This window comes from Trichosurus vulpecula, chromosome 3 (assembly GCF_011100635.1).
Source record: "Trichosurus vulpecula isolate mTriVul1 chromosome 3, mTriVul1.pri, whole genome shotgun sequence".
Lineage (NCBI taxonomy): Eukaryota > Metazoa > Chordata > Mammalia > Diprotodontia > Phalangeridae > Trichosurus > Trichosurus vulpecula.
Genome location: NC_050575.1, coordinates 114,766,051 through 114,838,139, shown reverse-complemented (window position 1 = coordinate 114,838,139; position 72,089 = coordinate 114,766,051). Strand labels below are relative to the sequence as shown.

At 42.3% G+C, this 72,089-nt stretch overlaps 2 protein-coding genes across 2 annotated transcripts; one reads left to right on the top strand and one right to left on the bottom strand.

Moving 5' to 3' along the window:
* Positions 1–22,387: 22,387 nt before the first annotated feature.
* TMEM74B (transmembrane protein 74B) lies at positions 22,388–27,999 on the top strand. Its single transcript, XM_036752991.1, has 2 exons — positions 22,388–22,410; positions 27,166–27,999. Exon 2 carries the CDS (start codon positions 27,209–27,211, stop codon positions 27,989–27,991), a length of 783 nt encoding a protein of 260 aa, XP_036608886.1. The 5' UTR covers positions 22,388–22,410; positions 27,166–27,208; the 3' UTR covers positions 27,992–27,999.
* A 13,030-nt stretch (positions 28,000–41,029) lies between these two features.
* Positions 41,030–66,330, bottom strand: PSMF1 (proteasome inhibitor subunit 1). The gene is made up of 7 exons (XM_036748931.1): positions 66,065–66,330; positions 58,522–58,674; positions 56,952–57,034; positions 52,526–52,711; positions 43,878–43,931; positions 42,475–42,633; positions 41,030–41,949 (listed from the first exon to the last, which is right to left on the bottom strand). Exons 1-7 carry the CDS (start codon positions 66,191–66,193, stop codon positions 41,898–41,900), a joined length of 816 nt encoding a protein of 271 aa, XP_036604826.1. The 5' UTR covers positions 66,194–66,330; the 3' UTR covers positions 41,030–41,897.
* Positions 66,331–72,089: the final 5,759 nt, after the last annotated feature.

The window sequence follows — 72,089 nt, the reverse complement described above, 5'->3', positions numbered from 1 at the left end:
ATGTGTAACCTATCCCCAGTTCCTGGTCTGCACTCCCTTGGCAGAGTCTAGTCCCTCAGGGTTCTCAACTCAGCTAGGCAATTAACATACCATTCATTTGTACATTCTCTAATTTGTTCATTCATTCATTTGTTCATTTTTATTTTTTTGAAACTGTGTCTCCCTATGTTACTGGTAGTCACAGGTCCGATCTCATGGCTGGTCAGAACAGAAGCACTGACCAGCTCTGTTTTTGACCTCAGCCAGTTCATTCCTCCTTAGGCAGCCTGGTCTCCCGCTACTTCAAGGAACTCACCATATTGCTACTGGACTTAGTGTGGACACCTGACCAACTTAGCCCACCGCAGTTCAGAACTCTTGAGCTCAAGTGATCTACCAGCTCCAGTTCCCGCAGTGGCAGAGACTACAAAGTATTTGCTACCACACCTGACTCATTTGCTTATTTTTCAAAAACCACCTCTATATTACTCCTCCATTGTAGTCAAATTGGCCTGCTAGCGTTCCCCTATATGTGCATAATCTCCTACCCTGTGCCTTTGCACAAATGGTCCTCCATGTCTCAGATAGACTTCTCCCTTGTCTTTGCTTTGTTGGATTCCTATCCTCAGATCCCTCCAATTATTAGCACTCTCTCTTTCTTGAAAATATTTTGTCGTTTCATATATACTTTGTATTTAATTACATGTATACAAATACCCACATATATACACACACATATGTACACACACATTCTTGTTTTGTTCTTCAGTTGTTCTTCAGTTGGGTCCAATTCTTGTTTGGTGTTTTCTTGGCAAAGATACTAGAGTGGCTTGCCATTTTCTTCTCCAGCTCATTTTACAGGTGAGGAAACTGAGGCAAATGGAGTTAAGTGACTTACCCAGGGTTACACAACTAGTGTCTGAGGCTGGATTTGAATTCTGGTCTTCCTGACTACATGCCTGGCACTCTAGTCACTGTGCCACCAAGCTGTTCTGTAAATGCATCATAAATACATACATATATGTATATTTATTTATTCATTTACTCATTAATTAATTTATCTACTTATTTATTAATGTGTTCCCCTCATTTAGAATGAAAGCACCTTCAGGGCCAAGATTGTTTATTTAGACAGCTTAATGAATGTTTGTAGAACTGAACTGAACAAATATTTGCCAAGTACTAACTGTGCCCAAAGCACTATTCTACATGTCATTGGAGACTTAAAGATGAATTGGTGTAACAGGAAAAGCGTTGATTGGGAAGCAGGAAACCTAGGTTCTGGTCTGCTGCTAGTTCTTTGAGACATTTGACAATCTTCTAGTAATCTCAGAATTATGAAGATTTCAAATGCATTTTTTCATTTGATTCTCAAAATAATCCCTCGTAAGTTGGTATAAGAGTTATCATTCCCAATTTACGGATGTGGAAATTTATACTTAGAGAAGGAAAGTCACTTACTCATAGTTGCAAACTTAGTACAGAATAAAGTTGGTTTTTGAATCCAGATCTTCTGTCATATGGAGTTTCTCACTATATCAAGGTACCTTTTCAAAGTGTTTTGGGAAAGTCATTTTCTTTCTCTAGACCCTAATAACCTTCTCTGGTAAATAAAAGGACTGGATCAGATGATCTCTAATGTCCCTTCCAGTTCTGTCATTCTATATGTTGTCTTAAAATCTCTTCCATTTATAAGAGATGATGTTGTTGGATTAGGTGGTCTCCAATGACCAGAAAAAATGGTCGTATGACCACTTTCCCAGAGGTTGTATGGAGTATTTCTAATACAGTTACAGGCTAAACTAAGTGACCTCTGAGGTTTCTCTGATTCTGTGTTTTTAGGTCACTTACTGATTTGACGTAAAAAAATTAAATCTACGTGGTTATTTGTCCCCCTTCAATATACCTTTCCTCTTCTCCACCCTTCATAAGTGTCCCTTTATCTGAATTTTATGATTGCTAAATTATAAACCACTTGTCCTTTACATGATAATCTGAGACTCCTTCTGTGTCTCTCTATATACAGTCTTGTGTATGGCCTAAATGTACAGATGCCTGAAATGGACCCACACATATACAAAGCTTGGTCACTTTCCATATGTGTCTGCCCCAGTCTTCAGGTTATTGCCAGAAGCAATACCCAGAGCATATCATCCTCTCCTCCTACCACATTCCTCCAGGGGCAAGGATAGCCTGTCAAACTGAAAACCAAGTGGACAAAGGTGAACTTCACTTAAGAATAAATGAATAAGCATTTATTATTTATTTTGTACAAAGCATTGTGTTAAGTGTTGGGGATACAAACAGAAAAGCAAGATAGCCCTCTGCTCTCTAAGAGTTTTCATTCTGTCAAAATATTGCAAAGATACCCTGTTTTCTAGAGTTAAGGCCTAGCAAGCAGGCTGTGTCCTGAGCTTGGCATAACAATAATCCTTTGTGCTCAGGATGATATCACCCTCTGGCAAAGTGTAGTGCTTGGACCAGCACCTGGTGTTCACTCAGGAATTTAGCTCCTGTTATTTCCCAGGGCCATCTATCACATGTTCACAGTCCCTGTTCCTTATCACTGACAAGTACCGCACTCCTGTTTCCATCACAGAACTCTGGTTCTGTGCCCTACAGAGTTGTCATGATCTGCAAGACTTGGGACAATGACTGTTCCCATGGGACCCAAGATGCTAACCATGAGAACTGTTTCAAGATCTAAAAATGATTATGTCATGCTTCAGCCCAGGATGTATATAAGACCTGCCTTTAGTCCAGCATGTTAAACCCTCCTTCTTAGGAGGACAGGCTTCCATATGCATACATCATTTTAATCATTCTGAAATTTATTAAACTTCTGTTTCGAATCCTGACTCTCCTTTCTCTGGCCTGCTCTGTTTTTTTGGCTCTGGCTACTCACAGGTTAAAGGCCAGTTCTGGTGCAGTTGACAATTCTAATGAGTAACGTGATACATATGGTAATTTCAGCTACAGATCAGTTGGAAAAACCTCTGTGGACTTTAGGATGCAATGACCAGGAAAATAAAGCATTTCCTTTAATATTATTTCTATTGATAAAATCAGATCCATTTCTGATGTGGAAGTATTTGAAAGTATCAAGGACGTATCAAGGACTTGGCTGGGGAGAACTTTCTTTTCGGGTTTTTCTGGAGCTACAGCTACTTATTAGCTCCTTCCTCAATGACTATAATACTGTATGCTCTCCCCCATGCACATACCATTGGAGGGCCAGAACCACTGACTTCCAGATGTACTGGCCACCAACCAGCCTCACCTAGTAAACCGAGCTGCTGCTGCAACTTCTCTCAAGCTACAAAGGGCTCAGGCTGGGCAAGAGCTATTGGTTAATCAAGTGGGAGAAGGATTGTTTTTGTTTCTGTTTTAAAAAAATTATTTTTTTTTTTGTTTGTATATTGCAGTATTTAGAGTAAAGTAAGAAGGGAGGGCATCTGAAAGCAAGGATAACAATTACTTCTGTCTGACTGTAGGATTTAAAGCTGAAAGAATCATTGGAAACCACCTAGTTTGATCTGACCCCATTCAAAGGTGAGGAAGCTGAGGTTAAGAGTCACACAGTCAGTAAGTAGAAAAGCCAAGATTTAAACCCAGTTCTTCTGACTTCAAATCCTTCTTTAGGGACTGTGGGCCAAGGTGACCCACTGCTACCTTCCCCAGGGAGTCAGGCTGTCATAAGAAAAATAATAAAAATTGATATTTCTATATATTTTTAAAGTTTATGAATCACTTTCCTCACAACAGCCCTTAGGAGGTAGGCAAGACAAATATTCTTCTTCTTCCCATTTTACAGATGAGGAAACAAGCTCAGAGAGGTAAAGCAATCTGTCCAAAGTTTTACAGCTAGTAATGGTTCTTGCCCAATGTCACCAAAGTAGCAGATAGCAAAGCCAGGATTCAAATTCATGTCTTCTGAGTCCAAATCCAGTACTCCTGCTATGATACCAGGTCACTTCTCCAACAACAATGCCCATAATTTCGACTTTTCACCCATTTTCAATAGCCAAAGTTGATCCAATCTAGTGTAGTCTAATTGTGCCATGCATGAAGTCACATGGTAACCAGTCATCAAGTATATTCCACTGTCTCTACCCCCTCCCATTCTTCCTTTTAATTTTAAATTTTTTCTTTTTCTTTTGAACTTGATAAACACCAAACAGAACAGGCATTTGCATGTATGTAGTAGATCAGAAAAAAAAAGATTATACATGACACTACAGGTCTTTATGTCTTGCATTTCTTTTTAAGTATATAATAAGATCAAGCTGTAGCTTTCAAAACTGTCCTGAGATTGGTTTTCTTTCTATTCTTTTCTCTCAATTAAAAAAAAAAGATACCTCAATGATCATCTTTTTTCTTTTCTTTTCTTTCGTAATGGGAGTCTGGAACACCAACAAGGAACATTTCACAAAATTTACCAGAGATTACTGCTGACTCAGTACTTGAATGGCCTTCCTCAGGCCAAAGGCAATAAAATAAAACAAAAAAAGAAGAAAGAAAATCTGCTTCTTGTCTATGAAAACACAAAAACAAAAAAGCTGGTCATATTGAGCTTCCTCGCTCATGTGTTGTTTTCCACTCTCCTAAAAAGGGTTTGAGGCCTGGGGGTGACTAGGCATCGCCACCTCCATCTCAGATGATAAACCAAACTGACTTAATTTGGTACCTACATATTGCTTTAGGACCTTGGGAGCTGGGCATACTTTACCCTCCACTGGTTTCACTAGAGCCACACTCCCCCTTCCCCCCTCTTCTCTGGACTCACACTCAAAGAACAGGTTAAATCATTGGGTAACTTCTAAAGAAAAAAGACAATTAAGCTTCCTTTCTTAGAAAAGTTGTGACTCTCTCCACATCCCAGTAGGACTTTCCACACAGGAATTGAGACACTTGAGGGAAGGGAAGGGAAAGGGGAAAAGCATTTACTAAGCGTCTAAAATGTGCCAGATACTGTACTAAGCACTTTACAAATATTACCTTATTTATCTGCACAACAACAAGGTAGGTGTTTTTATTATCCCTATTTTACAGTAGAAGAAATTAAGGCAATCAAGGATTCAATAACTTGTCCTGGGTTACACCGCTGGTAAGTATCTGAAGTCAAATTTGAACTCAGGTCTTCCTGACTCCAGGCTCAGTGCTCTATCTACTGTACAACTTAGCTGTCCTATGGTTATTAGTGTGCTGATAAATGTTTAACAACCAGTTCTCCAGGTGAAGAAAAAATGTATACATTGACTTGTAACATTTGCTGGTTTCCAAAGAGTATACGCTAACATTGAAAATTTAACAATTGGCTCTTGTGAGCCTCATAGGAGCTAGTTTTAGCACTAGCTGATGAGAAACTGATGAGAAACCAACTGTCCTGGGTGAAAACTTCTCCATAATTCAGTGAATAAAGCCAACCAACTGGGATCTGGATACAATTTCTAAGTGTCCTTTTCTATACAGGGTACACCAAAATTTCCCTAGGGGGCTGTCTCTATGTGGAAATACTCCTAAAAGTACATGCAAATTTACTCTGGGCCCTTAAAAAGCACCTCCAAATTCCCTCAGTGGATACCTGCCACTTCAAGGGTAATCTCAATGAGATTGGAAACTCACTTGATAAAACAAATAGGTGTAGGGTTAATGGAATGTAAGATCTTCTCCTTCCATTAATAGGCCTATGTGACCACATGTGTTCCCTTTTTCCCTTGGAACAGGGGCCATGTTCCCAGGTCTAAAGGTACACAGGTATTTCAACCACGGATGTCTTGCTGCTTTGAGTTCTGGCCCAGTTCATAGCTGTGATACATCCTGAGTCACATAGAGCCCATTGGGGGAGGAACTTGCAACTTGCCTAAAGGAAAGCTTGCCTATGGGGAGGCTTGGTTGCAAGAAGGCTTTCATACCTTTTGGTACTAAACTAATTAGGCACTGAGTTATGAGGGTTTTGATGCCTTCTGGCTCTGAGCCTATTAGCCAAAAGTGTATATATATTCTGAGGTGAGATTTTGCTTTGGGGCTCACTCATGGGAGGAATGTTTGCCTGAGATATTTGTGATTTGGCCAGATGAGACTCTGGGTATCCATTGTTAAGTATCCCCCGGGCTTTGTGAACCCAGAACTTTGTGAACCCTTGTCTGGTGACTAAGTACCTATTAATTTGTTTAGACAATTGGAGCCCTGTCTATTGGACCTCTGTGCTAATTTCTCTCTGTTTGTATTTTTTCCAAGTTCAGGGTGCTAACCTTTCCTCTGAACTAGTGGATGACCTTCTTTACTTCTCTGCTTGTATTTTCTCCAAGTTCAGGGTGCTGACCTTTCCCCTGAACTAGTGAATGACCTTTACCCTCTTTACTTACATATCTTCAATTAAAATAAGATTATTAACCCCTTTGAAGCTGTTTTTCCTTTAGAAAAGCAGATCAAAGAATCTGTTCTGGCCGGCCATCCCGGGTATGCTAGGGTGCTTGCCAACACAATAGGCTCAGATATTAAAAAGAGCAAACAAAGTAAAATAAATCCCAAAGACAGGTAAGCCTCCCAAGAAAAGGTACTAAATATTTTTGGTTGCTTAGTTGGAATTTTCAGGGACATGGGAAAACTTTACCCAATGTACCTGAAGGACATGAGAATTTCATAATGAAGCAAGCAGTTTAGGTCTGTTTAAATGCAGAAAGAAAAATATGAACAATTTCTCTTCTAGGAACTAACATTCTAGTATTGCAAATTCCATGTGTCTCACATTAGACTTAATATCAATGCTTATACAGAATTCAGTAATATAGCAAGTCTCAATATTTAAATATTCAGTGAATCAACAAATTCAAAGTTTGCAAAATTACCTCAGTGGAGCTGACTTAATAAGGGAATACAAACCAGAAAATGGCTGTATAATTACAGCCTTAAAAATCACCAATTTCTCCAAGGATTCTGCAAACTAAGGTATATACATTGGTAGAGAATCTCTCCAAAAGTCCCTGCAAATGCAAAGGACCCAATTTTATGTTAGATGATGCTTTACATGCAGAGTGCATGCTCTGACCCTCTCACAGAATCATGGTGCCAGAGGAGATCATGGCATACTTCGTGTCTCTGCCACCATTGGCTCATGCCCCCATTGTCTGTGTGTTACCCATCGGTAAGGGCCCGTGAGTAGCATACCAGTTCCATCCAACTATGTAATGCTGGGTAGGTTTTACAAAAGGATAATTACTTTATAGATATGACAAGAACAAACATACAGTATCTCAAGGGCATCCTATCTTCTACATTATCTTGGTCTCAGGGTGATAATATTGTTCCCACCAAATTTACGTTCAATTGCAGCATGACTGCTAGGTAAGCCCTTTCTCTGGGCTTTGGTACCAAAGGTCACTCCCAAAGATCACTCTTTTCTCTTTGGGCCATTGATGCAGTGCTGGCTGCAAAATTCAGCCTGGATCTCAACAGTTTTCTTGTGGATCACTTTTTTGGCCAAGGGTGAAGACTCCACTCCCTGCATCTAGAGCAGAAGAATGAATGAACAGGCCAAGGACCAACGCCCATTTCTCATCAGTTCTATAGCCTTAGAAGGGAAGAAGGCCCTAAGAATTCTTCCCCTTATTGGGCATTGTGGCAGTTACTGAGCTCCATATACAAATTGGGCAAAAAAAGTTAAAGGGGAAGAAGCTGAAGTTGACAGGCCTTTATGAATGCCTCCAAAGACAATCAGAGATCCTTCCCTTCATCATATGGTTAGCCCACCTGAACTAGTCACAGAAGGTCTATATATACTCCACAATATTTCCAACATGCCTTCGTTAAATGTCATCATGATTTTCCCAGAAATAAGCTTCCCAAGTTCTCCATATAGAGAGGCTGCATTGGCCAAACAGGCTGATGGGGTCTGAGTATGCACCAGTCTCATGTTACTCTTTTTTTGGTGCTATTTTCTGTGTCTTTGTCCTCCTACCTACCTTCTATTGGAGGTCTTGCAACACATGTGAACAGACAAACAAAACATTAGCTGTGTCTAAAAATGTCTCTCTCACCCTGCATTGTGAGTCCATCACCACTCTCTCAGGAGAGGCCAGCTGGCTTCATCATTAGTCCTATGGCTTAGTAATTGACCGCTGTGTTGGTAAGAGAGCTGAAGTCTTTCAACATCCAATCCCTTGTTCAAGAAAAGGAAAAGGCTGCCCATTTGGATGTTTGATCTTTTTACTTTTCTTAGCTTATAAGCATAAGATCATGGGATTTGAGCTGAAAGAGACCTTAAAGATTCTCTAGTCCAACCTCTTAATTTTGCAGGGGAGAATACAAATTACAGGGAAGTTAAATTACTTGAACTAAAATCACAGAGGTATTTGTTATTATTGTTCAGTAGCTTCCGTCATGTCCAACTCTTCACGACCCCATTTGGGGTTTTCTTGGCAAAGATACTGGAGTGGTTTTTGATGTCCTTCAGCAGCTCATTTTATAGAGGAAACTGAGGCAAACTGGGTTAAGTGACTTGCCCAGGGTCACATAGCTAATAAGTGTGTGAGGTTGGATTTGAACTCAGGGAGATAAGTCTCCTGGTCCAGCACTCTATCCATTGCACCACCTTGCTGCTCCCATGCAGGTATTAAGGAACGTCTAATTCAAATCTAGGTGACCTGTCTCAAACTCCTGAGCTGTTGTGTTGTCCGCCTGCCCTCCTCCGCTGCTGCTCTCTTGCCTTAGCATGTGCCCAAACCCACAAGAAGGACCACAGTCATCTGCTGAGTCTGAGAAGCTCTTTTGGGCTTGGAGCTTGGATCCCTGTTGCCCTGGAAACCTGAAGCCTAGGGGGTAACTTGTTTGAGTGTGAGTCAGGTTTGTCCTCTTACTTTTAAGATTCTACAAGGGCAGATTCACCAGGCTCTGCGGGGCCGTGCTCAGGGTGCACAAGGGAAGCTCAGGCAGGCGGTGTGAGCGTGTGATATCCCAAGTTCCCTTGTTTTGAGTTGCGCCATGTATTTAACAATAGTCTCTTGTCTGTACAGAGCTCTACACTTGATCATAGATTTTTTTTTTCATAGAAAATTAAAAGTGGAAGAGCTCTTAAGACATAGTACACAAAATGTCAGCTGAAAGGGATCTTAAGACTACAAGAAAATAAGACATGATACTGAGAATGTAACAGCTAGAAGGGGATTTACAAAGTTGGATCTGGAGGGTGCCTCGAGAGATCTAGTCCAGCCCCCTCATTTTACAGAGGACGTTTACAGACGGAAGCCTGAGGTCATAGAGACAGATAGAGCCAGGACTAGAAGCCCACGTCTCTTTACTCTTAAGTCCCCGCTCTTTCTGCTGCTTCCTTCAGACCACCATCATATATCCATGATCGTATTTAATCCTCACATCTCTCCGGGGAGGAGAAAAGGGCAAATCTGTTTTCTCAGCTGTACAATGAAGAGGCTGAATGAGCTGATCTGTAAGATTCCTTCCAGTTCTAAATACTGTGATTTTTATTGTCCCTCACTTTATATATGTTGAACCTGAGGTCCAGAGAGACTAGATGACTTTATCCCTTGCTCTGTTCAATATATTTATCAACGACTCGAATGAAGGCACAGATGGCGTGCTTACCGAATCTACACAAAACTGGAAGAGACAGCTAATGACTTAGACGACAGAATCGGGATCTTAAAAAGATTGCATGGTCTGGAAGGATAGATCAAGTCTAATGTGACCCATGCTCTAAGGTGTTTATCTTGAGTCTTTCTTGGATTGATGAGCTGGGATCCCAGAGTTCAGCTATTACATCTCCTCAGGGCTCTAGGGGTATCTCTGAAGAGTTAGGGGATGTCTTTTTTGTTGTAGTATAGCTTGAAAGCCCTCACCAAATCTAAAATGCTCTTACTCCCAAGATTATCTGATGAGAAACAATTTTGTTAGCTTTTAGGATGGGTACTTACCAAAGTGGTATGGAAAAACAGTTGGTACCAACTCACCTCTGCCCAAAGTGTGTGTGTGTGTGTGTGTGTGTGTGTGTGTGTGTAACATAACTACATATGTAAAAGTATATAAACACATGCATGTATATGAGTATATACATACATATTTACACATACATACATGGATAATATATATGCATATACTCTTTCACAAGTATATACAGAGTCTGAGACAAAAAGGGCTCAAGTTCAGAGAGCACATGTATTAAAGGGGTAACTCATAGTTCCTAGCTGCTTGAAAGTTCTTTTCTTCCCTTCAAAGGGTGCTCAAAGTAATTCCCCTCAGGCATGGTATAGTTTCTTTGTTGCTCTTTGTGGAGCCAAGAATTTTGGTTCAGTCTGTTCCGAGTTCCCACTGTAGACACTGTCATCAGCTGATCTGAGGACATCATTAGATCACTGATGGGGAGATGCAAAGTCTAAAATCCATCCCTTCATGTTTGCTCAAGGAGCTACTCCATATTTCCTTCTCTCCTTCTCTCTCTCTCTCTCTCTCTCTCTCTCTCTCTCTCTCTCTCTCTCTCTCTCCTTTTCTCCTTCTTTCCCTCTCTCATCTTTACTCACCTCCTATTTGGTGGCTCCTTCCCTGCTGTCTACAAACATGCTCAGGTATCCTTTATCCTTAAAAATCTTCCCTTCACCTTTTCACTCCTTCAAGCTATCATTGCATAACTGTTCTTCTTTTCACTGCTAGATTTTGTGGAAAGAACAGCCATCACTCATTACTACTATTTCCTCAGTATCCACTTATTCAACTTTTTGCAATCTGGCTTCTGAGCTGACCACTCTATTGAAGCAGCTTTTTCAAGAGTTTATAAGACCTCTTAATTTCTAAATCTAGTGACTTCTACTTAGCTCTCCTTTTCCTTGATCTGTCAGCAGGATTCCACACTACTGACCAGTCCTCCTCTTGGATAATTTCTCCACCTTTGGCTTCTGTAATGCTTCACTTTGTTCTCCTCCTACCTGTCCGACTTCTTGGATTTCTTTGATGGTTCATTGCCTTCATTTGCTCCATAAGAGTGTGTATTCCCCAAAGCTCTGACCTGAACCCTCTTTTCTTTCTCTATACTCTCTCCCTTGTAATTTCATCGTTTCTTATGATTCCAGTTATCATCTCAATGCACAAAACCTCCAAATCTATATTTTAGATGCAATTTCTCCTTTGAGTACCAGTCTTTTATTTTCAACTGTCTGCTGGGCATGCTCTACTGAGATGCTCTACTGGTGTATAAAACTTAACATGTCCAAAACTGAAGTCATCATCCCCTAAACTTGCCCTTTCTCCCAAATTCCCTGTTTCTATTGATGGCATCACCATTTCCCAGACAGCCAGACCTGAAACCTTGGCATCACTTTTTTTCTTTTTTCTCTCCCTCACTCCCTACATTCAATTGATGGCCCAGTCTTACTGATTCCACTTCCACAACGTTTCTCCAATCTATTTCCTCTCTCCATTCACACTGCCACCACCTGAGTGGTGGTGATGATGAGCCCTCATCATCCGTTGAGTGAAGTATTTTAACAGTCATAGAATGTCTCCTTACCACTAATCTCTCCCCTTTCCAATCCACCTTCTACACAATCCAAAAACATCTTTTTGACACAATTCTAATCATATTACTCTCCTGATTTAAGAAAAAACTTCAATGGCTCCCTATTTTTTTAGGCAGTCAGGATTAAGTGACTTACCCATGGTCACACAGCTAATAAGTGTCTGAGACCAGATTTGAACTCAGGTCTTCCTGAATTCAGGGTTGGTGCTCTATCCACTGCACCACTTGGCTGCCCCAAGCTCCCTTATTACTTATGGAGTAAAATGAAAATGATTTTACTTAACTTTCAAGGTCCTCTACTATTTGGTCCCAACCTGCATTTTAAGACCTTCTTCACTTATTCCCTTGCCACATTCTATATTCCAGCTAAACTGACCATTCCACTTCTAGCCTCAGGGTCTGGAATACATTCCCTCCTTCATCTCTGCCTTTCAATATTTTTTTTTCTGCAAAGTTTAGGATTGGTGATTCCTCAGAATCACATAATTTCAGAATTGAAAGAGACCTCCAAAATTTTCCAGTCCAACCCAACCTCTAACAGGAACATCTCCCAAAAATAGTCATCCCACCTCTTCTTTTTTTATTTTTTATTTTTTTTAATTATTATTTATTTATTTAATATTTTTAGTTTGCAGCATTGATTTCCACAAGAGTTTGAATTACAAATTTTCTCCCCATTTCTACCCTCCCCCCACTCCAAGATGGCACATATTCTGATTGCCTGGCTCCCCAGTCAGCCCTCCCTTCTATCACCCCACTCCCCCCCATCCTTTTTTCTCTTTCTTTCTTGTAGGGCAAGATAGATTTCTATGCCCCATTGCCTGTATATCTTATTTCCAAGTTGCGTGTAAAAACTTTTTTTTTTTGAACATCTGCTTTTAAAACTTTGAGTTCCAGATTTTCTCCCCTCTTCCCTCCCCACCCACCCTCCCTAAGAAGGCAAGCAATTCAATATAGGCTACATGTGTATCATTATGCAAAGCCCTTCCACAATACTCATGTTGTGAAAGACTAATTATATTTTGCTCCTTCTTATCATATCCCCCTTTATTCAATTTTCTCACTTGACTCTGTCCCTTTTCAAAAGTGTTTGCTTTTGATTACCTTCTCCCCCTTTCTGCCCTCCCTTTTATTGTCCCCCCTTTTTTAATCTCCTTCCTCTCTCTTTCCTGTGGGGTAAGATACCCAATTGAGTGTGTATGTTATTTCTCTTCAGGTCAAATCTGATAAGAGCAAGATTCACTCATTCCCCCTCACCTGCCCCCTCTTCCCTTCCAACGAACTGCTTTTTCTTGCCACTTTTATGCAAGATAATTTACCCCACTCTATCTCTCCCTTTCTCCCTCTGTCAATATATTTCTCTCTCATCCCTTAATTTGATATTTTTTTAGATATCATCCCTTGATATTCAACTCACCTTGTGCCCTCTGTCTATCTATCTATCTATCTATCTGTATGTATGTATGTATGTATGTATGTATGTATGTATGTATATTCCCTTCAGCTACCCTAATACTGAGGTCTCATGAATTACACACATCATCTTTCCCTGTAGGAATGTAAACAAAACAGTTCCACTTTAGTAAGTCCCTTATGATTTCTCTTTCTTGTTTACCTTTTCATGCTTCTCTTGATTCTTGTGTTTGAAAGTCAAATTTTTTATTTAGCTCTGGTCTTTTCACTGAGAAAGCTTGAAAATCCTCTATTTTATTGAAAATCCATATTTTGCCTTGGAGCATTAGACTCAGTTTTGCTGGGTAGGTGATTCTTGGTTTTAATCCTAGCTCCACTGACCTCTGGAATATCATATTCCAAGCTGTTCGATCCCTTAATGTAGAAGCTGTTAGATCCTGTGTTATCCTGATTGTGTTTCCACAATACTCAAATTGTTTCTTTCTGGCTGCTTGCAGTATTTTCTCCTTGATCTGGGAGCTCTGGAATTAGGTGACAATATTCCTAAGACTTTTCTTTTTGGGATCTTTTTCAGAAGGCGATCAGCGGATTCTTTCAATTTCTATTTTACCCTCTGGTTCTAGAATATCAGGGCAGTTCTCCTTGATAATTTCTTGAAAGATGACATCTAGGCTCTTTTTTTGATCATGGCTTTCAGGTAGTCCAATAATTTTTAAATTATCTCTCCTGGATCTATTTTCCAGGTCAGTGGTTTTTCCAATGAGATAGTTCACATTGTCTTCCATTTTTTCATTCCTTTGGTTATGTTTTATAGTATCTTGATTTCTTATCAAGTCACTAGCTTCCACTTGCTCCATTCTAATTTTTAAGGTAGTATTTTCTTCAGTGGTCTTTTAGACCTCCTTTTCCATTGGCTAATTCTGCCTTTCAAAGCATTCTTCTCCTCATTGGCTTTTTGGAGCTCTTTTGCCATTTGACTTAGTCTGTTTTTAAGGTGTTATTTTCTTCAGTATTTTTTTGGGTCTCCTTTAGCAAGTCATTGAGTTGTTTTTCATGGTTTTTCTTGCATCACTCTCATTTCTTTTCCCAATTTTTCCTCTACTTCTGTAACTTGCTTTTCCAAATCCTTTTTGAGCTCTTCCATGGCCTGGGACCAGTTCATGTTTTTCTTGGAGGCTTTTGTTGTAGGCTCTTTGACTTTGTTGACTTCTTCTGGCTGTATGTTTTGGTCTTCTTTGTCACCAAAGAAAGATTCCAAAGTCTGAGTCTGAATCTGAGTCCGTTTTTGCTGTCTGGCCATGTTCCCAGCCAACTACTTGACTGCTGAATTTTTCATTGGGGTATGACTGCTTGTAGAGTAGAGAGTGCTTTGTCCCAAGCTTGAGCAGCTGCCGTGTTGTTTTCAGAGCTATTTCTACACAGCAAGCTCTGCCACAACAGCGCTCCTCCTCCTCCAAGAACCACCAACGCAGACCAGGACTCAGATCTAAGCAGGCTCTGCACTCCTGCTCTGATCCACCACTTAATTCGTCCCACCAGGTGGGCCTGGGGCCAGAAGCAACTGCAGCTATAGCTTTGTAAGCAGCCTCAGAGCTGCATCACCTCCGCTGCCCCTGGGGTGGCAGCTGAACCGTGAACTCCTTTCACTCTGTCCCAGCAGCTTTTCCCACTAACCTTCTCTGTGGTCTTTGGTGTTTGTGGGTTGAGAAGTCTGGTAACTGCCACAGCTCACTGATTCAGGGTGCTAGGGCCTATTCCATGCGGCTCCCAGTCTGGTTGGTCCAGGCTCAGCCAACACTGGGCTCTGCTCCGCTCCACTCCAAGCTCTGTGCGTGATAGACCTTACCCAGTGACCATCCAGGCTGTCCTGGGCTGGAGCCCTGCTTCCTTCTGCTATTTCATGGGTTCTGCAGCTCTAGAATTTGTTCAGAGACATTTTTTATCAGTGTTTGGAGGGTCCTGGGGGAGAGACCTAGGCAAGTCCCTGCTTTCCAGCCACCATCTTGGCTCCCAGGAGGATAATTACCCATCCCCCCTCTTCTTGAAGAACCACTCATCACTACCTTCACCTTTGTACAGTCAATCATTAGGATGCTTGACAGAAAGACAAGGCTGTGTATACACTTGATGGGCACTTCAGGAAACTTTGAAGATGCTTCAGTACCATTAGGAACCTTCACTGGTTCATATTCTGCATTCTGTACACCTATCCAAAAACAGGCTGTCGATTGATTGATTAACTGGCAAGGGAGGGAAATATATAATTTTTCCCACCAGGTGGCACTACACTCAAGTCACCAGTTAATATGTTTCATCAATTTGCTTGCATAAGCTGCCCCAAAGACTTTGGCAACTCCAGCTGCTTGATAGAGAGAGCTCAGCCTACAAACTCATATCCTATCTCCTCTTCCCCCTGCCTCTAGTTTCTCTAGCTTCTTGGTGTAGTGGTCTCTAGCCTGAGGTTTAACAGTAATCTGGGGTTATAGAAATGAAATAACTGATCTAAATGTAAAAAGGAGACCAACTCCTAAAGCCCTCTTTCCAAATACAGAGGAAATCTTCTGCTATTTGTCCACCGATCTCATTCATAAGACTCAGGTAATGGGCTTCTGGACTTTTCAGTGGCTACATGGTTTGTTAAAACAGCCAAAATTTCCCTTCAAATGGAGTGTGTTGCCCAATCATCACCCCCAAACTTGTTAACATACCAGCTAGTTCTGGGCAAAATTAAGGGAAGGAATTTTGTCCCACAAACAATGGTCAAACTGCGGAAGGAGCTAGGTTTTGGGAAAGTCTCTTGGTTCAAAGTCAATAGCTGCTGAGGTCTAATCCCTCTCCCTTCCTGATTCTCCACCACATTTTGTCTCTACTGCAGAGTCTTTACCTCTATTGGTATCCAACAATCCAAGATCTGTTCCAGCTCTTCCTCCACTGTTTCCAGCTCAAATTGCAGTACCTCTGTGGCATTATTGCGGGCAACAAGTAGCTGGCAGAGGCCACTGAAATTTGTTTCTTTTCTGCTCCTGGCTATATGGGATGGAATGGAAAGAAAGGTGGGTTGATAGTCTCTTTCATCAAAAACTGGAAAGAGGCAAAAGGGGGGAGGACCAGACTGAGTTGTCCTCACGCACAAAATCTTGCCCTATCCCCTGACCTTTGGTGTGTCTTTATCCTCCCCTAAAGCAATACTGGGGCATTACAACTTCCATGTAACATTTCTCTGGTTCAGTCTCTTCTATGGAAACCCTCAGCAACCCTCCAGATCCGGAAGAGATAAGACATGTTGCTGACATATGTCACAGAAGACTTCCCTTGCACTGAGCCTAAATCTGCCTCTCAGCAACTTCCACCCATTTCTCCCTTGGCGCCGACATGGCCAAGCAGATAAAATCTAATTCTGCTTCCATATGGCAGCCCTTCAAATGCTTGAAGATGGCTATCAAGCCTTTCCTAAGTCTTCCTGTTTCTAGGCTAAACATTCTCAGTTCTTCCTACTAATCTCTCTATGACATGGTTTCCAGTCATCTGATTATCTTCTTGCCCTCCTCTTCATTTGCTCCAGCTCCTCCTCATTGTTCCTCACAAAATAAGGTACCCTTTTCATCACTATGGCAAGGAGGGAAATTATTAACTAAAGGAGGGATGGAGTAGGTCATAAAAGAGAAAAATAGGCAATTTCAATTACATAAAATTTTAAAAGCTTTTGCTTTTTAAAATAATAAAAATGAAATAAATTATAACATATAAGTAATGGATTATGATATGATAATAAATAGTCTTTTAAATAATAAAAATGAAAAGGAATAAAAAACAGTGGAGACAGAATAAAAACTGAAACTGTCAAATGGGAAAAGAAATTTATATTAAAACTTTCCTCCCCCACACCTGTGATTTTATTCTTGTTGGGTACTCCTGTCAAGGAAACTCCCTCTAGCAATGCTCAGTAATCACATTCATCCGTTCTTTCACTAGGGCCCCCTCTTTAACTTTTTTTGTATTTTAACTCTCTGTTAATCATTTTAATTCTATCCTCAGTACAAAGACCTTGTTCCTTGGCAGAAAAAATAAAGAGCATTGAGTAGTTCAGCCTTCTTTCCACTTACCCCAGCAGCAAGCCTATCCCTTCTTTGATTCTCTTATTTTTATAGCTTAAAATAAAAAGCTCCTTTAATTACAGTTAGCATTTGTTACCAGTACACTTAGCCAAGCTTTAGTACTTCTGACATTCTCACAGAACTGCATCCTTTTATATTAATCTCAATTCCTTTCGCTTGCTTCTATCTTCTATACATGTATTTAAAAGAAAAATCCAAGCTGGTAAGTTAGTACATCCATGACAGTCTTCATAGACTCCTCCCTTTTCTTCTTCATTAGAATCATTTATATTTGTGTCTTTGGAATTTCATTCTTGAGAACAAGCTCTTGGATCAATCTATCTTGTCTAATTTTAGCCTGTAGGACCCCGCTGATCTTTTCTTTGAACCCTTAGTAATTGAGTAGTTCTAGAGTACATTTCAGACAATGCCTGGATTTCCTCTCCTTTTCCACCCTGTGTTCTAAGGTACAGTAGTCACTCCTTCGAGTTCTCTTATCTACTTCACTAGCCAAAATCAGGTCTAGAACAATAGTTGCTTGCCTTTGTTGATTCCTTTGCCTTTGAAGAATAAGGCAAATTAAGGATTTGTCAGTTACTCTGCTTTTGGAAGAGAGAAAAAGAGCTGTAGCAGACATCTGATGAAGTTCCCACCGTGTTTCCACGCTGTTTTCTATGTTTCTTGAATTCTTTGTTTATGCCTTCCTTCTATCCAGATGCTTAACAATATATTCCCATGACAACATTGCTTCTGTTTGTCATCCTGTTTACCCTTACCTATGCTTATCTACTCTGGCTCCTGGATTTCCTCAAGTAATGATATTGCCTTAATATACAATGCTATTCCACCTTTTTATCTAGTCTTTTCTTTTCGAATAAGGAATATCTTGCCCAAAATCCATCTTACACCAATATTCTCCTGGTAATGCTATGTGGCTATGAAAAGTGGAACTATCTTTGAAGAATCAAAATGGGGCAGCTAGGTGGCGCAGTGTGTAGAGCACCGGCCCTGGAGTCAGGAGGACCTGAGTTCAAATCCGGCCTCAGACACTTGACACACTTACTAGCTGTGTGACCCTGGGCAAGTCACTTAACCCCAATTGCCCTGCCTTCCCCCCTCCAAAAAAAATGAAGAATCAAAACTATGGGTGACTCAGAGGTCAACTGCAAAAAGTGGGAGCAAGCAAGCTTTCAGAGCACTAGTGAGTACAAGAAGTGATATTAAAGACACCAACCAGAAAGTGTACGATAGAGAATTCACTAGGGAAGACTTATGGGAGATCTTACATAAAAATCGTAGAGGAAGGTGTATGACAGAAAGAAAATCTACTATGGAAGGTTTATTGAAGGCCTTGGACAAAAACCATATAGGATGAGGTGGGAAGGAGTTGTAAAATGTGCTGTTGAAGTAGGTATCTACCTTCAGTGAGATCACAGGTGCACTCAGGAGTGGAAATGTGCCTTTCTATAGCCATCTTCCTTTTGAACCTTACATACTCTTCCATAGCCATATATTCTAGTCATGATTCCCATGCCACAGTCTCAGTGATACCCATGAGGATAGATGTGCCACCTTTCATTAGGATCTTCGGTTCTCCTTGTTTATTACCCATACCCTGGGCATTTGCGTATAGAGATCTGAAGCTACCAGTTTTATCGCTGACTGTTCTTGGGTATTGTTTCCTGTAAATTATTACTCCATCTTATTGATATTTTTCTACTTTCACTGTACCTGCTACCTTCTGTGGTTTATGGCTTAGCACTTATATGGGGGCAGTTTTCCCCATCCGTTCTCTATAGCTCATTCTCTTTAGTTTAGAACCCTCTTGGTCAGATTCCTCTTTGAAGCCTTCCCTGATCCACTTAACTGAAAGCTTCCCAGAGTCCTTTGTCTAGATCTCTCCTTTGACCCCATCATACCCTACTCTGTAACATTTATTATTTATCTCCTAGGGTGGGGGTTTTAAACCAGGGATCCACAAATTAGTTTTTAAAACCTTTGATGATTGCATTTTAGTATGATTGTTTTACTTTGTAATCTTGTGTATTTTATTTTATGTATTTAAAAATATTTTTCTGAGAAGTGATCCGTAGGCTTCACTAGACTGACAAAGGGGCCGTTGACAAACAAAAAGGTTATGAGCTCCTGCCCTGGTAGAATGTAAGGTCCTTCAGGGCAAGGACACTGTCATTTTTCATATTTGTATCCTTATCACCTAGCATAGTACCTTACACATCATAGATGCCTGGTAAATGTTTGTGGAATTGAAACCAATTGAATGGTCCACGAGGAATTAGCCCAGGCACCACTGTCTCCCTGGTGGCATCTTACCTGGATTGCTGGCTTAGTATCTAGGAGGATATAACCCATGGAACTTAGTCTTGTGAACCCAGTTTCTCTAATGATCGTAGCAGTCACAGAGAAGATAACTCTTAGCATTCATACTATAGAATCCCAGACTTACAGACTTGTATGTGAGGTCAGTCTATAAAGGTATTTTGAGCCCCTCACTGGGGGAGATACATGAATTGGAAGTAGTGTGAGTCCCAGATGGTTTCGTCACCATCAATTAATATTAACTGACTGGCCACACGTTGCTGGGAAAGCATACGATAGCTCTCTGGGAAACACAATAATAAATTCCTTTTAAAATATCTTTGCCCTTTTCTCCTCCCTTCCTTCCCCTATTTCTCTCCTTCCCTCCCTCTCTCCTTTCGTTCCTTCGTTCCTTCCTTCCTTTTCTATGCCTCCCTGGAAAAGGTCTGCTGGAAAATCTGCAGCTCCTATGCTTTTGAACAGGAAGGAGTCCAGTGAGCTTTAAGACCCATATCCTTTGAAGGGTGGTGGTAGGATATGAGCCCAATAAATCTACAGGGTGCAGAGAGTGTTTTTCTTCATATGTCCTTTATAGTTAATTTGGATAGTTATAATAGTCCAAATGACTTATTTGCTCAAAGTCATTCTTAAAACAATATTATTGAATAATTTTACATATATACATATATATACACACCTATTTGTGTCTAATGGTAGCCATCCCTAGGGTGGGGGCGAGGGGGAGGGGAAAAAAGGGAAAAAAGAAATTTACATGACAATTTTATTATATATTTAAAAGGAATAGCAAGTTGTACATGATAGATTTACAGTTTCATGTGCAATCATCTTTTTATTATACTATGGTATGGAATTGCTTGTTTTATTCCACAAATTAAAAATAAAATAAATGAATCTTCAGGGTGGAATGGGATTCCAATTAAGAGAGAAAACTTAGGATAAGGCTCAGAGTAAAGAGTTAGAGGTTTGGAACTATTACTCTTTCCCTCCAAAACCACCATGTTGTTGCTGTTGTTCAGTCACATCTGACTCTTCGTGATTCCATTTGGGGTTTTCTTGGCAAAGATGCTGGAGTAGTCTGCCATTTCCTTCTCCGGCTTGTTTTACAGATGAGGAAACTGAGGCAAGGAGGGTTAAGTGACTTGCCCAGGGTCCCATAGCTAGTAAGTGTCTGAGGCCAGATTTGAATTCAAGTCTTCCTGACTCCAGGCCTGGTGCTTTATCCACTATGCTATCTCCATTCCAAGTGTTCAAATGCACTATTTGTGCCCAAGCTATGACAGAGCCTTCAAAGCTCGTATTGGACTGATCAGCCACAGTCTGATGCCATACTCCTCTTTGAGTAGGAAGGATGATCAACAACAGGAGGTTTGGCTAGAATGTGTGAAGGAGTGTGAGTGTGTGTGTGTGTGTGTGTGTGTGTGTGTGTGTGTGTGTGTGACTGAGTTTCTGTGTGTACCAAAAGAAATACTTTCTCACCAGAACTTGGAGGGAATCCATCAATTCATTTTCCCATATTCAGTGAGGTTGAGCTCCCTGGATGTCTTGAGCAGACTTAGCCAATGTGTTCCAGCATCATTCAAACCAGATCAGCCCTGGTTTGGGCAGAGGCTGCATTTAAAACAAAGAAAATGAAAGTAGTGGAATGAGCACAGTCACCCTTCTGCCACTCACTGTGTGACCTTGGGCAAGTCACTTCTCCTTTCCTAGGTCTCAATGTCCTCCTCTGTTATATGGGATGTTTGGACTAAATGCCCTTTCCAGTGATAAATGCTATGATTTTGGGTCCCTGTCTTTGTCTCACTTTCACACTTCAGACAATAAAGGATCTAGCTGCTGAGACAAAAAACATTTCTGATCAGAGTGTGAGTAGGAGGGAGGGAGAGAAAGGAAGGGAAGCCCTCTGGCCAGGTAGCTACAGGCCTGAAAAGAAAAGAAGACAGGTTGATCTTCAAGTCCCCAGGGGCTCTATGATTTCAAACACAGTTCTATCCAAAGAGCACAGGTCTGTAAAGATAATTGTACTGTACCACTGATCATGGAAGAAAGAGCCCCCCGCCCCAAGCCTCCCAGATGGACTACTCAAGTTCTGCCTTGCAGTATCACCCTCTTCGCACCTCTGGGGCTGACATTCCAGCTGAGACAGTCCCCTCCTCACCTTCACCGATTCAGAAGAGAAGCTAAGAGACAGAAGCATACCAGTTTCAGTTGCGTGGTGTGTTTTGTGGGGGTGGGGTGGGGGGGGGTGGCTAGGGGTCGGAGGCAGATGTCAAATGCCATCGCCACAAAGTTGACTCTTCATAATGGTCCAAAGGAAACAGACTTTTGAACACTAGCCCCCTACCTCCCCTGGACTGAATTTCTAGAGTGGGTACCCGTGAAAGGGACTCTACTCCTATTCTGCCTAAAGGGGGCGCTCGGGTCCCACACCATCTCGTAGAGTCTACTGAAACCCAAGAGACCTCTACCTATCTGGTCCCCTATATCTCCCGGCCCCCTCCTTCCCAGTTTTCCTCATCCCCCTCTCACTCCTCACTCCCTCCCCACTCATATCACGCGGGTGGGTGTAGAGCCTCAGTAGCCCACTGCCTGGGGGCTTTGGGGCTGGGTCTGCGGAACTAAGCAGGGCAGCGCCCGAGTTCTAGCTATAAAGGGTGGTTGGTGCAGACAGGGACCAGCCAGACAGCGAGGGTGTCCCCAAGTCCTCTCAGCCCTGCACTGGGGACCCTGGGGGAGGGGAGGGGCGAAGAAAGGTGGTGGCGGTGTTATTAAAAGAGGCTCACTGGGGTTCGATAAGTGCAGTGGCTGGTGCAATAGACCCCCTGGGACCCCCCAGGCGAGCAAGACACCCCGCCCCAACAGGATCTATTCTCCACCCCCCCCACCCCACCCCGGCCCCAGGCTCCCGGGGCCCAGCCGTCTGCCAATAGCCTGAGGAGGTGAGGACCGGCTATCCAGCTCGCTGACTCCGCTACTCCGTAATTTCCAGCTCCCCTCCCTCCTCCCCTCCCGCCGCCCGGGTCAGCCACACACTGAGCGCCCAGCTTGCCCCTGGTCCCCTCGCAGGTACGTAGGGCTCCGACTTGAGCTCGAGCTTCCCCCGGGCTCCCTCCCTTTAGGGTGCCTGGCGGGGCGGCGCCGGGGGCTGCGGGGAGAGGAGGAGGAGGAAGAGGAGGAGGAGAAGAAACAGAAGGAGGTGGAGGGTAGAAGGAGGAGGGATAAGTGCGGAGCCGGCTCGGGCCGCAGCTGGACTAGGCTGGGCTCTCCGGGATTGGAGCTACAGGAGAGAGGCCAACAAGGCGGGCGCCTGGTCCCTAGGCATCCCGGGCCCAGGGAGTGGGGTGGGAGGAGGGGGATAGCCTGGTCACTGGATTCTTTTGCACCTGGGTTGGGGGCAGCCGAGCCGGCGCGTGGCCCCTGGACAGGTACGCTCCGGGGCTGGGAGAGGCGCAGATTTGGTGTCCTTGGCGGGGGGAGGGGGAGGCGGCGCAGCAGCTAGAGAGGGGAGGGATGCTCCGAGCCTCGAGTTCGGGGGCGCGGCAGCGGCTAGGGCTTACCGCTGCGCCCTCCCCTCCCCGCGCCTCTCTGACCTCGGTCCGGAGGCAGAAGGGCGCCACGGCGCGAGGACATAGGGGCGAGGGCGGAGCCGGTGGCTCCGAGCACTCCGCACTCAGGGCTGGTTTCGAGCCCCACTGGCGCTCAGACGTCGGCCGGAGTCCACTGGGGGCCTCCCCGAGAATCTGGCCCTTGTCCTCATCCTTCTGAGGCCGCCGGCCAGGGACAGCTGCTGGTGACACCGGGCTGTCGCCTCCGTACCTACCCCCCTGCCACCCCCCTTCCCCCCCCCCCCGCCCCAGCTCGGAGCGGGGCCCGGGGTGGGCAGGTAGGAGGAGGACAGGACGAAGGGGGTGTGAGCCAGTGAAGAAGGGAGGATGCGTGTGTGTATGTGTGTGCGCGCAACTTCCCTTCCTGGATGTGTAACTAGTGTGTATCTCTCTGTGTGAGTGTATATATCTTTATCTGTCTTTGTGTGTGTGTACCTGCCTCTCCGTGTGCCATGGAGAGGGTATCTGTGTGTGTGTGTGTATCTGGCTTTTGTGTCAGAGAAGCTCTATGCGTGTATGTCTTTTTGCATGTGCAGGAAAAGATATTTCTGTATGTGTCTGCCTTTGTGTGTTTTTGGATATATATGTGAGAGAGGTTATCTGTGTGTGTGTATCTGTCTCTATATGTGAGTCATTATCTGTATATATCTCTGTGAGATCCCCTATCTTTGTGTGTGTCTGTGACAGTGTGAGTAGTAGCTGACATTTAACCAGGGCTTTACGGTTTGCAAAGTGCTTTACATACGTACTCTCATTTGATCATCGGCCCAACCCTGGGAGGTGGGTACTACAGGTGTTATTGTCCCCATTCCACACATAAAGCTGAGGCTTAGGGAAGTTAAGTCACTTGTCCATGTACCACAAAGCTAGTAAAAGGTGGAGACAGAATCTGAATGTCTTTTTGACTGGAAATCCAGCCCTCCGTCTATTACATCACACATTTATTTATGTAGTCTGTCTGTTCCTGTAAGTGTACCTCTGTATGAGAGTATATGTAAAACACTGTTGTTGTCTTTGTGTGTCTCTGTATGAGTGTGTCTTCTCTATGTGGTTATGTTTCTAGGGTGCATGTGTCTATCTGAGTCTATGTATGTGTGTCTGTGTGTGAAAATGTGTGATAGCTTCAATTTGGATGAGGGCTATTTTGTCTCTGTCATTCTAGGAAAAAAAAAGTTCTGAGCTGGGACTGAATGAGATGCCAATTCAGACAATGCTAATGAATTGGATTACCTCCTGGCACAGGAACCTTTCTGAGCCAAATTACTGTGTGTGTGTGTGTGTGTGCGTGCATGAACGTATATGTGCGTTTAGAAGGTGGGAGATAGGATGTAATTTTGGGGGCCATCCTCAGACTGGTGCTGGCAGAGCGTATGTGGGCTTCCCTCTGCCCTGGGAGCCAGGCGAGACTGGAGGCCCAGAGGAAGACACAGTGGCTCCTACAGTTTCCATTTCCCTTTTCTGAATAGATCTCTGTCTGGCACACACTGTACAGAGCAACTGAAATCAGACCCCATTGGATGCAGCACGAATTTAGAAAGGGTTCTTTTGAAGGGAACACTCTGTATTTGGGGTGTCTAGTCAGCCCACCCAGACGTACATATACAGGGCCCATAGATAAACACTGCTATAAATATGGACGGTTGGTCCTACAGGGTAGAGCTTGGCTTGCAGGCAGGAAACCTGAGTTTGAGTCTGGGCTTTGCCACTAACTCCCATGACCTTGGGCAAATCATTTTCTTTCTCTAGGCCTTAGTTTCTTAGTCCAACCCCCTCATTTTACAGTCTGTAAGTCTACAAATGTCTGTAGCTTCTTGGCCACCATCCAAACTAAACAGTGTTTATGGGTGCTCCATCAGATTTAAGACAAAGGCAGGAGAGAAAAGGAGGAAATAATAAAAACATGGTTTACAAAGTAGTTTCCTGATAGCAACCCTGTGAAGCACCTTAGAAGAAGGATTTCTTCTTTTTTTACTGGATTTGTGGAAGCAGCTACATATGAGGAGCTATTCTGCCGGTATAAATTGGCACCTTTTCTGCAACTTAGATGGGTTGCCTGAGGTGCTGAGAAGTTAAGCGATTTGTCTGAGGTCACACAGTACGTATCAAATTTGAACTCAGGTCTTCTTACTCTAAGGCTAGTTTCCTTACCTGTTACAACAGGCTCAGTCTCCATATACGTATTATTTCCCCCATTAACAGATGAAGAAACTGAGACTTTGAGAGGTTTATAATGACTCGTGCATGGTCACACACCCGTATCTCCTGTCTTCGGTGGACTTTCTATAGTGAGAAAGGGACTAGGAGGATAAGGTAGGAGGAAGGAGAGATAAGAGAGAAAAACCAAGAACAAAAAGGCATAAAGACGGGGCTGTGATGGAGAAAGAACCATTAAGAATCATCTGAGGTAGCTGTTGATAGTCCTAACTAGATTAGCGGCATTGTGGTGACCTGGAAAGACCCATGGATATTGGAGCCAGAGAGCACGGACTTGAATTCTGGGTCTATACCCATGTGACCTAAGGCAAGTCACAGAACCCTTCATTTAACCTATTTATCTAAAAAATGGACATAACTGTGTGGCACAATGGAAAGAATGCTAGATTTGGACTCACTGAAAACTGGTTGTGTTGCCACTTGTGTGACTAGGAGTGAATAACCTCTCAGGGTCTTAGCTTCCTCATCTACAGAATGAGGGGGTTAGATTAGGTATCACGAAGGTCGCTTCTAGCTTTAAGTCTATGATCCGTTTTATATTATCTGTCCGTATCACTGTCCTGACACTATGTGGGGAATGAGGTTTTGTAAAGTGCTACAGAAATGTGACTGAATTCCTGGACCCATAATAGGGAGAGGTCTTCTTGTCTCCTTGAGGCTGGGCATGACACAAGTAGACATTGCTTGACGATGATTTGAATTCCAGCTATCTGCCCTGCCATAGAGACCCTTCTTGGGATGGAGTCAGGCCGCCTGGCTTGTGGTCTTATCTCCGCCATTCCCTCATGGTGTGATTGGCTGGGAATCTTGTCTCCTAATTTGTAATATAGGTGGTGGTGGTAGTAGTGTGTATATGTATGTATGTGAGGGGTGGAGGTGGGGTGGGGGGTGGAGGGGGAGCTAAGAATTAGTACTTTGTTTCTCCCCTGGAAAGAGAGAATGCTAAATGTGGTGGACACATGACATGCTTAGTATACTCTTTTTTTCCTGTAACTTCAAGATTTGATGAATGAAGGATTCCTGAATTGGGTAGGGAGTTGACCTAGATGACTTTTAATGACCTTTCCAGTTCTGGAATTTGAGGGTCTAATTTCTTGATGTTCCATCTTTTTCAATCTCTTACTATCTCTGTCTCTTCCTCACCCCCTCTTCTGAATGACATCTCAACCAGGAAATGTTTCTGCATTTGTGTCTGAATGTCAGTCTGTGACTGTGCCTATGTGTCCATGTGCATGTACACATCTATGTGCATATTTATGTCTGGACGTGTGGGCCATCATTCGGATACATGGCCATACTCGAGTATAGCCCTGCACACTCTGCCTAGCTCTGTTGAAGAAGTGGTGGGGAAGCAGCTTGATATAGTAGAAGGAGGATTAGCAGGCAAGTCCTTTCCCTGTTCCTCAGTTTTCTCATCTGTAAATCGGTATACCAGTATTTGTCCTCCCTCCCTCCCTCCCTCCCTCCCTCCCAGGGCTATTGTGAGAGTTACATGAGATAATGTATGTAAAGTGCTTTGTAAGCCTTAAGGTGTTAAATCAAGTCCAGCTGCTAGTAGTGTCAGGTCTCCTCCACTTCAAGTCCCTCAGTGCAGATCCTAATGAGCTGCAGAAGCTCTTAGTCTGATGATAGACGGTGCCTCTTGTGAAGGCCAGCTTGGCTAAGTATAGAAGGACCTTCTCCTGGAGATGAGCATTCTCAGCCACAATAGCTCTTGAAGATCATCTTCTAAGATGTGGTAGGTCCTGAGCTGCTCTAGGGAAGTTTGAATGCCTCCAGTTGACAACGAATCCTCAAAGCATTCTATGTATTTCTGTGTGTTTGTGTAGACATATATGTATTGTACTTTGCTGTGTATGTCTGTGTGTGTGTGTGCGCGCATGTATACATGTGTGCATGGAGTATGAGGCTCCCTTCATTTGCTGAGATATCTTTCTAAGATAGAGACACAACTTTTGCTCCCTCTCCTCTCTGTCCTTGCCTGGTTTGTTCTGTCTTCCAGCCGCTGAGGGGTTAAGAGGGATGAACTGGATAACTACTTTCCAATGGCCTTCTCTTCCTCCCTGGAACTAAGGACCCTTGGCAATGGGCCCAGGGCCCCCAAACAAACAATCTCACAATGGACTTCAATACCCGAAGGGAGGCCCAGCCCCTCAGCCCTGCAGAAAGAGGGAATCGAGAATACTTGCTTTTCCGAGGAGGAGGAACAAGAGACCTGTTTCAAGAATCAGCGGGAGGCTGTGCCTGGCAGTTCATCCTGCCTACATGGGGATGGCCCCTCACAGCCCCATTCTCGGAGGGACGACCTTTCTCCAAGGTCAGAAGAGGGCTTGGGAGCCGAGACTGCAGGCCACTCAGTGGACTATGGCTTCATCTTTGCCTTGGTCTTCTTGGTGAGTGGAATCCTGTTGGTGGTGGTAGCCTATGCTATTCCCCGGGAAGCCAGAGTGAACCCAGACACAGTGTCGGCCCGGGAGATGGAGAGATTGGAGATGTATTATGCCCGCCTGGGCTCCCACTTGGACAAGTGTATCATTGCTGGCTTGGGCCTCCTCACCCTGGGGGGCATGCTGCTGTCCATCCTCCTGATGGTGTCCCTTGTCAAAGGGGAACTCTACCGGAGGAGAGACTTGGCTGTACCCAGGGGCCCTCGGAAAACCTATGGCTCTATAAACTTGAGAATGAGGCAGCTTAATGGGGATGGGGCACAGGCTCTGGTGGAAAATGAAATTGTCCAATTGACAGAGACTCACCCAAACCAGCCAGGGACCTTCACTTCTCTCTCTCCTCCCTCAAGCATGTGTGATGATGGCACAGCCTGTGGGTAGTACAGTTGCTACAGGGATGGGTAACTAATAGGACAGGTTTGCACATCCTGTCAGTGTCTAGACCCCATCTTTACTCCCTTTGGAGAAGATTATTTATGTGGACAACTGGTCCTGGAATCCCAGGAAAAACAAAGCTTTCAAATTCTGGGTGGTGCCAGAATATATCCTAAGATAATGAAAGGTACCATCAACAAGGTCTAGTCCAATGGCATTTCACTACCAGATATTTCCAAATGGGGTTCGGTGATGGAAAGAACTTCAAAGCGGCTAAGTTACCTGTGCCATATTCTAGGCTCCATCCTTATGGAAAATGATGATTTGTAACCAGCAGTTGCCTATTCCTCTCACCCAACTTCCAAAGTGAGGCAGCCATGATCTCCTGGCCTACCCTTACTGCATAAAAAGCATAGGGTGGTCTTGTTTCAGATCTGAGGGTCTAATTTTCTGCAGTGACATAAGCAATGATTTCTTAGCAATAGTGACTTCTTAGCAAATATTTATGGGCACAGACTTGAGGCAAACCTGAGGAATGAAGTTCTCTTTAATACAAGGAGCATGATGTGTTTAGGGGCATTTCATGTGATGAGCAAGTGTTTCTCTTCTTGGCAATGCCTATTATGATTCTAGGAGAAGAAAAGAAAGATAGATGTTGAATCATAAGCCTTCCCTGTACCAGCAAAATGCCACCCTATTTCCTTTTAGGGGAAAAACATTTTGGTCATCTCTCCAGAATCAATTAATTTCAGAGTTAATTACACTTCCACACTCTCCACTTTTCACATAGGATTTCCCTCACCCTGCTCCTAGTTCCAGACCCTTTCTGCTGCTTTTGGGAGAGAATGACTCCAATACTGAAAGGAAATGGATCTTTGGAAAACTGAAGGAATGTTGAGCTAGAAAGAGATGAAATCCTTTCTGAGCCTCCGTAAAAGGCAGAGAGGACTGAAAAGATGAAAAGCACATTTTATTTTATTTATTTATTACTGCATGGATGGCTTGAAGTCAAATTTCCTGGAACTTGAAGGATCTAGAGACATTCTCTAGTCTATTCCATTTTCTCCAAGCAGGAGTGCATTTATACTATCTCCCAAATGATGAAGGGTCTAGAGATATCCTCTAGTCCATCTGCAAAGATCTGTAGGAAGTAAAGGTGGTTTATAAGGGTTAATAAGGGAATGGCTCTGACAGATAAAGTACCTATTTCTGTTTCTGGCTTAGCTTGGGGAGCAAGAAGTTGTTCACAGAGTCACAGAATGAGAACTGAAAGGGGACTCCATGGACCATTTAGTCAAGTTTAGTTAGATTTGGTTCCAATATGTAAAGAGGGTATGGTTGACCAAGAACAATGCTTTGGGAATATAAAATTTTCTCTAACACGTATGGGGTTCCAAATGCTACAGTGGTCATGGGGTTCCAAATTCTATCACACTCACAGGGTTTCGTGAGTGTGTCAGTTTCTTTTTAGGTTCAATGAGGATTGGCCAAATCTGCCAGTTTACAGGAGCTCTCATAGTTAAGCTACAATAGAATGTGAAGTAATTTTAACCTGGTGTCCTCATGAATGAATAGAGACCTCTCAATCCAACAATAAAAAATAAAAATAATCATGCCAACTGTATGTATTTCTGTGAAAAGAGACCTCTTTGGGGAATAAACCTGTTAAATCTGGGACTATCAATCCATATCAATTTAGCTGTGATGAAATGTGTTTAGGGGCTATTTAAAGATTAAATCTGAGTCTTAGAAATCTGCCTTGCATCCTATTGCAAAACTGCTCAAGAGAAAGCATTTAATGGAATTAGGCCGTTACCTCATAAATAATAATATATAATCCCTCACATTTAGTTAGTACTTGACTGTCACAAAGTATTTTTACTTATATCTCATTTTATCCTCACAATCCATCTGTTGATGGGTACTGTGAGTATTAAGACTTCCATTTTTATACATAAAGGAAATTGAGGCTTAGAGAATGGGAGAGGCTAGAAAACTCCAGAGCCCCCGCCTGTTGTGCCCACCCTCCACCTGTTTCTATGATGGTCCTAACCTGTTTTGGGTCATCTGCCTGTGGGAAATGGGAGGGGAAGAAATGGGAGCAACATATTCCCATTGAAACTGTTGGGGAAAGAACCATATTTTAAAACTACATTTTTTTAAATGGAGAGGACTCCGGAAATCATCTAGTGGAACTCCTTTATTGTTTTGTAGATTTAGCTTAACTTAAAAACACACACACACACACACACACCCACCCACCACCACCACCACCACCACCACCATCACCACCATCACCACCACCACCACCAACAACATTAAGTGTCTACTATATTCAAGGCACCATGCCTAGGATCTTGGGATACAAAAACAAACGAGAAATATCATTTTTAATAGAAATCTGGACTTGGAGTCAGGAAGACCTGACTTCTAATCCTAATTAGAATCTAATTTGACATTTATTAACTATGTGATCATAGGCAATTCACTTAATCTTTCTGAGCCTCAGTTTCCTCATTTGTAAAATGTGAATAGCTACTAGACACCACATTTTGTAGAAGATTATAATGACTTTCCAAGGTCACACAACAAGTGAGTAACCGACCCTATCCTGAAATTCTGGTCCTCTGACTCTAAGGCCAGTACTCCTTTAACTCTGCTGTGCAAGGGAATGACCTATTACAAGCAGTTTTCAGAGGGTTAATCTGGGAATGGTCCTTCTAGTACAAAGAAAGAATAAGAAATCAAATGACTTTTCACAATCCCTGTGAAAATAAATGAGTCCCTGGAATGGTCTCTCCTGAAGTTTCTCTCACTGTACTATTTCTCTAACATATTAATTCCAGACTTTCCTCTCCTGGCTAACCCCAGACAATTCCTTTTGAACTTTCAACCCCTCTCTGCCTGTTGACTTCCTTTCCTTTCTTCTAGTAATTCTTCCTTGACCCAGGCCCAGAATCCCTCAGGTGAAAGTGATTTTCATTCCTTGCCCAAATTTCTCCCAGCACTCTGTCTGGACATCTCCCTTCACTCTTCCTTGTTCCACAATTATTTGTGTATTTGTCTCTTATTTCCCCAATAAGACTGTAAGCTCCTCGAGAGGAGAGTTTGTCATACCTATTATAGTAACCCTAGGCCCAAGTATAAGGCATCACACCCCCACCATCCATGTCCTGGATGAGATTGCAAGTTTCTACTTTTGGCAGAAGCTACTTTGTCCCTGAGACTTCCTTTGTGCAGAGGAGACTGAATTTGTCTGAGGGGAGGAGGGCAGGGAAGGAGGCAGAGGCTTTTTAAAATCTGAATTGTTACTGCATAGGATTTAGAACTAAAAGGGATCATGAAGTTCAAAGGAAACTGAGGCCCATAGAGGAAAAGTGACTAACATCTCATAGGTACTAAGTGGCAGAGCCAAAATTCAACCCTAAGACCTATGACTCCAGATCAAGCATTTCTTAGTAGTACAAATAGCAAGTGCTTAACAAATGTTTGTGAATTGAATTATATTGCTCACCCTTCCCACCCCCACCAGGAAAAGTCCTGGGTTCACCTTGCAGTTGCCTCCACCAAACAGCTGTCTGGTATTTGGGGGATCCCAAACCACTCAGTAGATCTTAAGACTCATGGGAAAGTGAGAGCCCAGGAAGCAGAGAGGACTGACTGACATAATTTAGTTTCCCACAACCACTGCTAAATAACTGTCCAGAGCTCCGCAGCTCTGAGTTCTCTCAGTCTCCTCTAAGCTGCCTTATTACCCATTTTCTGAGGACCCAATTCCCTCTGGCCTCCTCTGATTCTGACTCAAGTACCAACACAGTATCCTCTTTTGAAGATGCTCCAAGCCAGGAGATTCTCTGCCAGAAAATGCTAGTTTAGTGATGAAGCTCTCTCTTTCTCAGGAAGCCATGGACCACACTGTTCCCTGAATGTGACCTCAGCATATTGATTTTTTGCTTTAGCCCTCACCCTCCACCCCTAAGCGTCGTGTCCAGGATGCCACAAGTCCTTGCTTTTGGCAAAAGCCACTGTGTCCTTGTGGCTTCCTCTGTTCTAAGAACACAGATGGGGTAAGAGTTTAAAGGCTTTTCTTTTCCTGGGGTTCCTGGCCTCTAATGTTGGCCCCTCTAATCCACTCTGCATGTGCCACCAGATCCATCTTCTGATAACATTGCTTCTGATAGGGCCCTTTCCTACTCAAATACCTTCCATAGCTCCCTGCTATCTATAGGATCCAGACCAAACTCCTCATAATGGTGTTCAAGGCATCCCACACAATGGCTCCAACCCATCTCTTCGGCCTCATTTCCCACTGTTCCCCTTTTCCCCACCATGCTATGCTCCAGTCAAACTATTATTTGAAATCCTTGGAAGATGTTCTACCCTTTTTCACCTCTGTGCCTCTGCTCATACCACTCCACTGACTACTAGCGATGGAAGGGACCTTAGAAACCATCTAGTCCAAACCCTTCCTTTTGTAGGCAAAAAGAACCTGAGGCCCAGAGAGATGTCATTTGTTCAAGGTCACATAGCCTAGAAGTGGCAGAGCCCAGATTCAAACATAAACCTTTTGACTTCAAATTTAGTGCTTTTTTTTTTTTTACCATGCTGCACTGCCCCTCAACCACAAATAAAAATACAGTTATTTATGTAAGTGCCCTTGTGTAGAATCATAAGGTCATAGGATTTAGGGTCAAAAGGGCCTTTGGAATTCAGTTATCCTACTCTAGATTTTACATATGAAGATACTGAGTTCTAGAGAGAGCCTCTTAGTGTCAAAGATTTATCGCTTGAAAGGTTCTCAGTGGTGATCTCGATCTATGTTCATTTTACAGATAAGTAAACTGAGACTTAAGAGAGAGGAAAGGTCATATAGTTAGTAAATAGCAGAACTGGAATCTGAATCCAAATTCAGTGCTTTTCCCATATAGATGGGAATGCTACATAAATAAGGTATTATTCATATTATCACACTATTGATAAAGATGGAGCCAAGAAACCTGTGGGAAGAAGTTCAGACTCCTGAGACTTTGATCTGGAAGGTCTCTCTCTCCTGTGAACCTCACTGAGAGAAATTGGGCTAGTTAGTTCCCTTCTGGCTCTCAGATTCCAGGGGAGAGGATTACCCAGTAATCCTGGCTATGCCTGTTCTAGGCAGTAATGAAGGGAAGGGAGAGGCCTAGAAGACCTTAATGCCAAAAGAGACATTGAAGAGTGTGTGGAGGTGCTTTCACTGTGCCTTCACTGACCACTTAATTGTGAAGGCTCTGGTTGGAGAGTAAAGTTGAATCACCTAGCTCGGAGCTGGCCAGGGTACTGAACTAGTTGGACTTTTTCACCATCTTTTTCTGTGCTACTGAAATTGAGTCAAATATCATCTTTAATACAATCAGAGAATATCAGAGTTAGAAGGGACCAGAACACAAAATGTCAGAGTTGAGAGGAACATTAGAACATGGAATACTGACTGTCAGCCCTGGAAGAGACCTTAAAACACAATGTCAGAGTTGAAAGGAACATTAGAACATAGACTCAAAGCTGGAAGTCCATCAATAAACATTTATTAAATGCCTACAATGTGCCAGGCATTGTGCTAAGTATGAGGATACAAAGACAAAAGACAGTTTTCACAGGTCTAAAGGAGACAACATGCTAATAATTATGTACAAACAAGATATATACAGGATAAATTGGAAATAATTAACAGGAGGCCATTGGAACACAGAACATAGAAGACCAGAGTCAGAGAGAAATTTAGACTATAGCTCAATCCTCTTGACAGATAGGAAAACTGAGACCCAGACAGGGGAGGTGATGACCTGGCTATAGCCACATAGTTAGTGGCAACTCACCTAGACCAAATGTTCTTTCCATTAAGTTATTCTCAGTACCCATCTTGGTGTCCCAAAAGACTAGGATTATGGAGGCTTGAGGAAGGCACACTATTATAAAATGGTTCATTACTCTGCACATTTGGATGCACCACAGGATGAAACCAGAGTAAAGCCTGATTGAATATAACCTATCTGGCAGAGTCCTATGCTGAATACCTACAGAACATAAATCAGTATTTCCTCACCAGGAATGCTTTCTTCCCTCCCCAGGCTTCAAGGCTCAGTTCAAATCCCATCTCTACTATGAACCCTCCCTTGATTTCTCCAGCCTGGTTGTGTGAACTAGGCCCCTTTATTTTTCGATCTCTCCCTCCTCCTGTTGCTCTTTTGAGCAAAGTATTTAGTCATTTCAGTCATGTCTGACTCTTTGTGACCCTACTTAGTGTTTTCTTGGCAAAGATACTGGGATGATTTGCCATTTCCTTCTCCAACTCATTTTATAGTTGAGGAAATTAAGGAAAACAGGGTTGAGTGACTTGCCCAGGGTCACATAGCCAGGGTCTGAGGGTGGATTTGAATTCATCATCCTGACTCCAGGCCTTGCACTCTATCCACTACAATACCTAACTGCCCTTGAAGCAAAGTGGCAGAGTGCCAAGTAAGGTGCTGGATTTATTACCAACTTTGTGAATATCACATAACTGCATTGGGTCCAAGTTTCCACATTTATAGAATGGAGACAATAATCTCTGACTCATCTACCTCCAAGGGCTATTATGAAGATAAAATTAAAATGTTTAAAGGGGTTTGAGAAGACAAAAATATGGTCGGATCTAAGTATCACTATCTAATTCACATTTTTATGAAGTTTGGATAGAAACATATTATTATCATCTTTTTTTAAAAAAACAGTTCAGATAGAAAGTCCTGGGACAATTTACTACCCTATAATTCTTTTACATTTAATGCTTTGACACTACTGCACAAATGGATAGTTGCTTTTTTGTACTATCACTGTTTACTACAATTACTACTACTACTGCTGCTACTACTACTACAATAAAAACAGCTCATGTCCACATTGCATTTTACAGTTATAGTTTCCTTACAACATTCATATGAGGCAGGTATTATCTTTATTTTGCAGATGAGGAAACCAGTTCTGATTGTGACTTGCTCAGGGCTATGCAGCTAATAAATAGTAGGGTTGGGCCTCTAGCCTGGATATTCAGATACAGCAAATCCTCAGCAATAGGTCAAGGGATTTTAATCAATCCTTGATTTTTGTTGTAAAAAAAATGCTGTAGAAAAAGGACAATAATCTTCATGAGTCACTGATACCGGGGGGGAGAAGATGGGAATTTGTTTAGAAATATTTGGGAATTCTATTAATAAAAATCAATCTCATACAAAAATCCAATCAAATCCAAAGTCATTATTAGGGACAACAGACAACCAAAGGTGTAGTTTGATCCCTAGATTCACTGTCCACTTCATTCAATGCTATATAAATGTGTTATTATCCATTAAAATAAATATTTATTAAGTGCCTCCTAGGTGCAGAATGCTATTAGTTGCCGGGAGAGAAAAGGTTTTGCTAAGATGTGATCACTTTGCTCTCATTGGAGCTCAGTCTGGTAGAAAGATAAGACACAAACATAAATATCTATAATGAACAGCATTGCATGGTAAATATAGAACAAAGCTGCAAAAAAGTGTTTATATGGAGTTCAAGTGAGCTTCAAAGGAAGGCATTACTGACTGGAGAAGTCAAGGAAGGCTTTATGGAAGAGGTGACATTTAGGTTGGGCTTTTAAAGATGGCTAGAGATTCAAAAGGGGACAGCAATAAGATATCTTTTCCAGCAAATAGTAGAAAGTTTCAAGTGATGAAATTAATTATGGAACTTACCTTTCTAATTGCACTTTTCAAGGCATGCTCAGCTGCCTATTCTCTGCCCCAGCCTTGAATACAGGGCCGTGAATATTAAGCAGGTGCTTAATAAATGTTTGTTGAGTTGAATTGCACCTTTCTGCTTCTTCGATGCCAAGGTCACATGTCCAAAACCATCTTCTAATTTCCTGCTTTGGAGATCAGCTGTGGCCTGGATGCAGGGAAAAGGTCCTAGATCAAAGATAACCCCAACAGCCAGCCATAGCTCCTATTCTTCTTTCCCACACAATGCAATCTTACCCAAAAGATATAGAATGTACTATGTCACTTAACGTCAAAACAAACATTTATTACCCACTGTGTAGGAGATACAGATGTAGCTTAAGGTTGTTGTTGGTCATGTATACATGAAGGCAGGGATGTGGAAGAAACCTGGAGAGACAATGGTCTGGATCTTTAGGATTAGTTTTTATCCTTGCCCAAAGTCATTCGCATGGGATTTGGGGGACCTATAAAAACTAGAGTGGGGAAGATCCACAGAACTCTGTGGGTTTCATTGGCAGAGCCTCCCTGAAATGGCTTGGGGCAAGCTCCATAAGAGAATTAAGCAAGCATTATATGGACTTTCCAACTCTAAGTCAGATAGAGACTTGGGATAGAAACCCTTGCCCCTCATGAGCAAAAAGTTAAGGCTAAAAGGAAAAACCACACAGTGTCAATGGGTGCTACTTAGCTGGCTGTTTTGTGCTCCAAAAGGGCTTGTAGTCAGGGGACAAGAGAACTCCTTTCAGAGAGGGAAAGCCCATAATGACCAAGATTCTGAGGACAGATTTTTCTTATGTGAAAGAAAGAAATTAGTAGTTTTTCTCATAGTCTGGTATTTGTTGTAGAAGGGCCTGCCTCTCTAAAGGAGCTAAAGTTTAAGCCTCTGGGCTCTAAGCTAAAAGGAACATGGCAGAGCCCACTCTTCCTTACATGGAGAAGAAATAGCTCCTCAGCAGAGGGCTCCAACTAAAGTCAAAAGTTGGAAACAGAATTTCCACAGATATGTGTCCTGGGTCAGTGGAGCATGTTCCTGTATGGACCACGAGACCAGCAGGGGGCAAGTCCTGTGACAGACTGCACATGTCCCAAGACCAGGAGGGAGCTAGCCCAGAGGAAACAGTATCATGACATCAATAGAAAATGGTCTTACAGTTCTGAAGGTATAAATTGTCCTTTTACATATGTGCTTTGCCACATAGTCACTCTAGAGGTATGTCTCCCTACCAATATTCCTTAAATATGCCCACTCTTCCCACTGATGGTGCATGAATTTGTGGGAGAATGTGCCCAGTTTAATTTGCTCTTCTGATTTACTAGTAAAAATAAATCCACAGACAGGCTCATAAGCTATGGATTTTGAGTGGATTTGGACCCCCAGAGTATTTTGAACATGATATACTTTGGGGGGGACCAATATTTGAATGGCAATGTGCCCCCAGGTGCAGTACAAAGTTTAGATAGAAGTGTCCCTACCCTTGTGGAACTTACAGTTTAGTAGGGTTGCTGTGACCCACATAGGGATAACTAGAAAACATAATATTATATGATACAGAAGAGTGCTGTGTGAGATCGTTACTGACGGAAATCAGGTAAAACTTCGTAGAGAAGGTAACATTTGAGTTGAATTTTAAGAGCTAGGTAAGAATTAAACAGGTAAAGTATGGAAAGCTCATTCCAGAAACAGAAAAGTGTCAATACTAGTGTGTATGCATTTGCGGGGGAGGGGTGGTTTCAAGGATAGAGTAGGCCACTTTGGCCAGTGCACTTTGTGGAGAGGAAACAATATGACAGAAATTCCTTTATATAAGAACATATGTCATAAATTCTTTGTCCAGTTTAGCTCCAGGAAAAACTTTTGATGATGACTGCTTGTTTCTATCATCAGGGAATAAAAATCATGTAGCCAAATGGATTCCATTTTTCCTTTAGGTGGCAGAAAATTAATATTAATACTTTGATCTGTAATCTCATTCATCTGAATAATTGTACTGATTGCAGCCCAGCTATGCCTTCTTGTCCTGTGCAACTTTGTCCATGTTTCCTTTTAGATATCTCTAAGTCCATCTATTTTCTCAAGCTTTCCTCCACATCAGAAAATTTAATTCTATTTTTTTTTTGCCTGTTAGAGTCTGTTCTTTTGGGGTGCCCATAAGCATTTATTCCTGCTTCTTCTGGTATCTTTTATTTCTTCTGTTATCTCTTTGTCTCTTCTTAGACTTGGTTTTAATCTCCAAGTTGGCAGGACGTTGGCAAACTAATGTTTGTTCACAGGAAAAAAATGGCTTGAAGTTATTACATAGAGTAGGCATAGGGATATTTAGCTTACTTACATGAAAGAAAGCCAGGTTATTATTTTTTAATTTTCTCCCAAAGGGTAGGGAGAAGAGAAAGGATTACAGTTGCCTTCCAATATTTGGAGGGCTGTCATGTATGAAAGAGATACATGTCATGTATTCATCTTGTTCTGCTTGACCTCTAAGGGTAGAACTAGGACCAACAGGTAAAAAGCTGCAGACACACTTAGCTGAAGCAAAGAAAAGCTTACTAATAATCAGAATTTGTCTCGAGTGGAACACACTCATTCTAGAGGCAGAGAGTTCGCCCCATCACTGGAGATCTTCCAGAGACTGGAACACTATTTGTTAATGATGGTATCGAAGGGATTCCTGTTAAGGCATAGATTGGATAAGATACTTGGTCTTTTCAAATTGTGAAATTTTATGAAGTAGGAGACTCCAAAGTGGAAGCTGAGGTCTTGTTTTAAGCTGTCAAATCTTGGTCCCTTCTACTTTTTTACATATGCTTTTAATTTTTTTAATTACTTTTTAATTTCAATTAATTTAAAAATTAATTTTAGACTTCTCATTCCATAGAATAAGGCTTTTCACTGGACTAATGCTTGTTACCAGGAAGCTGTTGGGAGGATGCATCTGCTAGCCCTAGGCGTCTGTCTCATCTCCTAGGACTGGGGAGCTCATGCCTTATTTTCCCTCCTAATTTACTTTCCCAAAAGGTAGCCGATCATAGAATCATAGGTCTTATAACTGTGGTGTACCTCAAGAAATCATTGGTTGCTTTCAGGCAAATAAAGGATGAGGAAATTGAGGTCCAGAGACTGTTTTTCCCAAGATCATACAGCTAAGAAGTGGAGAAATTAGAACATAGATTTCTCTTCAATGTTGTACTCTCTTTTTGGAAATACACTTCTCAAGACTTATCTGTTGGCACCTATGATTTTAAAGTTGTAAGGTACACCTTGGCAGATAGTCCCCAGGAAGAATTCTCCCCACAGCATCTCTTGACAGGTAGCCATCCAGCTTTGTTTCAATATTTTCAGTGAGTGGGAGTTAGTATTATTCATTTGATGACCAGGGTCCGTTTTTTTTTTTTTTGGCCAGGACTTACAATCTCATTGATGCTGCTGGTAAGACTCCTCCTGTCAATGCAACTGTTCCACAGTTTACACTGTTTGGGACCCTAGGGTTAAATGATTTGCCCAGGATCACATGGATGTCAAAGGCTAGGGCTTGCCACCCGCTTTCTTCCTTTAGGCTAATCACACTGAGATTACACAGTTCTTGCCCACCAAATGATTATCATCATTATTTTTTTGTTGTTATTGAGAAAGTCAGGAGGGAAGGGTGGGGTGGCAGGAGGAAGGGCAAGATGGTGCCAGGTTAGAGATGGGGGGTCCTTCCTGAAGTGGTGAGAAGCAGACGGCCTGAGTTTATGCACCTGCTCCCAGAACACCCACTAAACTCTAGCATTGACAGCACATTTTTTCCCCTCACGGAGCGTTTGGTGTCCACTAAACATCAAACTTGTTCATAGCCCCGCATGGACCTAAACACTTATCTACCAAAGGGTCACCAATCACTGTAAATCTAGGTCTCCACATGGTCTCTAGACTTATTTCTCATTCTTTCTAGTTACACTATACCCAGAGGCCCAGTTTTCCAGGCTTCACCACAGTTTCTCTTAACACTCAAAACTAAACTACTCACTGTTCCCTGATTGACCTTGCCCTGACCACCACCATTCTTAGGGGCTCTGGCCTTCATGCCTGCTAAGGGTCTCCTTCCACATCTATGAGGTCTTTCTCTTTTTTTCTTCAAGGTTCTGCCCAAGTATCATCTTCTTCATTGCCACCATCACCCTCAGCTACAGGCACACTCTTCTTCCTCAAATCTCTCATGACTCTGCTTGGGCCTCTTCAGTGAACTTAATTATAATTTGCATTGTGGTTACCTATATTTCTTATCCTTCCTGCTAGGCCAAGCTCTTTAGGGACGAAGAACGTCCTGTTTAAGCTCTGTATTCCCGTTATGTGCATGTGGCGGCTGCTTGTTAATTGTGTAATTGGAACTGTTCACAACAAAATTAATCTGTAGAACTTAAAAATTTAAAACACTTTATGTTTCCTTCTCTAAAGAAAGAGTTTAAGAGATAATGTGCTTTAGAAGAAAAAGCACTGATCCTAATCCCACACACCTTTAATTTCTCTCCCAAAGCTATATACATTGTTCCTACAATGGGTCATTCGGTCATGCACCGCCATTCAGTCAGGGAACTTGAGCTCTACTTGTAGCTCAATCATCTTAATGTGGGATGTGAAGCAAATGACTTCATCTTCCAGGCCTCAGCTCCACTACAAAATGAAAGGGGCAGGGGGGGGGCAATACTCATTTTGTTGGAAAAGTAGTAGACGAGTAGTGTGGAATACTGCATATAATGTTAAACCCGGTGCCTCTTTTGGTTGGTTTTGCTTAAATGTTTTTTTAGACGGTAAGGCTCATGGGGATGTCGTACATCCGGAAATAACTTACATAATACAGAAGGCATCCATAAAGCTTTAAAAAATAAAATTAAAATTAGTGGGTTGCTTTGACTGGAGAATGTCAAACACATTGGTATATGAAAGATGCATTGCAAGAAATAATTAATAGAAGAAATTCAAAGAAACATTAGGAGACACCAGCAGAAAGTGACGCAGCGAGAAGCAGAACCAGGAGACTACAACACTACAAACAGAAACAGTGAGTGCCGTGAGCTGTGAAACCCGCTCTGGTCCAGAGAAGAGATTAAAAAGGGAACCTCCTTAAGAGAATAGACACTGCGGGTACGGATCGTCGCTATGTTCTCAAACGCACTGATGTACTGGTTGGGTTTGCTTAACTGTTCTTGTTTACAAGGGAAGGATAAGTGGGGAGAGCGACGGGAGCAGAGAGAGATATCCAGAAATCATTGATGTAAAAAACAAGACGCCGACAAAATGTTAAAAAGTAAATTAAAAGCATTTGATTAGATGACTTCTACTTTATCAAGGGTCAAAAGTGCCTTCCAGAACTAACGAACACTGAACAAGTCTAGAGACTTAAGAGATGTATGGCCCAATAGTGCAGTACTATAAAAGCTCTGGTCTTCATTTTTTTCGCACTTTGATCTCCAACTCAGCTCTCCCTGAGCCCCACCATGGACAGCAATCCCAGGCTCCAACAAGTAAAAATTGGTAAAATTTGTGTTCCCATTCCTCTTCTCTCTTCCCAAATCATCCATATTGCCTCTACTAAACAGCAAATGAAATGGGGATTCCAGTAATGGAAGCAACGATAGTAATTTATGAAAGAAAAGCAGGTGAAAATTATACAAAGGCACACACTGGGGAAAAGAAAGGGAAGACTAGTCTTAGAATTCTGAAACATCAAAGCCTTTTGTTTTGGAGGGAACACTATATGCATTTAAAAAAAAAAAGATAAGTGGAAGATTGACCCAACAACACAATTTTTGTATTGACATTTGAGTTCTTAATAATACATCAAATGCTTTCTGTCCTTAGAACACTGCAACCAGGATTGAAGCAGGAATGAGGTCATACACTGCCAAAAATTTCCTATGGGAACCAGAAGTTGGTGATGAAAGAGATAAACACGTTGACTTCTCTTCTTGATTTACAAGCAGTGAGTTTTTTCAAGGCAGAGATGGAGAATGGATGGTGCCTTGGTTATTGCGGGGATGGGCAGGCAATTCCAGCTGAACTTCCAACCCATTAGAGGATTCCTAAGCTCCAGGACTGGATGAAAACTGATGATCTTGGTTCAGCTTTATAAGGATGCTCAGGCTGGGATGTTACATTTTTATGGCCTTCACATGAACATGTCATCATAGCCTGGGGGTGGGAGATGATCTGGACTGGGTCTGTAATGAAAATAGCAGTGGTGAATTTGGGGAGGAGGAGGGATTTGTAGTTCCCTGAAGGACCAGAAGTTATAAGATCAAAGGATCACAAGATTATAGGATTAGAGCTGGAAGTGACCTTTTTAAAGGCCTTCTATTCTAACTTTTTGATTTCACAGTTAAGGAAACCTGAGGCCCAGAGAGTTATAATGACTTACACAAGGTCACACAGGTAAGAAATAGAACAGTCAGGATTTGAACCCAGGTCTTCTGATTCTAGAATCAGTACTTTTTCCGTAACAGGTCGGGGAGGAGCCTTCTCATTTAACCATAGGTGCACCTGGCTTGCGCCCCTCATGGGAAAAGGATGGGGGAGAGCTCCACAAAGTCTGGAGGCAAGCTTCTGACACTGGGGGTGGGCTGTGCAGGGCTGAATAGAAATGAGAGCAACAGAACAGGATGCCTTTGATTACATACTACCCCTTGATCAAATCCAGGGGGCCAATTCTCCTGCCATGTAAGGTGAGCCACTCATTAAATACTTACCCAGATGGACTAGTTCCAATGGGGCCAAAAGGATCGAATCGAGCTCCTGGAGGAACAGCACCTGGAGGAAGCCGGTTGGGAAGTCCAGAAGATGGGTCAATGAGAGCTCTTGGGAAGCCAGATCTCAGGGGGTCCAAAATCATGCCACCTCTCTGACCCCTGAAGCAAGAATGAAATTAGGGTGAGCAGTGGGTATCTCTGGGCAAAGGTAAAGGGTACAGGGAAAGATATTGCCATTCTGTTCCTATCTTGTTGGACAGATAGGAAGTTAGGCTCTGATAGCCAAAGATGAGATGCAAATGTGGCTGGACAACTACATGCTAACAGGAAGTGGAGAGTGTAGAAGAGCACACTCTATCGATTGAAATACGAATCTGGCTCTGAACTTGTGTCCTCAGTCCTGAAGGGTAAATCCAATTCTGTAAGGCTACATGAGTCAACAGTAATATAAACAAAGAGAATCACCCCTGTAGTCTAGGACAAGGGTGTTCAATGGGACTAAGGCGAGGAGTGAGAATTCACCAGTGCCATCAGCAAAGGGCCACAGTCAATTTTTCAATGAGTAAGAGAAACTTTCTCTCTACTGTTGGTTCATTAGATTGCCCTCGTATGTTGCTACATTGTCATATTTTATGCCTTCTGGAGAACACAGCATTACTCAACCATAGCATCAATATAACTCAAAATGGCAATTTATTTCTTTTTCATGCTTGCATTAGGATCTGCACTGTAAGCTTTGAAACCCCCACCTTTTTTTCCCTAGAAAGAGATCCCAAAGTTGGCATTAACTTGCAAAAGAGGTTACTATCTAATCCAAACGATTGGGTAAAGAAAGGAATCATAAGGGAGAAACAAGTGAACAAGGTTGTCCAATAAAACTCAGGGGAAATCACAAAATATTCATTTATAGGACCTAACGACCAATTTCTGCAATGTGGAGTCTGACAACAATGATTTGTAAATGGCTCATGAGGCTTTCTAAGAAGGACATCCACTTGAACTTCCCTGGGGCTGGTAACTAATCACACACTCACTGTTCTTTTCAAACTCAGTATCCTGTCAGGTAAGATCATTTTCCAGACCCCCATTTTGCATGTGGGAAAAGTGGAGCTAGGAATCAGTGATATAGTTGCTTACATTCCCCCCGCCCTCAAACTTCCCTTCCAGAGTTGCTGAATGTTAGGTCTTGACACCATTTTCCATCTCACTGTCAAACAAAAGCTCTCATTCCCAAAGGTGGGTGTCAAGAGTAGGACGAGCTATAATTTTTTCTGATTTGCTCATTTCCTCCCACCTCTTCCACTCTGAACCATGACTGAATAGCTCTAAAATTAGAAGATGAGCTGTAGGCAGGGAAAGCCTTGAAAGCAACCTGGAGCTGCCACCTCCCCAGCCGCACTCACCCAAAGGGGTCCAGGTCCTCTCCCCCAACAGCAAAGGGACCCAGGGGATCACGCCTGAAACAAATGAAACACAATTATGCCAGAGCCAAGGGGATATGCAACGTCAGCCTGGCACCTGTGGGAGGGGACAGGGCCAAGCATGGTGGCTGAGGAGGCAGGGAGAATAGGCAGTAGGAAAAGAGACAACGGCTAGCATTTGGCCTTAGAGAAAAGACAGCATTCAAAGGACCAAAAGGTCCTTCCAACCTACTTATAGCCCAGAGGTGACAATGCCATTTAACCAGTTTCTTGAGGCACAGGCCTATTCTCTTTTGATCCTAGGTAAGCCTTTAGTTTTGCCTAATGTAAGATTACTTAAAAAAAGCTACAAATCAAAGCCCTGAATAACCCACAAACTGGTGCTGTTCCAGTCAGCTCCTGCTAATGAGCCAGGAAGGATTCTATGGCTTAGAGTGGATGCAGGTATGTTCCAAGGAAGGGGATTTTAATGATCCAGGTCACTATTCTGGACACATACATATACTGGATGTGGTCTAAAGGAGAATCCTGGGGGGGGCTGATTACCTACTGATTACTGTAGGCAACAAACTCACTTTCATCTTAAAATTTTCTATTATCACTCATTTTATCTTCTGGCTCTCAGTGAAACCAGGCATCCTCCTGACGACAGTTTCCCTGGCCTTCCTTTTCTAGAATTTGCTGCACTTTCACTCATTTGCCCCTCCCCCCCATTTCCCACTCTCTCATTGAGGAGCGGAGTTGGAATACTCCTTTCTTCCCACTGCCACTTCCAGAAAGGTAACAAGGTAATCCTTTTATAACTTCCTGACCCACTATCCCACTCACCATAGCAGCTTTTCCAAACCTTTTCATCCCTCCTTAGACACATCACAGATCCTCCTCCCCCCATGACCCTCTCAGTGAGAACCGTGCCTCCTAGTTCACGCAGGTCAATTGCTGAAAGCTTCCTCTTCTCCCCTCCTCAACTTACATCTCCTGGATGCTTTTTTGCCACAATCACCAACGTCACCCAACTCACGTGGGGAGGCAGTCCCTTCTCCGAGCTGAAGCAAATCCCTCCTGATATGCAAAAGTGATCCCATTCCATCCCTTCTTCTCCAGCAGACTGCTCCCTCTATCATCCCTACTCTCTCACTTACCTTTGATCTGTCACCTACTGCCTACAAACATGCCAGTCCTCAAAAGCTCTCACCGGACATCCCTGCCTGCTTCATTTGCAATTTTTGACCACTGGACAGAAGGCATGGAACTAAGATGATGGCAAATATCAATGGATGGAGAGGTATAGGCATGCGTATACATAAATTAAGGCAAGCCTTGCACACTATAGGTACACAAATATTTGACTATGTGCCATATCTGACTATAACAGACTCTATGCTTTAAATGAGATTTCTTTTAAAAAAATGTACAGCTATGCATTAAAAAATAAGACTAATAATAGTCTCATTCATATTTCGTATGTCAGATTCTGGAGAAATATTTGTCTTAAATTTATTCCATTTTCTATACATGACTAAGAATCAGAATATTTAGGGTAGATTTCTGGCTTTTCCAGTTATTTACTGTTTGACTATGGGCAAGGCTCAACTCCTCAGAATCTGTTTTCTTCTCTAAAATATAGGGATAAAAATCTTTGTATCACCTATTTCACATGGATATCATGAAAAATCCTGTGAAAACTGTAAATACAGAAATGTGAGCAGCCATGTAGGTATACAAACTATTCTACATTTATCTTATACATTATAGTTTAATTCAGCATCTTCATAACCATTTAGGTGATATTATCCCAGTTTTACAGGTAAGAAAACTGAGGCCCAAAAAGATGAAGTTACTTGCACAAAGATCACACTGCAATAAGTAGCAGAAACAGGCCTTAAACCCAGTCTTCTGCCCGCAATTCCTCTACTATACCATGTTGCTGTGAGTGAGTAGATATACATACAATTGTAAACGATTAGAAAGGGAAGAAGGAGGTAGGAAATAGGGATATCCCCAATATGCGCTAGCAGATTTAAGGTTCTAAGGTGATCAGGGGCTGAAAAAGGCCAAGAAACACTGTTCTATATCCTTAGGATATATTCAGGTCAAGTTTCTAGTGGGGAACAGCATCTTCATGCCAACACCAATTTAAAAGAAAAGCAATCCTTTTCAATCTCTTCCTTTACCTGCATTACCTAAGGGTTGAAAGCATTTGCTTTCTTGGTGTTCTAAGGACCTTTTAATATTTCCTGTCAGAAATGCTGTAAAAGGGACTGGGGGGAGATTGGATTGGATCACCTTTAATAATCCCTTCTAAGATTCTGATTCTAAGCAAAAACCAGCCAAGGAATGACTTGTTTCCTGGGGAACTTTTATAGATTAATGGCTGGCTTCTACCCTAGATAAAACTGCTAAACTTTTATGGCTCTTCATTTGCAAGAGGTCCTGTGCTAAAAGCCCTAAGACCCTGCAGGACAACACATATCATACAACAAAGCCTTGATGTATGTACTGCCTGGCATACAATTAAAGAAACCAGTTTAGATAAGGGATTTTATTTTTTATTTTAAAGGGTATTTTAGAGGATGCTGGAGTATGCAGGAAAGGTAAACATATACAAGACAAATATGAACATGTAGAATATAGGCATAAAGGCTACACACCTGGTTCTGCCATTTTTACTGTTGAACCTATGGCTACTTGGTGATTCTGAGTATTCTAGCTCAAGGTCAGTCTGATGAAAACATTATAAATTAAGTCCTAAGTCCCAGGGGGAAGGAAAGCTAAATGGATTTCTGAATCTGTAAGCAGGATTAAGGGCTTATATATTTGGTCTGGATGTGTCCAATGTACTCTCAGCTTAGAAGGAAATTACCTCTCCTATTCTTTTAGGAGGGAAAGCTATAGGCTTTTAAGCAAGGGGATAAGAATATTATTATAGGATCACAGAATCTGGGGAGTTGAAAAGGACCATAGATGCTGCCTATTCCAACCAATTCCTGAAACATGATTTCTACCCCACTTTGATCTTACAACACCCGTGGACAAGTGATCATCTAGCCTATGTCTGGATACCTTCAATACTGGGGAGCATCTGATTCTCCCCAGTCTGTTCCAATGTCAGGTATTTTGAATGGCTAGGAAATTCTTCCTCATAATGAACTGAAATTGGCCTCCTTATAACTTTACTTATTCTAGTGAAGGCAACAGAACAACTCCTCAGATATTTGAAGATTTCAATCAAGCCTGGCCTCTTACCTCTTCTCAAGGCTAAACATTCCCATTTCCTTTAAGTAATCATTGTATGGTGCTGAGTCCCCTTCCCATTCTAGTCACCCTTTTTTGGATGTGTTCTACCTTGTCAATGTCCTAAAATGTGGCACTCACAACTGGGCACAAAGTCCAGATAGGCTCTGAGTAATTTAGACCCCTGAGTAAAACACTGTTAAAAATGGAGAGGTAGGGAATAGGGACATAGGGCAGATAATAAGTCTCCCAAGGTATAAAATTTTCTTTGGATTATTCATTAATTGAATACAAGGCGAATCTCATTACCAAAAACTTGAAGGGGCTACCCAAGTTTCTTCATTGCAGTAGAATCTGGCTATGAAGACTACTAGCTAAGGGCTAGAAATTCTTGAGTTGTATGGAGATTTTTATTGCAATGAGACAAGTTTGTTTGCAAATAAGGGTTTGGCTCAATTTTTCTTGAGGCTACCACTTTAAAGTTGCCAGCAGGAGCCCTAAGAGAAACAGAATCTCACCCTCCTGAAAGGTCAGCCTTATGTTGGAATGAAAAAGAATCTGCCATCAATGCAAAGGACAAAGATACCATTTGGTCTGGAGAGAAGAAAGCTAAGAAGTAGCTGTCTCAGCCATTAAGATTAGGAAACAACAGTGGTTGGTAACTGGTAGTTCTCCACCTTCACTGATGATGAACTGAATGAGGAGAAATGAGTATTGCCTATGAAAGAATGGATTCAGTTTAGACTTGAGAATAAACCAGGGATGGGGAACCTGAGCCTTGAAGCCCTCTATAGGTCCTCAAGTGTGGCCCTTTGACTGAATCCAAACTTCACAGAACAAATCCCCTTAATAAAAATTCCCTCGATAAACTTTATGACTGTGAGCTGAGACAAAAGGGCTGTTGAGGAAAATTAAGGAAGAGCTTTCTCTAATTAACTTGAATTCTTATGCCTCATTAAGATTTACAAAGGAGAAAAAGTCTCATGTTATGGCACAGAAGAGTGACCATCGGACTTGTGGTCAATAAGCTATGGGTTCGAATCCTGGGTTTGACACGTACTACTAGCTGTGGCAAGTTAACTTTTTTTGAGCCTTAGTCTTCTTCATCTGTCTAATGGGGGTAATAATGTCCGGAGTTGTGAGGAAAGTACTCTGTAAACCTTAAAGGCATAGAGACATGTGAGTTACCATCGTCTCCATCTGACAAGTGAGAAAACTGAGGCAGAGCAAGATTAAGTGACAGGTTTGCCCAAGGTCACACAGATATGACAGTCAGTGTTGGAGCCTCTGAGACTCAAACCAATGCCCTCTTACCTTTACGCCACACTGCCTCACATTGTAACATATATTCAGAAGCCAAAGAATATCAGGGCTGAAAGGGGCTTGAGAATGTAGAATGTTAAAGCTGGAAGAGACAGACCTTATATATTTACAACCCCTCATTTTACAGAGCAGCCTTGCGAAAAAGGACCCCAAATAACCCATCCCAACCAAATGTTTTCTTCATCTATATTCCCTCATACAGTTATATCGTGAGGCAGGTGGCTGCCAGCAGGTCTAGGTAAGACATCTCATTTCACTTCTAAGTCTTATGTTTTGAGGATGGGGGATGAGTTGATTTGGGGGGTGGAAGATTCATTAATTCCTAGCTTAGAATTTTACATTTCTATCCATAGCTTTCATAGCTTTTGGGGCTCAACAGTCCAATGCAGAGTGGGAACTAGCTACTTCTCCCACAGAACTCAAGTCAGCTGCCGCCCCTAGAGCCCAAGGAGTTTCTGGCCTATTGGTTAAATAGATGCCATTAAGATAATTTGTTAGCTGGCTTGCCCATGGCTCTTCTGGTCCCAAATGACCTATGGTGGGAAAGGGGGAAAGAAAGGGGAAAGGGACTGTCATTTACTGATGTGGGATCTCTCCCTAACTCTTGCTTTTGGGGATGCTGTAATTAACACCCCAATGAAGCCAGACAGGAGGCCCAGCAGCTGCTATTCCCTTTTTCCTTTCTTCCTTCCAGCCCCACCCCCAGGATGGGCATTTGAGGGGAAATAAAAAGGTGAAAGTGTGTGAGTCTGGTTGCTAAGCAACTTGGCAACTAGGTTATAATAATGGAATTAATGTCATTACTGACATCTGTGCTGACAAAGGAGGGCGTGTTGGAGGGAAAGTGGGGGTGGGGTGAAAGGAGAGAATTCAACTATATGGAGAAGCATGCAGAACAGAGAGAAGCTTAGTTACACATCATCCCAAGGCTTGGAGCTTCTACCTACTATTGCTTGGGAGAGACCATCCTATCATTCATCGAGCCCAAAGGAGACTTTTATTGATAAGAAGCAGAAATGTATTTCTTCTGGGCTTATACTCTCTCATACTCAAATGGTTCCCTCTCCCTCCTTGAGTAGGAATATCTGCCTAGTACATAAACCCTCTTGCCTCTGTTCCCATTTCTGTTTCACTGAATTAGTGGAACCAATTTCATCCTTTTTTTCTGTCTTATCTCACCAGCCAGGCCCTAATAAAAGTACTGAAGATTAAAATGCTTCCATGTTCTAAAATGGGAGTGGGTGACACTCTGCAATGCTTGCACTGCACCTGCCTGCTTGGTTGCCCGTTCACTGTATGGAATGATGTCTGTGGGGGCTGGGAGGTGGGAGGGCAGAGAAGATCTCTGCACTCTTCCTCTAATCCATTCTGGAAGGTTGCCACCAGCCCAATTTTTTTTAAGAGCACTGCTTTCCTATTACTTCCTCTTTTTATTCCCACTCAAAAATCTTCAATGACCCCTCTCCTCTCTCCATTGCCTAAGCTTATTAATATATCCCAGCTCCTCAACTTTGAATGGTCCTCTACAACAATGTGGGCTCTACTGAATCAGTGTGAGATTTGCCCTGGATCTGGAGTCAGAGGACCTGGATTCAAATCATGATTCTGCTACTTCTACTACCTGTGTGACTTTGGGCAAATCACAACTTTTCTGGCACTCAGTTTTCACATATATAAGATGGGTGTGGAGTAAACATGATAGCCAAGGTCCCTTCCAACTCAAAATATTATGAATCCATCTTTTTTAGTCTTATCTTCCTGTCCTTCCTTACATGCATTTTCACTCTGATCAAACTAGCCTACTCATCAGCACAATTAACAAAAAAAAAAACCTAACTGATGAGTCTCAAAATAAATTGTGTTTACAACTAAGTGGCAAGGTCATGTGCTCAGCAACTGACATACAAAGCTTGCCCCTCAAGGAGCTTATGATGTTTTAGGAAGTTCAAAATAAGATATGTACACAAATAGGTATGAGACAAGACTGACTTGTGATACAGGCAATATGCTCTGAGAACTTGAGGCAAAAGCTTTCAGTTGATGGGACTTGGGAAGGCTTCCCTCCAAAGAGGAAATAGTGCCTGAATACAAGCCTTTAAAGAGAGAGGAGGACCAGGTGCTAAGTGATGGGCATACAAAAATGGTTAAGACTCTGCCTCTCTCCCTCAAGAACGTCACAGTCTAAGTGGAGAAAAAAGGACATGTGCCCCAAAAGATGGACCACAGGCTGAAGTGGTTGGGTGACTTCAAGGATTTGCTGACTGTTCAACATGGCTTGGGCTTTTTGAAGCCACTGTGTTTCACCTGGTGTGACTGCCTTCTCCCCTCTACCAAAACTCTACCCATTCTTCAATGCCCAGCTCAGTCTCACCTCATCTGGATGCCTGCCTAGATGGCTTGCAACCACAGACATCAATCTCTCCTAACCCCAATTTAGTAATTTCCTATACTTTCTTATGACATCTTGTAAATGTCATTTATCTTGACATGTTTACATCCTGACACTCTGCAATCAGGTTGTAAGCTAGTTGAGAGCAGGGAAATGATCCTAGTTTTTCTGTTACTCTCAGCATAGTACCAAAAATATAATGCTATACATGTGACAGAGCTTTTCGGTATTTGTTGAATCACTGACTCATCTGTATAAATGTTCTGGCTTTATAATCTCTTATTTCAAATGGCTTATGATCTTGAAAAAAGTATAAGCGCCACCAAAACTTGTCATGCAATAGAAAGACTGAGAAAAAAAAAAACTATTGGGAAAGAAACCACTCACTATGGGAAATACCTTAAGGATTATTTCAGCAAGCCAAAAGTGTCAGGAACCCTCATTCCCATTGGAGCTACAGAACCTGAGACCTTAGAAATCTTCTAGTCCAATCCTCTCATTTTACAGAGGATGAAATTAAGTACCAGAGAGCGGAAGAGATTTGCTCAAGGTCCTGGAATGGCACAGCTGTGACTAAAATCCAAGGTTCTGGACTTCAACTTCAGGGCCAAGATTCAATCTCAGGCTTTGAATCTTCATCTACTATTCTTTCTACTCCAATGTGTTGTGTTGTGCCATAAAGCTCTTGCATATAGTGGGTGCTCACAAAATACTTGGTCTTGAGAAAACAGCACTAGAATACTACAAGTAGGATTTTTACATTGCTTGAGCTTCTACTGAACAAACAGGACCCTAAGGCAGCTTCTAATAACTCAAAATCATCTGCAGAAACCAGTGGGGTTAAGAATTCTGGGCAATTAGACTCTAGTTTCTCCAGTCTTCAATCTATCAACACATAGCTGCCAACATAATATTCCTAATGTTCATATATGTTCCCTTTCCTTCTCAAAAACCTGCCTAGAGGAGAAAATCTAACTCCTCCTCCTGCCATTTATAGCTCTTCATCTTCTGGTTCCAACTCAGTCTTTCAACCTCGTTCCACTTTATTCCCCTTCACATCCCCCATGTTCCAGCACAAACTAACTACTTTTTCTGATAGGTCCTGACTAGGCTGCCTCCACCCTTGAAAAGCACTTCCGGCCCAATTCCACCTAAAGAAATCCTTTTGGTCCTTTAAGGCCCAGCTCAGAGGCCACTTCCTCACTCCAATGTGCAGGTCATATTTTATTGGGGAAATGTTCACAGATAATGTAAACGGATAGGTCACGTGGATGACAATTTGAGAATAGAGTACTTGTGAATAAGGGGAGAAAGCCAAACACTTATCTTGATTTCCCTCTAGCCAAAAGCTATATCTCTCCTCAAATTTTTTTAGAATATAGTCTAGACGTCTCCTTTCTTCCAGCCACATGTTGCTACTTTGTAATACTTCTTTGTATGCCTTTTGTAGTCCACTCCACGCCCCTCTCAATGCTATAAGCTCCTAAATCACTTTTGTGTCCCCAGAGGCCTAGCAGAGGTCCCTGATAAACAGAAGGCACAGAAAGAAACAGAAAAGTGCCATTCAATTCTCTACTCCAACCAGAAAGAGGACCATAAATGAATGTCCGAGTAATGGTAGATTAGGAATTCAGATATAGATTGCTACCTCCTCCACGCTACATGCTACCAACTCTGTACTTACCAAGGAGGTTGCCGGCTGGTGTGTGGGTGGTGAGGAGGAACACGGAGAGGGTCGTATTCTCTGGAGGTGGCAGGTGGAAACTCCCGAGAGGAATCGGCCGAATCGCTTTTGCTCAAAGATTTGTGGATGGGCGAAACGAGACCTGAGGCAATCCGTGTCTGGAGCTCTTTGCTGTTCTTGTAGACCCTGTGGGATCGAGAAGGGTAGTCAAATACAGGTACATTTAGCTGGCTAGCAACTTTAAAGAGAGTTGACTTGTGGGCCGCCTGGCAGCTACTGGGCAGGTGAGCAGCCTTGGCGCCCGGATGTGGCTTGGCCGCCTGGCGGCCCTTAGCGGAGGAGGTAGTAGCCTGGCGTCTCCGAATTTTCGGGCGACGCTTCTTCGGCATCTGATTTGCCCCTCCTCCTTTACCGCCCCATTAGAAAGAGCTAAGGGGGGAGAGGCACAGGGATCTGAGTGACACAGGGAGAGCATGTAGCTTTCAGCTAGCTGGCTCCCCAGGACTCATCCACCAGCTCCCCATTGTGTGTTCATCCTATGTCATGAAGCTGTATGACCTGGGAAAAGGTATGGAAGGGAAGCAAATAATAACCAAGGGGAACGTGTCAATGTGCATGGCTCAAACCAGGCCAGGAGGTAGGGCTTCAGAAGGTTCTAGGCCCAGTTCTCATTCTGACTTATTATATGTCCTAACTGCATTAGAGCTCTACTAACTCTCTTCGCCTGTACAAGAAGAAGAAGAACAGGCATTTGTTACTAACCAACTGTGGAGTGCTGGAATGGCTCCCGACATAAGATGTGGACGCCACTACACGGGCTTTGAAAGAATTAGCTTCCCAAGCACCACATGGCAGAAAAAGTTCTGGGATGGGAGGCAGGGGGCCTAGTTTCTAATCCTGGCTCTTCTGTGAATAATGTGCTGTGTGACATCAGGCAAGCCCACTTCACTCCAAGACTGTGTTCCTTTCCCTATAAATGGAGGAGTAAGACATGATCTTGAAGGACATGATTGCTTCCAGCTCCAACATGTTAGGGTGTATGTACTCTAGTGTGGAACAATTTCTTACTTATCATCAGGCATTTGGGTCCCTATATTGCTTTCTTTGTATGAATTAGACTGGAAGGGACTCTCCCCAAAGTCTAGTATATCCTTGGGAAAACCTGGATTGTAGAAATGAAGCCTTATTCAGAAGCTCCACCTGATTCAAAGCAACGGTGAAGGAAGATTTCTTGTTGCCTTTCACCATATCATTATATAATTCCAGAACCGTAAAGGACCTTAAGAGATCATCTAGTATAGGGCTGTCTGGAATGCAGCCTGCAGCGTGCAGTGTGATTTATGCGGCCCACCCACAAGCACAGAAATTTACATAAATGCTTTAGTAAACGAAGCCCAGCTACCTCAGAGCTCTCACTAAAATGGCAAATCAAAATAGACTGTCTATTGTTTCATTAAAAACCTAAGGCTGGACAGTTCTGATCTAGCATAACTCCCTCTTGCCTTTAATTTCTTCCCCTTTCAATCACCCACAGAGCTAACAAAATTATATTCCTTAAAGCACAGGTCTACCTTCACCATCTCCCAAATCAAAAACGTTCAGCGGTTCTATACTGCCTCCAAAACAAAATATAAAATCCTCAGTCTGGTACTTGGTGCCCTCGAAAATATGGCTTGCTAGTCTTATTTCATATTACCCCCCTTTACACAGTCTGTTCCAATCAAACTGGTTTTCTATCTATCCTCCACACATGACATCTCACCCCCCATCTCTAGGCCTTTGCGCAAATGGCTCCCCAAATCTGGAATGTACTTTTCATCTCTTCTGCCTATAGAATACCTTGGTTGTTCAGTCATTTCAGTCATGACTCCATATGGAGTTTTCTTGGCAAAGATACTGGAGAGGTTTGCCATTTCCTTCTCCAGCTCATTTTACAGATGAGGAAATTGAGGCAAACAGGGTTAAGTGACTTGCCCAGGGTCCTACAGCTAGTAAGTGTTTAAGGCTGGATTTGAATTCAGTTCTTCCTGACCCCAGGCCCAGTGCTCTATCCACCATACCACATGGCTGGCCCTCGAATACCTAGCTTCCTTCAAACCACAGTTCTCAGGCCACTTTTGATTGTGTAACTTTGTCTTTACTTGTATACATGTAACACTTCTAATTTAATGTAAGCTCACTGAGGCCAGGGACTGTTTCATTTTTAATCCCTGTATGCCTTGTACCTAGTATAAAGCCCTGCACATGCTGAACTGAATTGCTAATATTCATCTATAACACTTCCAGCAAGTGTTCCTATTACCTGTGCCTAAATACTTCTCCAGTGATGTCTGTAGCTGGTTTCCCTTCAGTAATTACAAAGAAAATTTCTGTTTAGGTATGGATTGAGGCTATGTGATCTCTGAGATATTTTTAAGCTCAGAGATTTCTTGGGAGGTAATTTTGATTTTAAAAAAATTTTCCCTTTATTGAGCTAAACTGCTTCCCAGTAACTTTCCCCCATTGGTTCTAGATTTTCTTCTGAGGTCATGCAGAACAAGCCTTCCCTCTTTCCCAATGACAGTCCTTTAGTCATCCAAAGAAAATCATGTTATCTCTCAAATGTTTTCTAAACCTAACAACCCCAGTTCCTTCAACTAATTCCTATTATGAGATGCTAACAGGACTAGAAACCATCCTGGTTGTCCTGCTATCAATGTTCTTCCCAAAATTCAGCACTCCAAACTAGATACAATAACTCAGATGTGAACTGAGCAAGCGCAAAGCACAAGCAAGGCTATTATTCCCTTCCTCATGCAGCAGGGGTTTATCTCCCTAGTTTTACACTAATTTGGCAAGGGCAAAAGAAACCTACTGCTTCATCTAACATGACAATGAAATCAGAGGGGCAGAGGAGCAAAGCATCTTTGCACTCACTTGTTCCTTGCCATCTATAAATATTTGTGATCTGATTGGCACAAGTCCCTAAAGCATAGTAGAGATGAGAAAATAGAAGCAAAGCTAGATTAAAATGTACTAGCCTGTCCTGTTTTCCAGACTGTGGATGTTCCTTCATACTTGCTCTCCTCTGTTTCTTCCCTGGGTGTTAGCTATGAAAGTCAAGAGGGCTAGGGTGGATCTATCCAAAATGTGGGCCCCCCTCATCGCCAACTCCCAAATATAAGGAAATTTGTCCAGATAATTCAAAAGAAACAGGCAACATACCAATTCATTTCTCTCATTGTCCCATTCTGACTAGTTCCTGTATCTTGCAGTTCTTTAGATTTCAAGAATTAGCTTAAACCATTTCATTTTAGGCTATTCTTCTATGATTTCAGAGGCAAAGAACATAGAAAGTTGGCTTGCCCAGGAATACATAGTATTTTAGAAAACTTCTCTGTGAAGGATTTCTTTTCTATTATTATACTTCCATCACAAATAATTTTATGGGCATAGTACATAGTCAATAAATGACTAAACTCAATTTAATTCAACAAAAATTTATTTCATTTTCTGACTGGGGACAAAGATTAATAGGACACAGTCGGGCCAGGTAGGTGGCACAGTGAGTAGAGCACTGGCCCTGGAGTCAGGAGTACCTGACTTCAAATCCGGCCTCAGACACCTGACACACTTACTAGCTGTGTGACCTTGGACAAGTCACTTAACCCCAATTGTCCTGCCTTCCCCCCTGCAAAAAACAAAAAAACAAAAAATACAACACAGTCCCTGAATTTCAGGAAGGATACAGTCTAGCTCAGGAAATTTGGCAGACACAGGAATAACTCATATGAGTTAGTGAGGTACAAATACAGTGCTAAAGGGATACAAAGGAGGAAAGTATCATAAATAGGCTGAAAAGTTAGAGAAATGGAGGAGATACGCTTTGAACATAATCTGGGCCATAAAAAATGGACAGAAACGTGACAGAGATAGGAAAGAAAGAGATCTTAAGAACAGGGAACAATGTGGATAAAGATACAAAAACAGGAAAGTCAAAGGAGTGTTTGAAGAATGGTTCATAGTGAGGCAGGAGAGGTAGGCTGGGGCCAAACTGTAGAGGATCTCAAGGATGAAAAAACTAAGGAGCCTGGACTTTATCCTAAAGGTAATGGGGGAGTGACAGGCTCAAGTTGGAGCTTTAGGAAAACTGAATAATTTATACAATTTGAGGGCTAATAAATTTACCTGGCTTAGGGAGGACAACCCAGAAGTCTCTGAGGAAAGTTAGCCTGAGATTTGTTGCTAATATATCATACATGGATAATAGAGAGCTTTAACAGCATCTGGGAGGTACATATCTCTAGGCTAGTTTCAAACAATTCTTTGGACTGTTTCAATCTCACCCAGCTCTATCCCATTATCCCACAGTTATCTTTCCACTAATTGTCTGATCTCTTCTTACCCTATTTGAGTGGCCTGGAGGAGGGGCAATTATTGGGAGTACCTGTGGAAGTCACCCAGGTGTTCACCATCCACATAATCCTCCACGTTCAGGGTCAAGTCCACCACCTGTTGTGACTTACACTCCTGGGGAATGGCAAAGGGAAAGAAAAGTTAGGGGGTCAGGAGGAGGTTGCCAGAGACCCAGAGGGAATCCAGGGCATACTATCCCAAACTATCCATGGGTGGGGAACCTGCAGCCTTGAGGCTGACATGTGGCCATCAAGGTCCTCAAGTATAGCCCTTTGACTGAATCCAAACTTCACAGAACAAATCCCCTTAATAAAAGGATTTGTTCTGTAAAACTTGGACTCAATCAAAAGAATCTAGAAGGCTACACGCAGGTTCCACATCCCTGATCTAGACACAAGACTGGCTGAGAGATCCCTAACAGAAAATTTGAGGGTTTCTGAAGCATCGGAATGGCTAAGATCCAGTTCTAATAATTTTTCCTGATTCTGTCTTATGCTCTGAGCATGGCTATTCTGGCTTCAGGCCAGCTGTAAAGAAAAGTGGTTATCTAAATTCAAAGGCGTATCCCTAAGGCAATTTTGTTCCTCACCTGTTTTTCACTAGTTTAACGGCTTCCCAGATTTCTGAATTGTCAGGGATTTTTCCAAAGAATATATATTATTTAGATGAGAACAATTCCGGCACAATGACATCAGGCCTTGACCTATTATTTGTCCTCTAATCGGGTTAAGATTTTTTCTGGTTCTTCAGACCTTTCCTCTAGGTAAAGTACTTCGCCTATTAGCTTCAGATGGACGCCAATGAAGTACTTCAGGTTACTGCCTGACATCGGTTCTATTTCACCCACTTCCTACTTCTTAGGTGAAATGAATTTTCTATGTTCACTCGCCGCTGTAGAGAAAAGTAGGACTTCCCTTTCTCTGTCCTACCTTTGTCTTTGAAGTGTCAAGCAACTGTAGATGTGTACCTGAAGGACTTTAGTGATTGTCTAGTCCAGCCCCTTCATTTTACATCGTTGAGGGGATCGATATCCGAAGAGGGAAACAACTTGTCTAAGGCCACATAGTTAAGGAGAAGAGCGAGGATGGGAAGCCAAGTCTTTTGACTCCAACTCTAATGTGCTCTTTGCACTATGCCATACTGCTGTTTCAGCGGTGGTCACAGCTCAGACAGTGACCCCACTGACATACTATAACCAAACCCTGCCATAATCATGCCATTCAGAGCACTGTTCCTATGGACCTAACAACTACCATAAAACATTATTCTGCTTAAATTCAGGTTCCAATAGAATGGATTACCAATGTTTGGTAGTGTGTGAGTGTGTTCTGGGGTCTGGATGCTTAGGCTCACCCTATTCATATATTATTTGTGATTATAAAGTTTTTAGTCAGATCCCTTTTGAGCTGTTGTTTATAGGCTGAAAAAAGAGACTTCTTCCATTATCATGGAAGTCCTGCCTGCCTCCCTCCCACACCCTTGAATATAGACCTTGAAACTTTAGCAAATTAAGTGGATACTCAATCCACTGCATCTGGCTGGCTGTCCTATCTCCATTTAGCAGGCCCCTGTAGGGTTGGGCTTAACTGCAGAGGACTCACCAAAGCATTGATAATCATGCTATCATCCACCATGATGGCCTTCAGAAGGAGTTCCTTTGACTTATCTGTAGACTCATAGCGAAGGACATACAGATCTTTATTGGCATTCCATCCACGTGGCAACAGCTCAGACTTCTTATCGCCTGGACCTGGCTGTGAAGATATAGCGGGTAGGGTATAAGTGAAAATGAGAATTTCTAGAGCTTTCTTAGGGGCAGGATTCTTGGGTATTCTGGCCAGATTCCAAAATGGAGCCAGTAGGGGAATTCCATTGAAATTTGCTGCGTGCAAAAACTCATCCCACTGCACAACACTACATAGAACAGCAACTGAAAAAACCAAGTTTTGGTAGCCCTTTCCTTTGATCAAACTGCCCATGGCTCTTAGCTTCCATTACAGTCAAGTTTCTCTCTCTGAATAAAGATAGCCAGATTTATTAGCAATTATGGAAGTTCTATGTACTGCATGAGAGTTATTCTTTGTGTTTTAAGAGGTATAACTAGAGATCACATGTTGATATTTGAAAGATTTATTTAAAGGTATAGAATGCTTGTTAGCATTAGAAGGAACACTAGGAATAATTTGTTTCACACCTTTTAAAAGATCAAGACACTGGGAAATGACTTGCCTAAAGCCATATTGTTAGCCAGTGTCAGAACTAGAAATGAACCTAGGCTTCCAATCTTCTTTCTGCTACAACTCGCTGACTAGGTGAATATCAACACTTGCATAGTTTGGGGTTCCCAGCCCTGGTTTTGCAATACCCCAAAGAGCTAGGATTGTTTCAAGGGACGTTATGAAATTCTGAAATGAAAAAAATTCTGAAAATATATTAGTACATTTTCTAAAAATACAGATCACACAGCACTTTCAGGAGGGGAATTAAGAGAGAGAAAGGGACGATAAAATCAAACAGATGGGATGCTACAAACTCCAAACAGCTAGGAATCCCTGAATATTTTCAGAATGATCTAGCTGTAAGACAAGTAGCTGCAGAGGCCTAAGAATGGCAGAAATGAAACTGAAGGAAACGAAAGCGAAGTTCAATAGCTTAGTGAAAGTGAAAGAGAAAAAAAAACAGTAGCAAGAAATCATAGCCTATTAGATTTTAATATGTTCAGTTTTAAGTATCTGAAGATTACTTCAGGGACTCAGAGGCTCTGACAAAGGCAAAGTATATATAGTCGGGGTCCCTTTAATTTTTCTTTAGAACACATGCTTGTGGCTTTTAATCCCTGTCTCCAATCTGGATCTCCTTTCTGAATAAAAATGACTATATCTACTTGCTAAATCAGCATCTCTATATTCCAGTTGGATGGAAAAAATCCCACAGTGGGTAGGGCAGATAACATATGACAATTTTTAAGACTGTCCCCCTCTCTGATACTATTATCTTCTCAGTAATAAAGAGCAAAAGCTTGCCCCAGTATAAGAGGATGAAGGGAGGCCTGATGGGAGACAGATTGCCCAGCTTCCACATACCTACTCCAGCAAAACCCTGAAGTTTATGCCAGACCGAGTAATAATCAAGAAATACAATGGGAAACTACAGTAAATTAATTCTTCCACTCCAGAACTATGTATTACCTAAAGGCCTGGGGGCAAATAGGAAAGGGGGTCAACAGCAAAGTCAGTGCCAGCACTGCCAGATATAGGCCAAGAGACATATGTAGCTTTCAGGAAACCATGAATGGAAACTGCTCAGATTTATGAGAACCAGAGGGCAAAGTAAAGATTGAGAAAATCCACTTAACACTTACTTAAAAAACAAACAAAAAGGGGAAAAGTCCCAGAAATCAAATTCTAGAACTCCCAGATAAAGAAAAATACTACAAAAATCCAAAAAGAAGTTCAATTACCAAGGAACCACAATCAGGATCACTTAAGACCTGGCAGTTTCTACAAAAGTCTAAAGGTGATCTTGGAATACAACATTTTAAAAGGCTAAAAAGAGAACTTACAAATGAGCTGAAAAAACTGAATATAATCCAAGAATTTCTGATGAAAAGATGGGAGCCGGTGAACTTTAAAATATAAACACAAGATTCCAAAGAAAAAGAGAAATTTACTCAAGTAGTTTGAAGGAGCTATATGACGACATAGTGCTAATATTCTACTAGGGGAGTAGAAACAAGTATCCTTTCGGAACCTTAGTATTTTCTTGTTTACCTTTTCATGATTCTCTTGATTCTTGTATTTGAAAGTCAAATTTTCTATTCAGCTCTGGTCTTTTCACTGAGAAAGCTTGAAAGTCCTCTATTATACTGAAAATCCATATTTTGCCTTAGAGCATTAGACTCAGTTTTGCTGGGTAGGTGATTCTTGGTTTTAATCCTAGCTCCTTTGACCTCTGGACTATCATATTCCAAGCCCTTCAATCCCTTAACGTAGAAGCTGCTAGATCTTGTGTTATTCTGACTGTGTTTCTACAATATTCAAATAGTTTCTTTCTGGCTGCTTGCAGTATTTTCTCCTTGATCTGGGAGCTCTGGAATTTCGCGACAATATTCCTAGTAGTTTTCTTTTTGGGATCTTTTTCAAGAGGCAATCAGTGGATTCTTTCAATTTCTATTTTACCCTCTGGTTCTAGAATATCAGGGCAGTTTTCCCTGATAATTTCTTGAAAGATGATGTCTAGGCTCTTTGTTTCATCATGACTTTCAGGTAGTCCAATAATTTTTAAATTATGTCTCCTGGATCTATTCCCCAGGTCAGTTGTTTTTCCAATGAGAGAGTTCACATTGTCTTCCATTTTTTCATTCCTTTGGTTATGTTTTATAGTATCTTGATTTCTCATAAAGTCACTAGCTTCCACTTGTTCCAATCTAATTTTGAAGGTAGTATTTTCTTCAGTGGTCTTTTGGACCTCCTTTTCCATTTGGCTAATTCTGCCTTTCAAGGCATTCTTCTCCTCATTGGCTTTTTGGAGGTCCTTTGACATTTGGGTTAGTCTATTTTTTAAGGTGTTATTTTCTTCAGTATTTTTTTGGGTCTCCTTTAGCAAGTCATTGACTTGTTTTTCATGATTTTCTTGTATCACTCTCATTTCTCTTCCCAATTTTTCCTCTACTTCTCTTACTTGCTTTTCCAAATCCTTTTTGAGCTCTTCCATGGCCTGAGACCAGTTCATATTTTTCTTGAAGGCTTTTGATGTAGGCTCTTTGACTTTGTTGACTTCTTCTGGCTGTATGTTTTGGTCTTCTTTGTCACCAAAAAAGGAATCTAGAGTTTGAGTATGAGTCTGAGTTCGTTTTCACTGCCTGCTCATGTTCCCAGCCAACTTACTTGAGTTTTTCAGCGGGGTATGACTGCTCGTAGAGTAGAGAGTACTTTGTTCCAATCTTTAGGGTCCAAGTACTGCTGTTTTGAGAGCTACTTCTACTCCATTGTCACCCCAGGCTCTGCCACGCCAGTGCTCCCCCTCCCCCAAGAACTGCCAACCAGGACCGCAATACAGATCCAAGCAGGGCACAGCAAGAGAATCTGCCTTTGGGCCCACAAAGTGCTCCTTGTACTCCTGCTCTGATCCGCTGCTGGATTCCTCCCACTGTGTGAGCCAGGAACTAGAGAAGCAGCTGACTCTGGTGCTCTGGAAGCAGCCTCAGGTGCTTCCTGCTGCGGCTCCCGCCACTGCTACACCACTTCCTCCGCCCCTACAGCTGGCAGCTAGACCACTCAAAACTCAATCCCAAAGTTTCCCCCAACCTACTCTTTGGTGTTTGTGGGTTGAGAAGTCTGGTAACTGCCACAGCTCAGTTTCACAGCCCCAAGGCCTATTACGGCTGGCTGACTCAGGGTCTGGTCTGTCTAGGTGCAGCCTATGCTGGGCTGCCCTCCGCTCTCAGCACCATGAGACAGACCCTTCCCAGCGACCATCCAGGCTCTCCTGGGCTGGAGACCTGTTTCCCTCTGCTATTTCATGGGTTCTGCAGCTCTAGAATTTGTTCAGAGCCATATTTTACAGGTGTTTGGAGGGGTTTGGGGGAGTGCTTAAGCAAATCCCTGCTTTCCAGCCAGAACCATAGTATTTTCAAAGGGTATTGAAGGAGTTAAATAAGAAATATAAATGTGGACTGATTCTTTTCTGAAGGTTTGAAAAGGGGAGATGGAAAGTTAAAAAATAATGCACTAGCATAGAAAAGAGGAAGAAGGAATAGAACTTGTTATTTCTCATAATTGGAGAGAAGGATATATAAAAATAGGGTGAAGGGGTTTGGTAAGTGAGCATCATATGAAATGGCTAATGAAGGGTTGAAAAGACACAAAGAGTTTGGTGTTTACATCAAACTCAACGGAGAAACAAGTGGGAACAGGAGGATAATTTGGTCAAGGGAAGAAATATGAGCAAAATAAACTTCCTAATCTTGAAAAGAAAATTAAAAGGAAAAAACGGAAAAGGAAAATCAATGAACTAGAATCTAAGGGATACCTTAAATTGCCTCTTAGGAAACTGAGCTATGGCTGAACAAACTGTGGTACATGATTGTAACAGTAGTACTGCATTATTAGAAATGCTGAAAGACAGGATTTTAGAGAATCTTGGCTAATGTGAACTGATATAGAATGAAGTGAGCAGAACCAACCAGGTGAAAAATTAGTACAAAGACTGTATCAATATAAAGAAAAACAAATTCCAAAGACAACTCTAATCAATGCAATGACAGACTAGGTCTCCTGAGGACCTTCAATGAAACATTACGCAACTCCTAACAAAGAGGTAATGTACACAAGATGCAGAAAGAGACATGTTCCTGAACACAGCCACTGTGTAAATTTATTTTGCTTGACTCTGCCTGTTTGTCAAAAAATATGTATTTTCCCTTTGTCTCGGTTATTAATACAGATGGGAGGGAAGGGGCTGGGAGTCTAAAGGGTTAGCAACAGACTTGCCAAAAAAAGAGAGCCATTGAAACATTTTTTAAAATGCACAGAAGAGAACAGGAGGAGTCCAGAAGGAAGCTAAGATAGAACATATAAAATGTATTATGTACTTTTTTTAAAAAAAGCAAGCAGTATGAAATGGAGATTCATGATTTCATATCAATTTCTCTTTTTTGTTCGCTGTACATATGGAAATGCTATTTTTTGGTGTTTAAGTTTGGAGTAAAATCTTTTTCTAAAGTGGTCAATTACAAAAAATAAGAAAATGGAGCTGGGACTGAATGGGGATTTATGTTTAGCTGCAAACTGCACTAGATGGTCTTTAGGGTCACCGCCAATTCAGATTCTAGAGACAAGGAAATGGATGATGACTTCATGATCACTTTAAATTCTAGAATGATAGAACCTCATGAGCTTCAAGGATCTCATCTAGTTCAAACCCCTAGATGAAACATGAATACTTGCTATAGCATCCTCAAGTAGTAGTCATATAGTTTTTGTGTGAACACTTCCAGTGACAGAGTTACATACTAAAACAGTGCTTGTTGGACAAATCTAATGGTTAGAAAATCACTCTTTATATTGAGCCGAAATCTGCCTCTTTGTAACTTTCCTCTATTTGTTAAAGTTCTGCCCTAGGTCTGCAGGACAGGCAGTTTAGAATAACAAGACCACAGTTCAGCAATTAGTTTGTTTCTGGATCTTCTCTCCAGCAGAATCCTGTCTTATAATGACAGATTGCTGAGTCAATTGGAAGATACCTCAGAGATAGTTTAGTTCAAATTCATCATTCTATACTGAAGGAAACTGAGGTCCATAGAGAAGAGACTTGTCCCATGTTATACTGTCAAAGAGCACTGGAACTAGAACCTAGGCCTCAATTGTGAAGTCCATGGCTAAGGAAGAGCACCTACAAATCAAATCCTCAGATCAGAAAGGTCATTACCATCAGGAGTGAAAAAAACTATGAATACAGAATCCTGGGGTTGGGTGAGCTCTTTAGATCACCTAATCTAAATATGCTTACATGTTCTTTTCACAGAGAGCACCAGATTAGGAATTAGAACTATACCCAAATCTCAGTTCTGCCAACATCTACTAGTCACTTAACATTTTTGAGTTTCAGTTTCCTGAGGAAGTTCAATCTATAAACCATAGAGTCAAACCATTTCACATGGATAACTTCAGTCTATATCCTTTGATTACACTAATGGAAAAATTTTTTAAAAACCAAACCAACTTATTGTAGTTTACATTACAGGAGGGAAAAGGGATAGAAACATGAAATAGCTAGTATATTACTTCCTTAAGGAGGAAACGCAGCTTCTTTCTCTGGCCTTTAACAGCCACAAGAGAGATGTTAGGTAGAAAACCCCAACTTTTTTTTATTTGATTTTAGAATGCTATCACAAGCTCAAAGTAAGAAGAAACTTTAGCAGTATTTTTATCACTTCATCCCCTTGCCAGCACCCTTGACTGATGGTCACCCAGCTTCTGGCGTGGACTCAAAGTGACAGGGAACTCAAAATAAAAAAAGAAAACTGCATCCCCTAAGTATATGCCAATGAATATCTGGAATTGCGGAAGCATAGTGGAAGGGAGAAAACAGGTTTGGCAGTGTGGAGAACCCATGGAGAGGTGGTGGAGAGGCACTGTGTATGGTGTTTTTGGAGAAGTTTGGATCCTGGTCCCAGGTAAGAAAGAGCGTTGAAGTGGGAAGGGGCAGTACATGGAGGTGGTGGGGGGCAAGGTTTGTAACTGTTTCAGGCACTTGTTCACTGTGAGGAGTGAGGGATGAAGGCCTGCCATGCCAGTTTCCTAACTAGTCACCTAGTATTTAATAGATGCTATGTGTCAGTTACTGTGCTAAGCCCCAAGAATAAAAGAAAGGCAAAAAACAGTGCCTGCTCTCAAGAAGCTCACAGCCTATAGAGGGAGACATCATCACATAAACAACTATATACAAACAAGATGTATACAGAATAAGCTGGGGATGGTCTCCTAAGGCAAGCACCAAGATTAAAAAGGACTGAGAAAAGCTTCTTACAGACGGACCTTTAGCTGGGACTCGAAGGGGGCCAGGAGGTAGAGAGGAAGAGGGAGGGCGTCCCGAAGGTAGGGGCCGGCGGGGCCGGTGAAGAAGTTCAGAGATGGGGCTGGGTGTGCTGGAGGGGAGCGAGGAGGACGCGCACGGATCAAAGGGAACGTGGAGAGTGTCAATAAGTGGAGCGGAGCGGAGCGGTGTGTGTGTGCGGGCCCGGGGGCGTCCAAGCCCGGTCCCAGGTGAGGCTGGTGCGGGGCAGCCTGTGAACGGACACGGAGAGCCGGGAGGAGTGTGTTTGTAAGTGTCACAGCCTTCCTGATGAGAATCAGTGTAACTGTGCGAGGCCGTACCGGGTCCCAGGGGCAGAGTGTCTACGGGGTATGTTGGGGGCGGGGGGGAGGGGAAGGCGGCGGGTCGTACCCGGTCCCAGGTAAGGAGCGTGTCTTTGTCGGGGGGCCGGCCCTACTTGCCCCCAGGTCAGACGAGGCTGCACCTGCTCCGTGGCAAGGAGTCGGGGTACGTGAATGCGTGGGTGCACCTGGTGCCCGGGAGGAGCGTGTGGGTGTGGGGGACATGGGGGAGGGGGGGACCGGGTTTCCGGGCGGGTCGGGGCTGTACCTGGTCGCCGGTGCCCAGGCCTCGGTAGCCGTGGGTGACGAGCTCCCAGTGCACAAAGCAGATCAGCGCGTCCTGGCTGCAGGTGATGCCCGGCGCCGCCGAGGCGTAGAGCAATTCCAGGCCGGCCATGACTTCCTAGTGGCCCGCCGCCCGCCTACACAAAAGTCAAGTCAGGCCCGCATCACGGTCTAACCGCCCCGGCCTCCCAGCGGGCCCCGCCTCCGCGGCGAGAAGGAAACAACGCGCAGACTGCGCAGGCCCGGACTTCCTCAGCCGAGGGTCCGGAAGGAAACTCCGTGCTGTGGCCTCGGGTTCCGGAGCCGGAAGGGAATCCTCCCATCTCTCTTACGGTTCGGCTCGCGCCGGGCTCATGGGCGCGCTGGTGTCTGTGCTGCGGCACCCGAGGGATGGCGGTGGGAGAGACGCAGGGACGCTCCTGGCTGCCAAGTGGGGCGTCGGGGCGCCGGGCTTAGAAGCTCGGGAGGAAGAGCTCGTGAGACGCCTCCAAGGGGTGTTTTCGAGGAGGAAATTAGAAAGCCGGAGAGTTTCCCGGCCCCTCCCCCAGCTTCCTGAATCAGCTGCACGTGTTTAGTGAGACCGCCACTTCGAGCAAACATCAAAATAGTAAAAAGTTAGAAGAAAGAAAGAACACTAGAGAAAAATGGAATGCACTTGCAACAACTACATTCTGACGTATTTAAACAAGTTGATGATGGAAACTGGGATATGAATGGAAGGAAGGACATAGATAAAGACCAAAATAATTTAATATAGATAAACGCACTGCCGTATTAAGGAAAATCGGAGAGCCTAAAAATGCTTATGCCAGCAAACACAACTTACAAATTTAAGAACAATGGAAGCCAGAGGCAGCACTGATTTAAAACGTGACCTAGTTTGTAAGCATTTTATGAAGAAGGACGACGAAACAAAGAAGCAGTGGAGGGAAAAATAATTTTACAAAAAATCGGGCAAGATATTCAACTAAGGAAGATCGTTTTAAGGGCATTTAAATAAGGATAAAAAATGGAAGAAATTCAAGAACAGAAGAAAATGGCAAAGATTCGGTAATAAACCTTTTTCAAATCTAAAGGACAATAAAAACCACCACATTTGGACTACCATCACATATCCTGGCTGTGCTTGTTAACAGAGGTAGAAATACCCCTAAAGAGAGCAAATAACAGTAAAAACAACTGTATTGGACCAAATGCAAAATAGGGACATCTATACTGGAAACAAGAAAATTATGAGGGCATCGAGGGATTGATGAGGTATTTGAAGGAGGGAAAGATAACAAAGGTGGGAAAAAGACTTGGACTTCATTAGGAAAAAATGATGGGGGACATAACTACCAGCTTAAATATCCACTTCCCCAACTATATACCTTTTTAATGAGAATCATTCATCATGTGAATGAATTAAGGGCACCCCCATTGACAGTATTAGTAATGAGTAGGCAATTTAAAAATATTTTTTTAAAAAATCTGAACTTTAGCAATGTTAAGTGAAATGGACGGTTACATAACATAAGATTGTCCATTAAACTGTGAATCTCTATCATATACAAATTTCCTTTCTTTTAAATATAATATAGCCATCATAATTTTCAAAGCTGTCCTACTGGTCTGTTAATCTGTTTGGTCTGTTTTCTGTGCATTTTTAAAAAAAATTGTTTCAGTGACTTTTTTCTTTTGTTTCCCTATTCTAACTCTCCCTTCAACCCCAACCCCCAGTTAGGAAAAAAGAAAAACCAAGCTCTTCTAACAAATATGAATAGTCAAGTAAAACAAAATCATACATTTGCTGCATCCAAAACTGTACGCCTTATTCTGCATCTTGGATCCATCACCTCTCTGTTAATAGGTGTATATGCCCCATCATTGGCTGTTTGGAATAGTAGTTGGTCATTACATTAAATAGTTCTGAAGTCTTGAAGTTTTTTCTTTATAATGTTATATACGTAAGTTGTTCTGGTTCTGCTCGGGTCATTCTAAATAGGTTCACCAGGTATTTCCAGGTTTATCTAAAACAGATCTATTTTATCATTTATTATGAAAATAAGCCCCAGTCAGAAGCTGAGGGAGTCACCCCAAGACATGTGTTTTTCACTGGGAAACATTCAACTACAGAGCTCAAAAGGAGATTAGAATTGGCAGGTACTGCCCCTTTCCCTTTTTTACTTCGGGGTTCTTCTGACATAGTAGCCCCTGACCCTTCCTGTTTGGTTCGGCATTGCCTCTCCTCTCCCCTGCATTTTATGGATTATTTCATGGTGAATCTCTAGTGAAAGATTAGTTTTTGGTGGTCATGGGAACCTAACCCTCTCTTTATTTCACATAGTTCAATGTATCAACATTCACTTTTTTTTTTTTTTGAACTTTCATGCTATTTTCTATTTCCACAAAAGTCAAGGATTGACCATACCTGGCATTTAAGAGTGCAGTTTTTCTTGAATGATGAAGTCAGAAGCTAGATTGCAGGAAGTTAAAGAATCTCCCCATCCTTAAAAAAGCCTTCTTTTGATGTAGGAAGTTAGAAAATCTCCCCATCCTTAAAAAAGCCTTCTTTTGATGCTACCATCCCCTCAAGCTGTGGTCCTTTAATTTTCCTCCTTTGCACTGTTAAAGTCCTCGAAAAAGTGGTTCATAACTGTCACCTTTGCTTCCTCATTACCACTCATTTTTCAACCCTATGTAATCTAGATTCTAAGCCAACCATTACTGAAATTCCTCTCTCAAAGTTTATGAAGTCTTCACTGAATCTGATGGTTTGTTCTCAGTCCTTATCCTCCTTGCCTTTGTTTCTGTTGACCACGTCCCTCCGTTAATATTTTTCCTTCTCTTGGCTTTTCTTACACTGCCCTTTCCTGATTCTTCTTCTACCTTGATCTCTTTTGCTTGTTCATCAGCTCCCCATCCTCTAGGCATAAATATCCCATAAGACTGTTAGAGTTTCTATTTTATTTTCTATATACTTTCTCCCATAGTGATTTCATCTTTTCTTATCGTGTCAGTTATTGCCCATCTAAATATATGCATACATACATACATTCATGTGTATACATATATATACACAGATAAATCTATACATATACTGTGTATGTAAGGTGGTATCTCTTTCTGATTTGGATAGTTTTCCTGATTGAAAGGGGAAAAACCAAGGACAGTTTTGAGACGAATGTTGAGAAACCATCCTACAGAGAAAAAAACATTAACTTAGGACAAATGTGGCCCAAGTGTACCATTACCTAGCATCTAATTTATGTAGGGGTATATGGGTTATTTAAGCACAATTAACACCTCTGCTGTGAGGGCTTGCTGGGCCCTTTTCAGGGCTGCTCATCCACCTTTGGTGTCCACCTGATACCCAACTCTCCCATGTGGCCCCAAGAAGCTGTAACGTGGCCACACCCCCATAAAACCACCTTGGCAGATAGCTGATCCAAGTAACTGAGAGGTCTCAAACCTGTCAGTGAGGTAGGGGAATATCTACCCCAAGCATGTAAAGACTTCCCCCAGTGGAATAATCTAATGAGCTTGGTTAGACGTTGAAGACACCATGGTCATTCACTGCATCTCAGGGCACCACTTTTCCTCCTGATTTTGTTTTGCCACTGGACGTCAATGACTGGAAGAGAGAGTGAAGCTGAAGACTTTGTGCATCTCTGCCTCATTTATTTTTTTTTATTTTTTTTTTTCACAATTCAACTAATACTGTATATTTAGGGCAGGAAGTAGGATGGGGTAGGGTGGGGCGGGGCACAGAGGATGAAAGCAAGGACCAAAAGGAGCTGAAGACTGACAAAGAAATATAACCCTTTCCTCCTCAGCCAGAAGCTCCAGTGTAGGAAAAAGTGGTGACGACTTCAAGTAGTCCTATTTTCTACTGCACTAACATGAATGAGCCTTGTAGGAGACTGCCATTTAAACCCAATAAACCATTTGAGTTCTCATGCAGAAACAACTCCTCTGTGCTATGACGACTGAACACCATCACCAATGCCCACTACAGTGAAATGTAGTGAAGAGACAAGTCTTAGGAAGTTCTGGGGGGCTATGCCACTACATCCTCAAATGGGCAGATCAATACCCATAGCCCCCAGCCACCAGGTTCATGGCCTGCATCCTGTGCAGGGAAGGTAGCTTGCAAGAAGTGGGTCAACACCTGGTGTGGAGATGGACGGGAGGATGGACTCTAAGAATCACTGGGAGCTCCTGGGACAACTCCTAAAGAAGTCATCTTGAAAGCTTGGTTGAAGATTCCTTCATAAAATCAAGAACAATACATGGCAAGAGAATATAACTGGGAGCCACCAACCAGAGGATGTGAACGAAGTATTTACAATACAAGGAGAAAAATGGGGATACAGATAAACAGACTGGAGCACATTGAAGACAAAAGATGCTAAAGAGAGTTCTTCTCCTATTTAAGTTGATGATTTCAATGTTCTGTAAACAGCAGGGAAGACTAGAGCCTGTCACGCATCTCTATGTTGTGAGAGGGTCATCTGTTAACAGTCCTCCCCAAGGAGGTCTTCATCATACATGTCACTGTCTGTCCTCTGAAGAAGTTTCTGAAAATTAGCAACTTGGGAAGTGCTTGGGGGGTTCCAATAAATGGGAAATAATTTGTTTGATAAGGTCTTTACTTCCAGGGTTTGCTCTGAAGGTAGCCGCTGCTAAGCGAGTGGGGGTTCAGGTTGCTGATGGTGTTCCCAGTAGACAGGCTCTGACTGCTGCGGACACTCATAACCTTCTCTGCCTCATTTAAATCCACTTCACTCAAAAGTTAAGGCATCATCCCATGATGTCATTGGTCCTCAATTCATATGTGACTGTTATAAATACTTTAATATTGATAGCTGGGAAATTGTGATGTGTATAACTGTTTGGTGACGGAGGCACACAAAGATCTGCGTATTTGTATCTTGCCCAACAGAAGTGTGATTTTTGGTTTTTCATCATTTCACATAAGGGAGTTTATGTTTGTATTTATAGATACACATATTTTTCCAATTACGTGTAAAAATAGTTTTTAACATTCATTTAAAAAGTTTTTGACAGACTGTTGGGGCAGTCACTTTCTGTAAGAAGGCCTTACAGAGAAATTGGCACATGGGGAAAAAATGAGGGGGAAGGGTGAACATTCAGTCTATCTCTTAGTAACTCATTTCCAATGTCCATTTTATCAGCACATCATATCTTACGCCTGACTTCTCCAATGCAATTGTCTGGATTCTGAAAACATTCCTTGGGCTTTTGGGGATGGGCTTGTTTTCAGAGCAGCTTCTCTTGGCAGACCTGCTTCTCTGGTTCAATTCACTTGCAGATATTAGATGTTTCTGCTAAAATCTGCCAGTTACAACATGCAATACAGTTTAGTATAGCCTCTTAAATTTTACCTTTAATTTATATTGTTACATATCCTATGCTGTTTCTATTAAATCCTGTATCCCATAGATGCTGCCAACAACAGGCTGAAGGAAAAGTCATAAAAAGAAATCCATGAGGATCTGACTTGTAAAATAAGCTCTTCTGGTTAAAGATTTAATATGTACCAACGTAGACATGTAAGCTAAGGTTAAGAGTGCTTTTTTAAATTGACATTGACTCCACTACCATTTAACTTCTTTAGACTAGAGTTCATTTATTTCATTCTTAACTTCTTATTCAAGCCCTACAAAGGAAAAAACTTCAGTTTTATTACCTATAACTGCCCTGTGACTTAAGTTAGCAAATTGTTATGTTGATATGTTTAGGAGATTCAAATAACTGAGCAGAACCTAACTAACCTTTTTAAACTAACTACCTGGTTTGTGCAGAGGGTGAACAGTGTAATTGTCTATCTAAAATCCTGAATCCAATTTTTAGAATTTGTTATTAGAAAATACTTAAGGCCTGTATATCCCATTGGGATCATTTACATTTTATGTATCTATCCATCTGTATCTAATCTTGTTGCTATCTCAAAAATTTCCATTCATTTTCCACTCTAATTCCCCCCTCAGGCGAATTCCCTCCTT

Excerpts from the sequence above, each read along its gene's own strand:
- TMEM74B (XM_036752991.1), top strand. The coding sequence starts at position 27,209 with ATGGCCTTCTCTTCCTCCCTGGAACTAAGGACCCTTGGCAATGGGCCC.
- PSMF1 (XM_036748931.1), bottom strand. The coding sequence starts at position 66,193 with ATGGCCGGCCTGGAATTGCTCTACGCCTCGGCGGCGCCGGGCATCACC. Across the intron at positions 42,634-43,877 it reads GAGGACCTGGACCCCTTTGG|GGGTCAGAGAGGTGGCATGA; the intron begins GTGAGTGCGGCT and ends TTCTTGCTTCAG. Across the intron at positions 41,950-42,474 it reads ATTGGAACTAGTCCATCTGG|ACCCAGTCCAGATCATCTCC; the intron begins GTAAGTATTTAA and ends TTTTCATTACAG.